Source organism: Lolium perenne, chromosome 5, assembly GCF_019359855.2.
Source record: "Lolium perenne isolate Kyuss_39 chromosome 5, Kyuss_2.0, whole genome shotgun sequence".
Classification (NCBI taxonomy): domain Eukaryota; kingdom Viridiplantae; phylum Streptophyta; class Magnoliopsida; order Poales; family Poaceae; genus Lolium; species Lolium perenne.
The window spans coordinates 30341766-30413854 of NC_067248.2; the positions used below are offsets into that span (position 1 = coordinate 30341766).

The following is a 72089-nucleotide window of genomic DNA, read 5'->3' on the forward strand; positions in this document are numbered from 1 at the left end:
TAGCTTTCTCTTCTTCTATTGGAGAATCCGACAGATCCGAGGAAACGATGCTATGAACAAATCAGGAGCATACCAAATTCACGTCATAAATATCATTAAAATGGACTAGTTTTTCCCCCTTAATCGAGATGGTCAGAGAATCATATTGTTGTACATGTCACAAGTTGAAGTCCCTTTTTGGTTAGCCAAACAGAAACAGTACAACAAACAAAACCTAATAAAGCAAACATGACTACGAAAATCCTACAATGCCAAGCGCAGCCAAAGTGTCCAGAAAAATAGATCACTCATCGGTGGCAACTGAACTCTGGTCACCAGCCAGATAGACAAGCCGGCACGGTTGGCAACCAAATGTAACTAAGAATGTACAACACTCTGCTATGCTGCTAACAAAATAGTTCACGATAAAGGAACTCATCATCAATCTTGGCGTGAGCTCCTGCTTATTTCTATAGCTTTTCATGTTTATTTCAGTTTTTTGGACACCCAAAGAATGGACGCAGCAGTATATTTATAGTCACATGTATACACATGTTATGTCTTCCGTACACAATACATCTGTAGTGGACAGGGATGAACAAAAATGATCACCAGAGACAAATAATGTAGCCCACTACCCGCTTGTGGACGGCGGAATAATTTGGAGGCTACAAAAGCTTCTCCCCCAAAATCACATCATCACAACCCTACAAGCAAAAAAGAACAATTCGCCAGATACACCTTTTTGTATGTGAACTACTAGTACAAGACTTCGTGTCCAGCTAGAGCTTCCTTGGACCATCCATGGAAGGGCAGCTCGGCAAGAAAATACCATCTCACATGCACAAGGACGACCATGATTGACTTGCAATATATTACTGCCAATAAGATGCTTAAGCCACAAGCGATAAGCTTCCCCAGGGGGGATTATGAAATCGAGTTGCTCGCTTATCGTTGAAGCCAGCCCAGAGCATTGAACGGGCCTTTTCTTTTCAAATGGGGGCCTGAAAAGTAGTAGAGGGAGAGAAAGAGCAGAGTTATGTACCACAAACAATAAGCAAGACTACAGACTATGAGAGAGAAGATTATACAAAAAAAACATTTGCTTGAAACCATGGCCAGTTCATACTGGATAAGCCTAAATGCAGCTTTGCATAAACTTTGTTAACAATATCACTGACAACCCTGCTGCACTTCCCTCGCATGAACTTTATTGTGGTGCTATCATGATTGTGCAAGAAAATAACTTGCAATGCATGAAGCTCAACTGGAGGTGTTATCAGAAATGAAGAGCTTTGTCAGGAAGTCAGGAACTGGAATCAGCAGTACTGGGAAGTTCAGAGACCAGAAATCAACAAAACCTTATGAGCCAGAATGCCCTAATTGGACATTGGGATTGGGTCACTAAGAGCATGACTATGCAGTAGAATTACAAAGGGTGCAAAAAAGTATGCTCAGCTTATTTCTTAAAACCAAGCATCAAGAGATAATGATCAGTTAGAGACCTAATCATTAAGTTCTGCGACCATAACTTGGAACTGAACTACGGCTCAACAGTCTCCACTTTGTGACATAAACTACAAGACATCATTTATATCTTTCACACAAGGGAGATATAATTTAAAGCAGCAAGTTACAGCATCACAAGTCAGAAGAGAAGCTTCACACGTCGTCCTTTTGTATCACTTGTCACAGACCTTGAACGATTAGGATATCAAGAAGACATCATCTAATGAAAAAGAACCTAAAGCTATATGATATGTCCCGGCTTACAACATGTCCAAGCTTTCTCTAGTACATACATAGCAAACGGCATGACTTCGAGGGCTACTGTCAGCAGTCAGTTTTCACAATTCTAGCATACTGTAACTTCAGACTACCTTTCTAGCATACTGTAACTTCAGTGGTCAGTTTTCACCATTCTAGCATACTGTAACCAAGTGCTGCATGCTATTACTGCATTGCAAACAAGTCAGAATTGGACTGTTCTTACCAAAAATTACGAGGGAACAGAAGTGGTTTCCTGGAATATTGCATCAGCATCCACATTTGCTTTTCATTTGCGATATCCTCTTACAAAACGTTTGATGTCTGCAAAGTCTAAAACTGCCTCCACGTTGCGAAAAGAAGAACTCCACTTTGTACTTATGAAATCGACAAGAAACTCCGACTGCTTGTTGCCATTTGTCTGCCACATAGACACAAAGAGATTTTGTAAGTCACATCTTTTGGAGTGGAAATATCAATTATAAGTCTTGCAGGACTTGCAAAAGTAACAAAAGCAAAAAAGTGGAAACATGATGTGCAACTGTCTCATGTAGAGCATACGAGTCAAGGTTCCGCAGGGTAACAATATTAGGATAGTACACATATAAAATCAACACTTGTGGTGTATCATGTCATGTGATATATACTACACATAAACATCAGACAATGTAAGCAAATGCATCAATCACTACCTGATCATCAACTGGCAACAGCTAAACAGTATTTGCAGTGGCAATGAACAGTGGTTGATATGTCATCTGAAGTTATTTTACCTCAAAAACAAAGAAACCGCCAGGCTTGAGTGCCGAAGATAACCCTTCACAGATATGAAGCAAATGATCAAGGCCATCCTTGCCTCCATCAAGCGCCAATTTTGGTTCATGCCAGCCGACTTCAGGTTGCAGGCCAGGTAGATCATCAGTTGGTATGTATGGAGGGTTGCTAATCACACCCATGAGTTTTCCTTTGACCTCTTCTAGAGGTTCGAACCATGAGCCGTGCCTTATCTCGACTTTATCCTATTTTCAATGCAGCAAATCGAAATATTAAAAATGAGAGTCCATGTGCTTAACAAAGTAAAATAAAGTTCACTACGAAAACAGCTAAAAGGCCGTAGCAGCACCCAATAATTTTGCTTTTGGAAATGGTTGTGGGACTACAAGCAGCAAGTAGATCCTATAGTTTGTAGGTAGATGTAAACAATGTAATGGTGTACTAGACTATGATGAAAAGTACATCTACTACTAATTTGTGTTCTAACTAAAAAAAACATCGCAACCATAAATCTCAGTTGTAAGTTGTAACTCAATCTGCTTGCTATCCATGCCGGAAATCAAGACATGAAACAACCTTGCCTCTCGTCACCAATCATAGCTCAGAACAAGTAAATTCGCACAAAAAAAAACTCAGCACAAGTAGCCCTACACTACCGATAAAAATCTGCTTGCATTTTCAGCACAAAATCACCGAGATAATCTCGCCACTAATCGACATGCCAGCCCTAAGCTGCCAATTTGACTTTGATTTTACTCTCTTGTACTACATTGTAACACAGGTTCAGTTCCCTCACCACACAGACTGATGATAACCATGAGACCATTCATTAGTTAGCTCAGTATCTCATTTTATTTTTTTATCAAGACAAGATGGTCACGAACAGCTTAAATTTCCCAGTTCCAACCACAAGTGGAAGTCCGAAATGCTCTCACCTGCAGCCCGTACCTCTGGACGTTGAGCCGGGCGACCTGGACGGCGACCTCGCTGACGTCGGTGGCGAAGACCCTCCCATGGGGCCCCAGCATCCTGGCGACGGCCACGGCGATGGCGCCACTACCGGTGCCGAGGTCGGCCCACCACCCATCACGGAACCCCTGGACCGCCCGCACCATCTCCAGCACGGCCTCCGTCTCGGGGCGCGGGATGAGCACGCCGTCCCGGACCGCGACCACGAGCCCTCCCCAGTGCTCGTTCCCGACCACGTACTGGAGCGGGCGCCTGTCCCGCACGTGGGCGAGCCACAGGGCCTCGAGCTCGTCGAGCGGCGCGCGGAGGAGGTGGAGGGACGGGTCGGGATTGGAGGCGTCGGCGAGGAACCAGCGGAGGTGGCGGTGCAGGTGCGGCGCGGAGGGCGGGACGAGCGCGGCGGCTCGGCGGCGGAAGGCCTCGAGGGCGGCGGGCCGGACGGGGTGGGTCGGCGGGCGGAGGAAGAGCGGGGTCGGGTCTGCGGGGGCTGGGGTGGTGGGGGTCTGAGGAGTAGGCGGCGTCAGCGCGGAGGAGAGGGGTCTGAGGAGGAGGAGGCGGCGGAGTCTGGGTTTGGGGAAGAGGATGGGGCGGGCGGAGAGCGAGAGCATGGCTTCTTGGCTAGAGCAGAGAAGGACAACAATGGCGGGGGCGGCGAGGAAGAAGATGGGTACGACGAAAACCATGGGCCGGACAGGCGCAGAGCTACGGTACGCTGACGGGCTGTTATGTTTTGGCCTGATATAAGGTTGCTATGTTCAAGGCCCAAAAGGGCTCCTGCGTATAAGACTTTTTTTTTTTTGGCAAAACCTGCCTATAAGCTGAGCTCAAACTCCTCGACAAACACTTCTGCGAGGTGGAGCCGGGAGCACCTATTGTCCGGATCGCTCCCGCTACGAGCGGAGAATAGGAATCCTCGGTGGAGCCGGCTAAACCTATATACTGACCATGTCAGCCCATGGGTGTGGGGCCGCACACCCCCGGGTGTGGGGCTGGCCAAGTAGGTTCCTATTCTTCTTTTTTCGTTTTTTTCTGATTTTCTTTTCTGATTCTTTTACTTTTTTTTTCAGATTCAAAAAATATTTAAAATTCAAAAAATGTTTAAATTTCAAAAAATGCTCACTTTTGAGAAACGCCCAAATTTGAAAACTATTCAAATTTGGGAAAAGTTTATACTAAAAAATGTTGAAACTTTAGGAATTTTTAAAAAAAAATTGTAAAAAATGTTCAAATTCAAAAAAGTTAAAATTTTAAAAATCAAAATCTGTACAATTTCTAGATTTTAAAAAGTTTCAAAGTTAAGCAGTTTTACAATTTTATCCTCCAAAAATCTTAAAAAAACAATGTTAGATATTCAAAAACGAAAAAATAACTGAAAAGAAACAACAACAAAAAACGTATCTACTCATGGGCCGCGGCCCAACAAACGCTGGGGTGTGCAGTGTCCCTTACTATACATGGGTATAGTTCGGGCCGGGCCTAACAAATCCCGACGCAAAAAAGTCCAAGCCCACGCCCGTCCGAGCCCGACCATCGGGCCTAGAATTTCGGCCCAAGCCCGACCCATCGCAACAGTCAACAAATACCCATCGGGCTTCGGGCTGGGCCTCTTCCTTATTTGGCACATTTCTCAAGCCCAGGCCCGGCCCAGCGCAACCATCGGGCCTAAATCTTTGGCCTAGGTCTGGCCCACATGCATGCTTGGGCTGGCCCAAGCCCACGAATTTTGGGCCGGACTGGGCTTCCCGTGGCTAGGTATACCCTTACCCGCATACGAGGTCGGTGTAGAGGAGCCCCGCGGTGGTGCCATACCCTAGGATCGATAATCTGATACCATATTAAATTATGGAAATGTTACTTGTATTGATTTGTGCCTCATGAGGCTCTTTACAGAGGGGTACAAGACTTGAACTCCGTCTAGAAATAAATTTAGATTACAATTTAAACTACCAAATATAGCTAACCATAATATACTCTAACACATATCTTCTGTCTTCAGGAGTCATTCCCACTAGCTATTGGAGATGCTACATTTTCCTTAGAATTTTGAGTAGATTTTTTTTTTTGCAAGACAAAGCATCTCTGGTAGGCAACTCAATTTTCTGACTCAGGATCATGCGCATCTGACTCTTGTAAGCAAGCCAAACGCACGATCTGTAAAACTCAGGATTGGTTCTGTTGGTACGTAGGATTCGCAGATAATTAAACGATGCAATATACTTAGAAACGGTTGTCGAACAGCAGTAGCAAATCGTTCACGATCTGACTCGATCCATATGTCTATATATACCCTAAGGCCGGCGAATGGATCTGCTGCATCTGTACCATACCATGGCGCCACGCAAACGCCAGCGAAGCAGCGCATGCTCGCCGCCGCCGGCGTCACGCACAATACCGACGGATCTTGTGCTAGAGATCGCGACGCGCTCCGACGCCAGAACCATCGTCCGCTTCGCCGCTGCCTGCAGGACCCTCCGTCGCCGCATCCTCGCTGCCACCTTCATCCAGCGACTAGCCGCAGCAGGCACCCTGCCGTCTTGCATGCTCGCGCGCCTCCACACCCGCCGCCAGATGCGTCGCCGCCGCAATCCGCTCGTCTCCCTGGTCCATCCAGCGACGTCCGCCGCCTCGTCCTTCGTTGGCAAGCATCTTGCACCCTTTGTGTCGCGCCGCGCCGCCGATCTCCTCCGCCGGTACGACCCCATTGCCTCGCGTGGCGGCCTCGTCCTCCTCTGCCGGCGCCGGCACTTGCAGAGGTGCAAGACTTCCGGCTCCGACCTGTGCGTCTACGACCCCATGTCCGGCACCCGCACCTCCCTCTCCGAACCGCCGGACATCTCTATGGACGGCGGGCACAAGTATTCCGTCAGAAGCTACGTCCTGCTCACGTCCGCAGACGGCATCGACGCCTCCTCCTCCTTCCTGCTGCTGATCGCCGACATGAGCATCTTTACATACACTATGCGTCTGCGAGTCCAGATCGCAACATCGTCGGATGTCAGCTGGGGACCAGTCAATGAATATACGTGCAGCTCGGGGCCGTTCCAAAACCATGGTAGCGCCGTCGTCCTCCCAGGCAGAATCATCTATTGGCTCGGCCGGAATCACAATGAGATCTTCAGCTACGACGTCCGCACGGGACATCTGGAGGCTATCAAGCACCCAAACATGACCGGCCAGCGCCACCTGTCCATCTCATCGGACGGGAAGCTGCGGATTCTCGTCGTTCAAAGGTTCACGATATCCATCTGGCTACAGCTCTCAGGTGGTTGGGCGCTGGACGCTGTGATCGACACGGAGGAGAAGATGAGGTCGTTAGATCCCAGCATTCTTTCTTATGGCCTTGGGCTCAACTTGGAGTGCTCCGGAGAGTCCAGGAGCAACGCGGTGCTGATACATACAGATGGTGGGACCATCGTCCTTGATTTGGAGACAAGGGAGATGCGCAAGCAAGAAGACTTGATCTCCACTTTTCCTTTATTATTCGAGGTCGACCTGCCTGCACGGCTACAGGCCATGAAACATTTTTCATAATATCGCGCCGTTTAATTTCCTTGTTCATAGTAAGCGTTCAAAGTAGTTCAGTACTTTGTATTTTGCTTTCAACAGATATACAACCGTATTACACATTTGCTAGTTTCTGCCATCGAACTTCGTTGCGACAATGCTACTACATTTCATCCTAGTACTTCGCCACTGATAAATACAGTCGACTTTGCGTCTTGCTAGTTTTTATTTTTTTAGTAGGAGAGCCATATATTAAATCACAGAGTTACAAAGTTTATCCTGTGGTACAAGATCACAGATGGCAGCATACTAAATCAAATACAACTTTCAGCCGATCTAGCTAGTTTAGCTAGGCAATCTACCACCATATTGCTCTCTCTCATAACTGACCAAACTCTGAAATCAGAAAGGCTCAGGGACTGCGTCCGGCCTGCTAGTTGCTACCACAACAACTTTGCAAAAATTGGGGAGGCACCCAACAGCCTTTTTATAACATCTGCTGTACATGTATTGTTATACTACTTTATTAAGGAATTGAACTCTTTGTCAAAACAAGTAAGTAATTGCACTGCGCTCCGATGGATCTAGAATAATCATGATGCTAATTAGTCTCTACATTGGCTTAGGATGGCTGGTACCTATCTTAATTATCATGACGATTATTAGTTGTTTTTCTTCTTTAAGTCCAGACGCGATGGTGTTGGACGTAGAACATACCATGGACGTTTCGATCTGATTTTAAGGGCCAATACTTTTTATCTATAAAGGAAGAAAACCTTACTGCTTTCACTATTACATTGTGATGGCCATCTATAAAATTTGCTAGTTTCATAATTGTAACCGGGGTGAGCCCTGTTTTCGAATTATTAAAAAATAAATCCCAATGGGTTATAGAAATCTCCTCAAAGAAGTACTCAAATTACAAAGAGATCCTTTGACATCTATCGCACTGAGAAACCTGGAATTTGAAGAAAGGCCCTCAAGAATTATAAAAAACACCCTGGAACAAATACTAGAAAAGCAATCAGGTCCTCGGGTGCCTCCGCCACCGTCACCAGTCGCCGGCACCCTCAAGGCGTCGCCGCCGAGGAACTGGGCGCATATGCTTGAACACCCGAATCCGGCGAAGCTCCGTCGCCGCTGGACGCCATGGAACCACCGGGGACAAACCACTTGGTGGAAACCTGGCGTCGAGCTCCAGCCGCTTGGTGGAAGGGCCTCCACACAGAAGGTTGAAGAGATGCCGCCATGCCGGCAGAAGAGCGCGGAGGCAAGCAGGCCATCCGTGTGTTTGAGCTCGATGAAGAAGAACCGCAAATAGCACCACGTAGGCAGGCGTCATCGATGCTGGCCTTGGAAGGTAGCAGGTCCACCGCACCTTTCCTCCTCGCCACCACGACAGGCCGGGAGAGCGTGCAGCCGAAACCCCCACCACCTCGAACAGCTCCGGCGATAGGGACATCCACCTCCCAGGTCCAAAAACAGCGGATCTTGCCCCCACTCCTCCAGACCGCCATGGCCAGCAAGGAGAGGAACAGAAGACCGCTTCACTGCATCAGATCGACACTCCCCCTCGCCACCACGGCCGGACAGGAGGGCTTCACCGACGCCGAGAGATCGAGGACGAGCAGAGCCAGGAGCCACCAAATTATTGGGGAAGGCGGCGTTGCCGACGCCCCTGCTTCCCTCCAGCCGCAGGAGCAGAAGAACGAGCAGCAGCAACCCTAGAAGCTCCATGGATCCGGTGACCGGGATCCAGAGCTCGGCCTCCATCTACGGGCAGAACGCCCAAAACGCCGGCAAAGGACGGAAAACACAAAGAACCCTACAGATCTAAGCCCTAGACTACTCCGGCGCCCAACCTAAACCAACTCCGACCAGCTATTCCGACGCAGCGGCTGTCGGCGGCCCGGTCAACGGCGGAGGCCTCTGAAGATTACTGTAGAGGGAGGAGAGCGGTGCGGGGGGGGGGGGGGGGGGGAGAGAACTCCTGGATTTTCGGACAGTAGGTCCATATAATATCTTCTCTTACAGCAATTTCAATAGTATAGCCAACTACGGGCTATAGCAAGATGTCGCGTGCGCACCTGTTTACCGACTCGCGGAATGGATCTCTCCGCAGTTGACTCGTTGAGCTACCCTTTCGGTCGGTCTATGCAGATTACGTACGGATGTTCATGCCGATCGGATGCCAGCTCACTCAGTCAACGAATATACGTGCATCAATTCAATTCACCCCTCTTCTTGGAGGCCGTCGCTGTGATGCCGTTGCCGGAGACCAGAGCGAGAAATCCAAGTGGAATCCCACGCAGTAGAAATCTGTGCAGGTTTAGCTTAGCTCCACGGAGGGCTTGTCGTTGCATCCAGACCCTTGAACCTGAGCGGGACGAGGAAGTATGGCGGCGCATCCTGCAACCAGGTGATCAGCGACCTGCAGGCGATAAAGTTTCTAGAAATGCTTCGCGTGGCTGCTACTAGCTACATCTCCAACCACTGATCATATAGTAACGTTCTCGTGTCAACATGGCGATAGCGCACATTGCCCTTGTCTGTGAAAACTGAACATCATGATGACAGATAAACAGGCCTCGGAATATCGGATCAAACAACTCGATACTAAAACTACATCGTAATCATCCCGTCATTGACGACGGCGACCGGTTAGAGATGAGCAACACGTGTAAACTAAAGTCAAGTCATAGTATCATTTGCTTAGCTAGGTAAGACACTAAGACTATATCAAGGCATCCAGACATCTGCCTATCTGTTCTCCATCTATCGAGAGGCAAGTCGCGAGAAGCAGGCCGAAAACCTAACCCTAACCCTAACCCGCTCCCGTCGCCCCCCTCCCCCTCCCGCCCCCGAGGGTGGCCGGGGCGTCGCCGCCTCCAAGCCCAGGCGTCCCTCTCCTCCCCCTTCCCCCGTCACTGCCGCCGGCGGGTGCCGCCGGGCAAAGCCTGGGCGGTGCTGGCGGCGGCAGCCTCCCTCTCTCCCGCTCGTGGTGGCAGCCCGACGGGGCGGGCTCGTCCCTGCGGCGGCGGAATGCACCGGCTCCGGCTCCGGCCGGGCCTGGTCCCCTGGGGCTCGGGCGTGGGGCTCTCTCCCCCGTGCGCGGTGGCGGCTCGTCGGGGCGGGCTCGCCCTGGCCCCTGGCGCTGCTCCGGCCGTGGGTGGCTGTGGGGTCGACGACTGCAGCGTGGTGGTTCTCCTGCGCGGCGCCGCCTGGTCCATCGGTGGCTTGGTCGCCTCGGGTTGGCGTGTGGCGGCGGGATCTGGGCTTGGGGGCCCATATCTGGGCCTGCCAGGGCCTGGCCCAATCTCGTGTTGCGGGTGGCCATGGATGCTCCTGGTGGCTCCTCCACTGCCTTGTGCGTCTGCTCCTGGTGGGCCTGAACCCGGCGACCTGGTTCACTGCCGTCGGAGTCCTGCCTTCTCGGGGTTCTCCGGCGGTTGGATGTCGCTTGGGTGCGAGGTCCTTGCTTGCTATCCGGGATGGGTCCCTGGGTCGGCGCATGCTTGCCGGGTTGGCAGCGTGCCTAGTTCTGCTGCTGCTCCCGCGGCGGTAGTCTGATTTCCCTCCGATCAGTTTGGTCATACTAGTGCAGCTGTTGGCGGCCTGGGGTCGGTGAGGTCGTTGGTTGCCGCCGTTCTAGTGTCGCTGACGTCTAGATCTGGGTCTGGCTGGGCATTGCCAGCTAGCGTGTGCTTTCACCCTGCAGATGAACCTAGTCGGGGCTAATTCATAGTGCGGCTGTGGTTGGGGGCGCGGTAGTGATTACTGCGATGTCTACTCTACGCCCTCGCGATGGCGACCGGAATTTCGATCGGGTTTGGACCTCAGCGAAAGCTGCACATGGTTGTGGCCTGTGCCGGTGACGACGGGACCTGCGGGTGTCGCTCCCTTGTTGAAGGAGTCCCGATGATGTCTCTCCAGTTCGAAGTGATGGACTATGTCCCTCCGCCCCAATCTGCCCTCTTTGGGTCCTCACTTTGTGCAAGCTTCTCTAGTGGTGTCTTGTGGTTCACCTTGTGACCTTGCGTTGGTGTCGCAGCCCCTCTCGCAGTGTCGGCCTGGCTGCTTTTACACAGTCTACTGCGGTAGCTGATGTCCTCCCTAGCGCCTTGGGGGGCTTTGCTAGGGCGGCGTCTGGTCGTAGCTCTTCTCGGTGTGCTTATCCCAACACCAGGAGAAGATGTTGTGCTTTGCGTTTGGACCTAGCCCGAGCTCCAGGGGTGGTGGCTCTCGGGTATGGGTGACAACTTTGCAGGACATTGTCTCTGCCGACGACGATGATGCAGTCTTGTGCCATTCACCTTCTTGGAGGCGTCGCCGCAAGACCCTCCCCCTCCTTTGGTTTCTCAAGCTCTGCTAGGTGGCCGGCCCGTCGTTGAGTTTCCCGTAGGTTGCAGTCTTGGTGTGGTGGAGGTTGTGTTGGTGTGGACATGATCATGATTGCTCCGATGCTGCAGAAGACAAGGCTCCCTCCTCATGGATCAAGCTGGCGCTTCAGCTCGACGTTATATGTGTTGTCTTCTATGTGGATTTCTTTGTGCGCTTGGCGCGTGTGTGTTGTAACTTCTGGTGTAACTCCTAGCCGATTGATGCCTTCGTTAATTCAAAGCCGGGCTCATTTCGAGCCTTCCATGTAAAAAGAGGCAAGTCGCCTCTCATGTTTTAGCACGCTGGTATTGCATGATCCTAAACTCTGACTTCTGCAAGCTTGGCGGACAGCCTATCAACATGCCTGACGCAAACAAGACTACCGGTTATTTTCTTGTTTCTGTGAAGATCCACAACCACAAGGCAGATGATTAAAAGCTAGATATACACATCAGTCTAGATCAATGCAGGAAAGTGTCTAAGGTGCAAAGAAGCCACATCATACAACACTACAGGCATGGCGCGATACGTTGAAGACCTTTTATACGTCGACCGTTAAAAGTCGGGGCCATCGGCGTATGGCCCGGCCAGGCCAGCCTGCCAAAAAGACTCTCGGCGTAGCATTAGTGTCGGCGTAGCGAGGTCTACGCCGAGAGCATCCTTCGGCATATCTTTGGCCACATCATACAACACTACAGGAATGGCGCGATACGTCGAGGGCCTTTTATATGCCGACGGCCAAAAGTCAGGGCCGTCGACGTATGACCCGGCCAGGCCAACCTGCCAAAAAGATTCTCGGCGTAGCGTTGGCGTCGGCGTAGCGAGGTCTACGCCGAGGGCAGCTCTCGGCATATCTTTGACCCTAGGCGTAAACAAGGCTACGCTGATGCCACCCTCGGCGTAGGCCATCCTTTAAATTTATCTAATTTTGTAAAAATCATAACTAATTCATATGACGTCAGAAAAATGCGTAGAAGGTATCAAAATATTCAGAAAAACATCCTCTATTGGTTTATGTCAAAATCATGAATCATGTACAGTACCATGTTAACATAGTAACAATTCAAACACTTTCTTATATGTCCTCGGGTTCCCGGTTTGGCCAGATGTCAATTTAAACAAAGTCAGAAAATCGCGCGGAGCCGCATGACGTTATTTTATGTGTCCTAGAGTAACCACTTCAAAAGTCAGAATTGGGATACGACAATTATTTTAGAAAACCCCTCACGAACAGGACTATCAAGTCCGGAGTTCTATGGCTTTAGGGGAAATGGGTAGGAAACGGCCTGTGACACCGCATAGTTTGTCGGAACGAGGCCATATTTGGTACGTGTGTAGGCCCTGGGATGGGAAGCAAGGCTCCAGGCGTGGATTTCCAATCTGACCCACGGGCGATGGTTTTTTTTTGTGGTGCCAAAACGGTTTTTTTTGTGAAGCAGCTACATGTGACGTATTTTATTATTGCGCGAGGCCTCCGTGTAGTGGTAGGAGACCGCACCACCTATCACATGCCATATGTGTGTGCTACCTATCTAGGAATTCATGCGGGTTCATACGGTGTCCCGTTGAATCCGTTGGAAACTTTACGGATTTGAATTAGGGGTACACTTTCCATCGCTCAATAAATTCCAGGAAAAATGTTTTTAGGTCTACGATACATCACTTTATATGCTAAATTTTTTTCGTTTAGCGCGATGGTGAACGGGTGCACCACCGCGCTCGGTACGGCCATACCTCATCTCCGTGGGGGGCCGTTTTGGCCATATGGCAATTTAAACGAAGTTAGAAAATCCCGCGGAGCCGCATGGTGTCATTTTATGTGTCCTAGTAACCACTCCAAAAGTCTAAATTGGGATACGGCAATTATTTTAGAAAATCCTTCACAAATAGGGCTATCACGTCCGGAGGTCTATGGCTTTTAGGGGAAATGAGTAGGAAACTGCCCATGACACCGCATAGTTTATCGGAATGAGGCCATATTTGGCACGTGTGTGATCCCTAAGATGGGAAGCAAGGCCCCGGGATTGGATTTCCAATCCGATCCATGGGCGATGGCTTTATCATTTTCGGGGTGCCAAAATGAGTTTTTTTTATGAAGTAGCTACATGGGGTGCATTTTAGTATTGCGCGAGACCTCCGCGTAGTGGTAGGACACCGCCTCTGCACTACATAACACATGCCATGTGTGCGCGCTAGGTATCTGGGAATCCCTGCGCTTCCTGTGGTGTCCCATCGAATCCGCTAAAAACTGACCAGATTTGAACTAGGTGTACACTTTCCGTCGCTCAATAAATTCCGGAAAAAATATTTTTAGATCTACAACACATCATTTTATGTGCTAATTTTTTTCCGTTTAGCACGATGGTGAACGGGTGCACCAGCGCGCCCGGTACGGCCATACCGTATCTCCCGGAGCCCGTTTTGGCCAGATGACAATTTAAACGAAGTCAGAAAATCCCGCGGCTTCGCATAACATCATTTTATGTGTCCTAATAACCACACCAACGGAATTTTTGCCATACCGCATCTCCCGATGGGGCCGTTTTGACCACCACCATTGACAACACAAGTAATGCAAGAAATATTCTCCAAAACCAAAACCTTTGGGAATGAGAACGATCCGCAAGCGCCATGCATTCTAGATCCAACCGGTGAAGATCAGATCATGTGATTTCACCCAGAAGATGAAGTCTGAGCATACAATGCCTTCAATAAGAGAAGAACGTGCGAACAACGATCATTGTGAGGTACATTCAAGGAAAGTCAGACCGAGGGGTAATCACCATGGAGGTGTGGAGCTCGAGACACGGTAATCAAGAGAACCACATAACTGAAGTCACCTTTTTTTTTGCGCAGATAAAGCCGGTTTCATTAACCAAGTATCTTACAGATAAACCCAGAAATAAAGATAAAAAACAAATAAGTCCTTCTGAGCTCTGATGCCCTCCTGCTCGCACGGCACGCTCACCTTGGGTGGCCACCTCCACTCGCCAAATAAGTCGTTGGAATCCAGATGGGCACCCTCAAACCATGGACAAGGGGTCTGAAAACATAGGTAGAATCTTATAAATTTTCTTAAGTAAGTAGTCACAATTACCACAAGATCTAAGAAACCAAACTTAATTTTTTTTTCATACAAATCCTAATGTTTTAATCAGATTAATTAAGAATTGGCTTGGATAAGAAGAAAATATTTGTAACTAATCCAATTAACCTAATCCATGGGCTACTTCAACTCTGATGAAATTGGCCTCAAGTTACTGCGTTGCTCCTCCATGCCTTATTCTTCGTCAACACTGACAAACTTTCTTATTCAGCTTATTCTTGTTTCCATCCTATATATTGACACTGAAACCTATCATGCCTATGGGGTACATATACATATGTATATTTTGAGGGTTGTTCCTTATTTTTACTATTAAATTGCAATAGGTGGCTGCCTGGTGTCACAAACGGGCCAAAGTTATTTTCTCCAGACTCGATGTCTCCTGGAAATCCTAGGCCCAATATCTCCGTCCAGGCGGCGAAACGTTTTCTTTGTTTCGTATCGAGATGGTTTCCTTCGTCTACGTCCTTGTGCGGCGCGGGACGTTCCTGTATCCTCACGATTACAGGATCCGGTACAGTTTCGAACACGGCAACACAACGCGAGACACGCATGATTAAGACCGCACGTCCGCACGTTTCGAACCATGGTGATCTTTTTTTATCCATGCATCCGCACGTTTTATGACCGGCCGATAAAATCTCAGCGCTATAAACACTTCCGCGCTAATCTTCCAGAAACATACTGGCTGACTCGGCAATTGGCTTGCAAATTTGCATAGACATCCCTGTGATCGATTTTAACTGCCGAGCACGTACCAGAGCCACAGGGCCAAACCGCTTGTTAATCCGTGATGATAGATTGCAGTTGCAGCCTTGCAGGCATCAGATCACCATGGTGGCTACCCGCAGCTAGAGATCCTGACAGCAGTTGGCTTCAGTCCGATCTGCCAACGCGAGCCGTGTACTTTTGCCATGATACGCACACCAAATTAACCCGCCGGTCATCGGGATTAGTTCAGGAGGGGCACGCACATGACTAGGGCGAAGAGCAAGCCCCTGGTGCGAAGGCTTTGTACGCCGGTGGACGGCGTCATGGGCCGTCCAGAAAGACGACGTGTGTGGGCCTGCGGACTCATGGACTCATGCCAAGCTTGTCGCCGTCGCAGTTGGGAGAAGACCACTGGTTGGGATGTGATTCAAGTTGTGATGTTTTCGATGGTCAGGGCCTAATTTGCAAATAATCCGGCTAAATACGGGCGCTTGACTGCAAATTTACCTACACGCATGATTAAGACTAGATGGCTGAAAATAGACAGATGCATGGATACATTGAAGGAAGGGATTCATAAGATACGACGCCCGAGATAAAAGAAAGATATGAAACGCTCCGCCAAACCCTCGCAAGCCCCCACTTCCCGCAGCCCAGGCCTCCGTGACTCCGTCCAATGTTGCTTTTCTTTGTACGTTCGACTGCCCCGTGCCCGCCTCGACGTTGCTGAGGAGAACAGAGCACGGAAAGGACCAGTCGGCGGTGGTTGTCATTGCTGATGGGGAGAGAGGTGTAGGATGTAGGAGCATGAGCATACGATGGCAGCAGGGCCTGGATGGCTGTCGTATTTCATCGGCTCATCGGTGGTGGTTGGAGGACGCGTTCAGTCGGCGATGATTAGTTAGAGTACTTCACCAGGACAAGCCATACGTTGTGTTGCTTCCCTCCAAGATTACTTGGCGGCGATTGATGCCTACAGTTAGGTTTTCCGTGAGTGAAAAATCATAGATCATCGCGACAGTTGATCGGGGTGAAAAGATTCTCTCCAATTGCTAATCACAATCAGTTGTGTCAAACATAACAAGAAAGCAAAGCCACCACAATCGCCTGACTGTAGCAGCCTTCAAAGCACCACTTACTATTGGCTCTCTCAATATGAGTTCATCAGATGTTCAATGCATGAGTGAACATATTAAATCTATGTTCCACCTTTATCTGTTGGATCATACGACATATTGTAGTTCATATTATCATTTGTATGTTCCTCTTTGAAAGTTAATTTGATTAGATATAGTATAACCCAAGTCTATTGTCTAGATCATCCTCATGCATATCGTCTCATAAGTTTCAGCAAGGACGGCAGTTGTGTTCTTCCGGCAACATACGGTTGTAGGTAGTGGATGCTTCTGAATAGGTTTAATGAGAATAGTGCTTTATATTTATTTTTATCCTACTGCATGGTGGTTTAACAAGAACAGATGGTCGATACAATGCTTATTATAGGGCAATTGTTGTAATTGTCCAATTATTATTAACACTCCATCCGTTTCTCAAAACAATGTTACAATTTTGTAAAATGTCTTTCGCAATTTTTTTTGTTAAATGGCAAACAATTTAACAACAATTTTTTGTTTGATCGGCCAAGGCCATCTATGTAAATGGCAAACAATTTTTTTTGTTAAATGGCAAACAATTTTTTGTTTTTAAAATGTATAACCCAAGTTCGAGCTGTCCAACGTTATTAAAATTCAAAATTGCCCAAATATCTAGACAAAAAAATACTGGGCATAAGTAATGCATCTTCTATGGCTTCTGAATTTTCTTTTGCAAGATTCTACTATGCGTTAGGGAGTAAATTTACAAGCATAATTGAAGAAAGATGTTTTTTGCGATTTATTATGTTCGCATTTTTCCCCGGTGCAACGCACAGGTATTTTAAATTGCAATAGGTGACCGACTGGTGTAACAAACGGGCCAAATAATTTTTCTTCTAGGCCCAACAAGCTAAGAAGTTTTTCCTTAGATCCTCTCTGGAATTCCCATCGAGTCTTCTCGCAAACAAATGTCCAGCTCATGGACTCGTGGGAGGGGCGCTCAATCTCCATCGATTTGGGAGGTGGGCTGCGGCAGGTGCCCTGGTGGTGATACGTCAGCGATCAGGTGAGCTGCCATGGCCGCTGCTTCTTGCCGCCCATGTCCGCGCACTGGATGAAGCTAGGAGCGCCTCACAATGGATCTCCCACAATGGTCGGGCTAAACGGCACGACGCTTCCTCCGCTTCTCTCGATTCCGCCGATGATGATAACCACAAGCTCGCCAATTTGTACGAGAGACTCCCCTCAATCGATCACGGCAGTGCACACAATGCCCGGTCGCGCACGTCCAAGATTTTCACGGGTAGAGTCCGATCAGGTGTGGACGAACACACAGATCCTTGCGAGTTCCATTGCCAGGACTTCCTCAACACTGTGTGCAGCGACACCGTGTACATTCCCACGACGGGAGCCTGCATCCCTACGTAGAACAGGTGCTAAGCAGCCTGAGGTTGATCCGATCCGCGTGAAGGAAAAAAAAGATGAGACGATCCAGTAATCGATCGATGCTAGCTACTAGCTGATCAAAACTTACACATTCTTGCCTGCCCTTGCGTCTAGAATTGGTACCAGCACATTCAACATGCATACTAGGCCCCTTGGGCCCTACACACATGCGTGTGTACACACTAACATAAACGCGCATGCCATTCTAGATGGACCAAGACTCTTGCACACAACACAAATGTGCACATATCGGCCAGCTTCATGTCTTTTTAATATCATTCTAAATGCTTAGAGATTAGGGTTCAGTGTGTTAATTAAGTGCAAGTAATAATTCTTAGAGACACAAGTTGTTTTTTTTTTTTTGAAACACAGTACAAACGCAGGCGCTCACATACACGCGCATACACTCACCCATATGAACGCACACACGCACACCTTGTTTTTGATCTAGCGAAAAGAATAGTAGGCACACTCCCTCCATTCTAAAACAAGTGTCTCAACTTTTTTAGACACGGATGTTTCTATAACAAAAATATGGCTAGATATAGATGTATCTAGACGAAAGTGAGACACTTATTTGTATAGAGGTAGTAGTTACAAAGGAAGAAAACCAACATAAGTTGGTGTGCGCGCCTTCTCCAAAGAGAAGTTCTACAATTTCTCAGTTTATTTCACATAAAGAAGATCTTGTTAGAATATAATCTTCAAGTAATTAAGACCAACGCTGAATGTTCCTAATTAAACCAAAATGCTTCTCTGCAAAGTTAAAGACTAATGACTCATGTGGATAAGTAAAGGAAAGACGTGAATGTGCTAGATGTAGATAAAATAGTTCAACCTCCTGATGGGACCAAAATTATTCTTTGAAAAATTAAAAACTGACGACTCATGAGAAGGAAGTTAAGGAAACACGTGAACATGCTAAACCTCGGTGAAATAGTTCGACAAACATGTTATAATTTTAAGTTGGAAAAATAAGAAATATGTGTTATCTTTAATTATTTGCATTGGATGTTAACAAAATCAGTCTGTCCGTAGCAACGCACGGGTATTATACTAGTAAGTAAATATATCTTTAAAATTAGGGTCCCCTTGCCGCATGTACAAAGGGTTGTAGAGAATTTCTGGTCAGCTGGTATAACTTCACACAAGATTGATGGCGTGGAGTAAAATACATCTTATCTTATATTTACTAATTGGAGGCACCATACGAGACACCACGTTAATCCACATCATCAGAATAATTAAGACAGTTAGATCTAAAATTTACGGCTAAGATTAGTCAAAAAGTTATAATTTATAATGTCACATAGACAGTTACGTAGTCACGTTTAACACGTTTAACGTTTGTTTAAAGGGTCACGCAGACACGTTTGTTTAATCCATAGATTGTTTGTGGAGCGAAATATTGACTCCTGAGATTCTAAATCAGTTAGCCCCGCATGCCCAAGAGTCCAAGGTTTTTACTACGCCTAACCAATCTTACCGGTGGTCAGCTGGCATGTTCTAGGTGTCCAAGTTGTGCACTACGTCTAAAAAACTGTTCAATCACAACAACTCTGATACATTGCGTATACCATTTGACAACAAAGGGGTTGCGGTAATTAAGAAAAAAAAAAGACTGCATGACAGCCTACTTTGCTACAAGGGAGGCTGCAAATATGTTGTTGGGTAGATCGATCGGCTTGGCGATGTGCTAAAAGAAGAGATCGCATTTTGCTACAAAGGAGACTGTGAATATGTTGCTGGAAAGATTGGTCGGCTTGGCGAATAGATGAGCACGACATGACCTAATTGAAAGATGAAGCGCCGCGAACGGATCCACTCATGTTACGACGCACCGTTGGATATGATACCAGCAAGCTGAACGGGAAATATACTCTCCGGTAAGCTGTCGGGCACTGGTGTTGGCTGCATACGATTACCTCACATGCAAAGGAGTGGTGTGTCATGCAGGTTTAGTCTATATCTCCACATATGTACATGCTAAAGAAGCCTGTAGAATTATTATTTTTCTCCATGCGCGTAATATGAGATTTTCCTTTGCATTTTTACCGATATACTACTTTGGCTGCTATGCGAATGGGGAATTCAATAATTTCTTAGAGCATGAATTTGTATCATATACTTTATAGGTATATATTTCTTACACACAGAAAAATATCCAAGAAACATTGATCATAAAATATATTCTCTAAGAGATAATTATTGATTAAAAAACATAAATTTCAAATCATCTATTCCCAGCTAAGCAAACTAGAAAAATACATATGAGTATTTGAGCTTTTAGAAAATTATTATTGTCCATGGATAAATAAACACCAGAAAGTTGTGGCTGAGTTGTCGTCTAAGTACACCCACTAATTGGACATTGTTTTGTGGTATATAATTATTAATAGTAATATTGGAAAAAATAAGAGTGTATCAAAACCTTTTATAATTTCAAAAAAAAAAATTTGAAAAGGGGTTGTATAAAAAACATAGAAACACAAAGTGGTAGTAAATTTGTAGGAGTGTACAATTAACCAAATTTACATTATTTTTCTCTCAAATGGCCAAAAAAATCAAAGTAAAATATTATGGGTCCACAAAATTGTGTACATTAATAGGATTAAGAACTTATTTGATTTTTTGGTACACCAAATAAGTGAGAAAATAAGTACACGTCAGATTACCAAAATCCCTCTTACAAAATTTTGCATTTGCAACCATGTTTCCCGCTAATATAATGTATATAACATAAATAAAATGCATGTATATGTGCACTAGAGTTTTCAATATAATTAATTTAAACGTCCTAGCCCGGGCGAGTGCCCGGGTTGATGACTAGTATTTACTAGTTTGATAGGACGGCTAGACAAGTGCATATATGCCACAGAAGGCATTCCATATTAGAAAGGTAATACAACCGAGATGCTTTAATGCTTTGAAGCAATAATATTTGTATGATTATTGACAAGGATCCATGGCAGATCATCCGTCTGATCCACTCCCCCCTCTGATCTTAATACTCTAAGAGCATCTCCACCGACGCCCCCAAAATAGTCGCCGACACAGGGGCGTCGGCACTGTCGTATGGGGACGCCGGCACAACATGCTTCATTTGGGGGAGCTGCTCCCGCACCTGCGCGCCCCATACGACGGCCCCAATAGATAATTTGAATTTGAAAACATGGTCACCAAATTTGAATAAGTTTACAAATTTAAAGTTTGAGCCAACACATGTCCACCAAATTCGAATAGGTTTTCGAATATCAAGTTTGGGCCAACATACGGCCACCAAATCTCTGTCTCCGGCGCAAAAAAAGGATTCCAAGCCAGCTGATCAAATGAAGGATGTCATAGGCGGATCAACCTCGACGCCTTCCTCATCAGCGGTGAGCCCCGGCGGCAGCTCCGTCGCTGCAACAGGATCCACGGTCGCCGGGGGAGGCATGAACATCGACGGTGCCAGTGGAGAGATGAACGTGGAGGGTGCCAACGGAGATATGAACGTGCAGGGTGACGGGGGAGACGCCGACGTAGCTCGCGCCGCCATCACCTCTTGGCCGATGCGCTCGCGGTACATCTCGTGCCACGCCCGCGCCAACGGGTCCATCTTCTCCATGTCGGCCATCAAGATCTTGGATTCTTGAGACATCTTGGCCAACGATAGCTGCGTCGCTTCGTTGGTGGCCTTCATGGCAGCAGCGTGAGCTTCCATCTTCGCCGCCTCCACCTTCTCCCTCTCCAACGCGATCTTCATGTCTTGCTTGTCGAGGATTGCCTTCCACACGACGACGACCCTATCCGACACTTCCTTATTTGCTTCCTTCGCCGGAGCATTTTTCTTTGGTGGCATGGCACGGCGGCGAGGGTTTTTCGGGTTGGAGGCTGGATGGGAGATGCAGCGGCGGGCGGGAGAAATGAGCGAAGGAGGGGACAAGGTTTTGGGGGAGAAGATGTATATTTTGGGAATGTGTAGCTGACAGGCGGCTCCCACGCCCAAAATTTTCAGCCTCGTGAGTCGCCGGTTCGCCTGATTCGCGCCCTTGGTCAAGGAGCCGGCACAGGGTTGCCGGCGCTCCTATTGCGCTCGAAAAATCGCCGGCGCCGTTTGGGGCGCGCCGGTGTGGGGCCATTTTCGCTCTCGGTCCCCAAAACGCTATTGGGGCCGCTATCGAAGGCGCCGGTGGAGATGCTCTAAAGCATATCCCCTAAATACCCAGAATCTAGAAATAGCAACATGCACGCTCATCAAATTATTTTCATGAACTTCATGGTTGTCTCTACCTCAATAATAAGGAACTGAAACATGTCAATGTATTCCATTTATTAGATAGTGGAAAGCATACAGCATCACGATACTATGACATCAATCCAACAAGCAACGTATCTTGTCATGATACATAAGGAAAAAAAAATCACGTCTCACTAGCACGCATGCATGCCATTTATTCTATATACTACTACTACATATTAACTTTCTCATAGGTGGAAACTCCTACAAAAAAAGTTAGTAGTTGTTGTTCTCCCAGAACTGAGATTGGAGCCAATGGATCAGGTCCTTCTCCACCTGAAACGCCCTGGCCAAAACATCATCTGAAATCGGTGGCTTTGATCCAAAGACTGCATTGGCAATACTAATAACCCCAGGGTTTTGGCTGCTAAGTGATGACAACGCAGCTGCCGGCTTGTCATGGGCAAGGTTCATTTGGAAGTGGATCATTGCCTTTGGGAACACGAATACATCACCCTTCTTAACCACCTTGGAGAAGAGCCTGTTTGGGTTGGACGTGACAAATCCAAGGTATAGTGTTCCCTCAAGAACGGTGAGGAGCTCGGTGGCACGTGGGTGTATGTGTGGTGTGTTCACGCCCAATGGTCCATAGTCGATGCGCGCCAACGAGATGCCGAGGGTGTTAAGGCCGGGAAAATTTATGACATTGATGTTGGTGACGTTGGAGCCGACCTTGCTCTTCATGGTATCCCTGGGTTGGTCAAGCATGGCTGCATTGAAGAAATCGTCTGGGTTGACGGCCATTGGGTCCTTGCAAGGGAACCCATTTACTTGTACTGCACGGATAGACGAGGTAACGCAAAGCTCAGAAAATAGTAGGTAATATTTGATGTTAGTATGAGGATAGCTAGCAAAACACACAGAACTTTAGATGTGATCACCAATATACTGCAATAATATTACTAAATCACTAGAGCTAGTTCAAGACATAAATATATACACACTATAGATATATAAATATATATATACACACACACACACACACATATACCAGGTGATTTCATGTCGGCGACACAGAAATCTTGGAGAGGGCTAGGATCATAGGCAGTGGCCTGCCATGAAACCAGCGCAAGAAGGACGGCGAGGAGAAACAAGGAGGAAGAAGATGCCATTGTGAGATGGTTTATCCCTGAAAGCATGGATATATGCTCGTATATATAGCCGCAGATGGCTGCCTCAAGATAACACAATGAAGCAAAGTGTGGTGACGTGACCGATCTATATCATGTGAGCAAACAGGACATATTGTCAACTTGCTAAGCACGAGAAGAAATGTTCAACCCAGTTGAAACAGTCATTGCTATGTGCTAGAACTTGATTGGCTGTTCAAGATCACAAGCTTATCTGCTCCACCAAGTAAACCCTACGTGTGCATGCGCTTACATATTTCGCACGACCGAGTGATAGTACGTAGTACGCAAAGGGGTGGCCGACCATCTTGCTGATTTTTCTCCTGTTTTTAAGGTTTCGAGGACAGCGGTCCGGCTGCCCGGACGGTGGTATCTAGCCCGTGCTCATCTTCACAAAAAAATGTGCATGACAATGCCAGCTCTGAATTCTCTTCTTCACAATGTAATATTCTCTCGTTTCCATTTGTAAATGTACGAGATTTTAGACTAAAAGATGCACAATATACATGGTTTTGAACACATAATGTTGACCCATTTTTACATGAATATGATAGTGCGGGATTGCGAAATTTTGATATTCCAAGAATAGTTCTCATGACCCATATATAGCATTTGGGCGAGAACAATCCGATTTTATTGATGGACTAAATAAGGTACGTACATCCAGGTCGGATGAACATCAAAGAGCTATGATCCAAGCATTTGACCCTTGCCTCTTCATCGGTTGGGGTAGACAACAAAATATTACCTACTATTTTCTGAGTAGGTAATAAAACACAACATGTTCTCTTTTTGTTCAAAAATGATAATTGTAGTATAACCCATGCCTCTTCATCGGTTGGGGTAGACAACAAACCCACTAGCGTTGGTTGCATCAGTAGTTGAGGATAGAGATGGAGCCGTGCATGGTCTTACGTGTGCATATGCTTGACCGACGTTACTATATGTTTATGACGACTTGGTAGCAGTTATTGATCATTTTCATGTTTCACCTTGTGGATTGTGCATGACATGGTAAAGATGTAGTATCAAGGAAAAAAATAGCGCTATAACAAAGTAGCATCCACTACTAGATATCCCCAATTAACCGAGTGTCTAATTACCGTCGGATATTTTAGTTTACCTTCGGATATAATTGTAACCGACGGTACACCGTCGGATATCTCCCGTCGGGAATGCTCGGTCGGCCATTAGTCTAATATCCGACGGTACCCTCGGGTAATGTATTTACCCACGGTAATAGGCTGACGGTGAGCCGTCGGCCATGGTTTGGTCAGCCCCTGCCTTGTAGTAGCTCGGCAATACTTATAGCCGACGGTTACCCCTCGGGTATTAATTTTCTGAGATGTATCACCCCCCGTCAGTTTTCATAATAGCCATGGGATTTTTGGCCCGTCAGGGTTTGTTATTACCGAGAGGAGAGTCAAATCCTCAGTTAGTAGGATAACCAACGGTGCATACAACCCTTCATTCATTCATGTAGTTCATCATAGGACACAATTTCTCAACGAGCTGTTGGTAAAATTTCAGCACACAAGGCCATTGTTGTCACTAGTCACCTTAATTGCTTTGACTAGAGCAAGGGAACGTGATTAATGTTTCAGAATATTAATATTTCAAGAAAATTCATCATATTACACCTTGCCGCACTAACAAAAGAACATCATTACATTTAAAGTATAAGATCAATCTAGGAAGTGTTGTGCAAAACAAAATTGTGACTAAGATATAGTAAAGATAAAGACCCAAACACGTTGCATAAGCTAAATTTTCCAAACTACAAGATTCCTCATCATAGTCGCCATAGATATCATCACGCCCATCACCATAAAAATCATCACACCGATCGCCATATGGATTAGACCTGGACTCCCCTAGTATTGCTTTCCATTCCCTAAGAAAAGATAACAGTAGTTGTAAGAGAGATGAAAAATTATGTAATGTAGTTCAAACTTAATTGAGCTACAGCAAACTTAACTATTCTGAAATCATGTACGCAGAGACATATAAAGCTGATCACGTCTTAGTATTGGAACAAGGAACGACTCAGCCAAATGCACAATAAGTAGAGTGACATTAATTGAGCTACAGATACCAAACTTGACTATCGTTATACTAGTACTTCACTCCTATTCTAGCCATACAAGCAGGTAATTACCGATAATGCAAGTCATATCAGTGTACTTGCTACATTTTATTTAATCGCTCCAATTATTCCAGCACTTGCTTAGAGTCATGTTACCAGCCAAAACTTTCTAGCATTCTGATTTAATTTGTCATGCAGCAGTTGCAGGAGTTTGCACAAAGAACAAAACACAAGAGGCTAACTAAATAACATCAAATAATTTGACAATGGCTAAAAGATATCACAGATGCTTATGTACTATCACCTTTGAAAAGTGCCAATTCTGGATATGCTAACTCGGTCCATTTGTACATGGAAGCTGCCTTTTAATAGCGACTATAAATTTCCAAACAATTAATCTATTACTCCTACTTGAAGAATCTATGTTGAACTAACCTTTCAGGTAATCTGGACTATTTGTCCCTCTCCTGACTTGCTTGCTCAATCTGCTGACATGATTCCTCCATAACCTACCTTTTTATCTTAACCATGGCACTGGGCACTAACCTGCCTGCTGAATCTCCCTAACGTGTCTTCCTGCTCGTCGATTCATACATAACCTGAGACAAAGGGACAATGAGCAAATCAACAACTTCACATTCGAATTCATCTCAACCATAGCACTCGATACTAGTCTGACCAATATATATGCAGTATAGGTATGAGTTATCGGAAGAGCTATAAAAGTAAGTGCTAAGTGGTACTGTTATCAGATTATCAAATTTCTAATTAGCAGTTCTATGTTCCCCTCTAATCAGTAGTACAAACTTGTAGTTCCCAGCGGAATGTACAAACTGAAGTGAGAGCTACTGCCATTGTGCAGACTAGATAAATGATTCTATATGAGTTAACACTAGTATTCTATACATGAGCGAAGGTGCTCCAATTGATTCCGAGACTGCTGGAAGTCAATTTCGTACTATGCTATGTGCAACAGTGCTACAATAGATGGCTAAGAAGGCATCTCTAGGCAGATCGGAACTCTCTACCATTTTATGTATTGTGTCGTTCACTGAGAATATAAAGTAAAAGTTGAGTGGGTAACAATTGAGTTTATATCAGATATAATTAAGCACATGCAAACAACAAAATTATAAATTACTCAATTACGATGCTTTTGATCTAGCCACATCAAACAGGAAAAACTCTTACCAGGCTCAAGTATATATGACAAAATTTCCTCATATACCAATATCGGTTGATTTCACTTTGCCTAATCATTAAAACTAGCAGCTGATCCGTATGTCAATAAGTGAAAACAACTGGGAGTTGGATTGTGCACTTACCGGGAAGGCTGCACACAATGAACTGACAACGGCCGGGCAACTGATCCACACACGCAGATCAGGCGAGGAGGAAACCAGATTGGGCAGAGCAGCACCCATCTTAGGCAGCCGGTAAGAAGGAAGGGAAAGGCCAGCTGATGACCAGGACGGATGACACAGCGCATCATATCGAGCCATCGACCCACAAGGTCGCTAGGAGCCCCGATGATAGACGAAGCGCGCGGGAGGGCATCCACGATCGGATCCTGGCCGAGGCGAGCAGAGCAGAATATCTCCTGATCTGGGGGAAAGATGGGAGGGGAAAACGGGATGATGAAATGGTGGATCATACTAGCGCGGGTCTGGCGGCCTCGACGGCGAGGTGGTCGTGAAGTGCTCGTGGTGGTGGTGGCGGCGAGGAGGAGGAGGAGCTGACGGCAGTTGGAGTCGTGTTCTCCGTCGCTTGGGAGGCGACCAGGTCTAGGTGAGGAGCACTCAAAATATAAATAAATGGTAGTGGAGCAAAAATTTAGGGGACGTATGATTGTTAGTTGTACTATGTAGAAACTGAAAAGATCAGCACGGCGGGAAGAAACAAGATTGAGGAAAAAACCGCGATTTTTGGCGCCACAGTCTCTTATATGTTTTCAAATTAACAATATATTGGTAATTAAAACTTTGAGACTTCACACAAAAATATTCGATGAAGTATGAGAGTTGGCCATCCGTCATCGCGCAATCAACTATACCGTCGGTTATTGAAAGTCATGCCCGAGAGGTTGTCGATTACCGTCGGCCATTCGATCGGATAGCCGAGAGTTAGCCATCCCCCGTCGTGTAATTGACTATACCGTCGGTAATTGGTAGTCATACCCGAGAGGTTGTCGATAACCGTCGGCCATTCGATCAGATAGCCGAGAGTTGGACATTCCCCGTCACGCAATCAACTATACCGTCGGGTATTGGTAGTCATACCCGAGAGGTCGTCGGTAACCGTCGGCCACTGAAGCTACCGTCGGTTATTGCCACAATAGCCGACGGCCCGTCGGCTATTAAGTTTCACCGTCGGCAATTAGGGGATTTCTAGTAGTGATCAGCCAAAAAATACGCTATAGCGCCGAAATGCTAGTGTGGGTTGTCTAGAAACGCTATAGAGCATGCTATTAGCGCCGAAATAGCACGCTATTTTTTCCATGTGTAGTATATATCAAACAACACACAAAGCTTTTGCATGATCGTAAAATTGATGCATCATCAATATTAACAATCGGTTCACTCGTGTATGAATCAATTTTATCATACAAAAATGCCCAAGTATGAGTATTTTTCTGCAAGTACCATGCAGTGCATAAAAATATTTTTGAAGGGTTTGTAGGATTCCACCTAAGGCTGGTTAATTACCATAGATATATTCAGTTTACATTTTTGTGATAGCCTAGCAGTAAGCACTTTGTTTATGATTGCACTGACGACTGCTCGCATCCATGGATTTGCGTGTAAGTATATGTAACTAGTACTAGAAGAAAATCATGGCCTGGTCAGTGATGGAAAAGTCAGAGATCTTTCATGACGATCATGAGAATATATATTTACCTGGTGTGGTGGTTGTGTTTAGGTTCCCAATTAAGCAAGATTATTATAAGCTCTGACCCGTGACATGTATGCCATGGTTTATTAAACCGACACGTAATTCCTAAAAAGGAGTTTGCTTTTAAATTTGATTAACAAATATAAATTATATGTCACAAAATTATATTTATTGACACAGTTTATGGTTAAACATTTTTTTAGACATGTCACCTAATAAACCGATACGGAATATAGCACTAAATGACGGGTCACTTGTCACCTTTGAACCTGTCTCAGATACACCCTAAACCCACGGTTGAAAAAACCCCATCCGCGATGTCATCTTCGGGGTGCTTTCAGAGAGATTCATGGATGAAACGCACAGAGCGTGACGTGATTGGCACATTGCATTCTCTAGGTAAGCCCAATGTAAAAAAATAAAAAAATAAAAAAAAACTGTTGATTGGATGCTCAGCTGAGATTTTCATGGTAGCCGCTCAGGCTGGTAAAAGCAGTTCCAAGTTGGCGATTTTGACAAAAATAATCCTTTAACGAAACTATCGAACGTAATAATCCTCCAGTTAAACTATATCACTGGGCTAACCCTTTTGTATGGCGCCTATGAGAACGGCGCCACACTGCACTGTGTGGCGCCCGAGAGAGCAGCGCCACACATCATGCCCTGCGTGGCGCATGCGTGGCGTGGCCAGCCGACGTGGCGGGATGTGTGGCGCCGCTCCCTCGGGCACCACATATTGGAATGTGTGGCGTCGCTCGCATTGGCCACACTTCATGTTACGTGTGGCGCCCGAGCCTCCCCAGCCCGACCCAGCCCTTGCCTCCCCTTCTCTTCTCTTCTTTGTTTCCTCTCCCTCTCCCGAACCTGCTCCATCCCTTCTCCCCCTTCTCAAATCCCTCTCAAGATTTCGTGGATTTCTCTAGATCTGACCGTGGAGTGGCTTCACAACCCATTCTCCTATGATCCCCTTCGTTTCATCAAATATTTTCATTGATTTGGTATGATTTAGATGTGAAACCCCAGATGTGAAATCCTAGATATGTGATGGTTGATATTAATGGATTTGGATTTGGTTTAGCCATGGAACCCTAGATACGAAACCTACATGTGATTGTTGGTTTTCCAACCCTTGTTTTCATGTATTTGTGATGTATTATGTGTGATGTATTATATGTATGGTGATATAAATGCCAAATATTTGCTTAGAAATGCCTCCTATTTGCTTAGAAATGCCTAATATATGCTTAGAAATGCCTCATATTTGTTTAGAAAACCATAATCTAGAATATGTATGGTAATAATATGATTGTACTTATTGTGTGCATTTGTGAAAAAAATGTAGGATGGTGTGGCTTTTCGATGATTACTATGACATGGAACACCAGACCTACCATCAGGCGGAGCTAGGGAAGGCAGTAATATTTTTTTTGTTAACACTACTTATTTTATTCCATTGCACATGTCATAATATTATGTGTTCTATATTTGCTTGTAGGTTCTTCAGCCCTTGAAAATTTGTTACCACGTGGCAAATGTTGACATGCCTTATGATGAGCAGTACATGGAGCACATCGAGCCTACTGGTCTCCTCCCGTTCATTTCTCTTGTAAGTCGGGTGCCGCCGAACTTCAACGATGCGGCAATCTACGCACTTGTCGATCGGTGGAGGCCCGAGACGCACACGTTTTACTTGAGGACCGGTGATATGACCCATACTCTTCAGGATGTTTCTATGATCCTTGGACTTCCTGCGAGCCATTGTGTATGAGCACATGTTCCGATGGGTGGCGCCAGCAGATGTAGGGGCTTATTGGCATGGATCCTCCATAGCCTCAAGATAAGGCCAAGAGAGCTCCCGCGGGCGCAAATTACAAGTGGATCAAGGATCACTTTGCGGAATGCCCCGTTGGGGCCGACCGGGACACTATCAGGACACACACCAAATTGTATTTGTGGTATGTCATTTCCAGGACTCTCTTTGCTGACACTGGTGGAAAGTTGGCACAGTGGTGTTAGCTCAAGGCGCTGACAGTCTTGGATCACAAGTGAAGCTGGGGAACCGCAACACTTGCCTACCTGTACTGACAGGTGATGACTTGATATCTTTACTATTCTTGTAGATTAGCACGCTAGACAAGCTACTAACCTAATCTCGTATGTGTGCAGCTGGACGATGCTTGTCGCGGGACTGGAAAAGGCGGGATTGGTGGATGCATGCTACTACTTTTCGTGTGGAGCTAGGAACTCTTACCAGTTGGGCGTCCCGTCCAGTACCGGAAGAGGCCATGGGATGATCATGGAAACATGCTTCGGTACCCCACTTGGGCTTACAGGTGATACAATGTCGCGGAGATGTCAAACGATGTCGGTCTTATGTATGGGCACTACACTGAGGAGTTGGACACGCTTATCCCTCAGCAGGTAAACTTTGTGAAGCCATCACTCATTTTTAATCTTTATTTTCAAATTCCACTGCCATGTTCTAATGTTGGAAATATTGCTATGTTGTAGGTGGAGTAGGAGCCATATGGTACGAGGGGCCATTTTGCCCATGAGTTTGATGCCCTCAACCCGAAGTGCTTAGAGGAGGAGGTATTATGGCGCATGCGGTGCCCACTCATATGCATGTGGGCGGTTGAATATCACATGCCGTAGTGTGATGACCCAGCTCGGGTTGTTTCAGGAATTCCCACCTGAATGGCAAGACACGGACCGCGCACTCCATATGTAAGAGTGAATGAAATGAGATTACTTGTGTCTTGTTCTATTCAATACACTCTACTTACTTGATGCCATAACACATGTGCTTACTACTTTCGAATGTTTCTGACCATGTGTATATCATGTTTGGCAAGATTCATGATGACATGATTTTGAGTGATGGACTGAAGCAAGCATGCGCCGCATGGTCCACATACATGTTGAAGCCTAGGGGCAAGGGTTCCAAGCATTACTGATACGTCTCCGACGTATCGATAATTTCTTATGTTCCATGCCACATTATTGATGTTATCTACATGTTTTATGCACACTTTATGTCATATTCGTGCATTTTCTGGAACTAACCTATTAACAAGATGCCAAAGTGCCGATTCTTTGTTTTCTGCTATTTTTGGTTTCAGAAATCCTAGTAACGAAATATTCTCGGAATTGGACGAAATCAACGCCCAGGGTCCTATTTTGCCACAAAGCTTCCAGAAGTCCGAAGAGGAGACGAAGAGGGGCCACGAGGGGGCCACACCCTAGGGCGGCGCCCCCCCCCCCCCTTGGCCGCGCAGCCCTGTGGTGTGGGGCCCTCGTGCCGCCTCCTGACCTGCCCTTCCGCCTACTTAAAGCCTCCGTTGCGAAACCCCCAGTACCGAGAGCCACGATACGGAAAACCTTCCAGAGACGCCGCCGCCGCCGATCCCATCTCGGGGGATCCAGGAGATCGCCTCCGGCACCCTGCCGGAGAGGGGAATCATCTCCCGGAGGACTCTACGCCGCCATGGTCGCCTCCGGAGTGATGTGTGAGTAGTCTACCCCTGGACTATGGGTCCATAGCAGTAGCTAGATGGTTGTCTTCTCCCCATTGTGCTTCATTGTCGGATCTTGTGAGCTGCCTAACATGATCAAGATCATCTATCTGTAATTCTATATGTTGCGTTTGTTGGGATCCGATGAATAGAGAATACTTGTTATGTTGATTATCAATTCATGTCTATGTGTTGTTTATGATCTTGCATGCTCTCCGTTATTAGTAGATGCTCTGGCCAAGTTGATGCTAGTAACTCCAAGAGGGAGTATTTATGCTCGATAGTGGGTTCATGTCTCCGTGAATCTGGAGGGGTGACAAGAACCTCTAAGGTTATGGATGTGCTGTTGCCACTAGGGATAAAACATTGGTGCTATGTTCAAGGATGTAGTCACTAATTACATTACGCGCAATACTTAATGCAATTGTCTGTTGTTAGCAACTTAATACGAGGGGGTTCGGATGATAACTTTGAAGGTGGACTTTTTAGGCATAGATGCAGTTGGATGGCGGTCTATGTACTTTGTCGTAATGCCCAATTAAATCTCACTATACTCATCATAATATGTATGTGCATGGTCATGCCCTCTTTATTTGTCAATTGCCCAACTGTAATTTGTTCACCCAACATGCTGTTTATCTTATGGGAGAGACACCTCTAGTGAACTGTGGACCCCGGTCCAATTCTCTATACTGAAATACAATCTCTTTAATCTTTGTTCTCTTTTGTTTTTACGCAAACAATCATCTTCCACACAATACGGTTAATCCTTTGTTACAGCAAGCCGGTGAGATTGACAACCTCACTGTTTCGTTGGGGCAAAGTACTTTGGTTGTGTTGTGCAGGTTCCACGTTGGCGCCGGAATCTCTGGTGTTGCGCCGCACTACATCCCGCCGCCATCAACCTTCAACGTGCTTCTTGACTCCTACTGGTTCGATTAAACCTTGGTTTCTTGCGAGGGAAACTTGCCGCCGTGCGCATCACACCTTCCTCTTGGGGTTCCCAACGGACGTGTCAACCACACGCATCAAGCAAATTTCTCGCGCCGTTGTCGGGGACCTGAAGAAAAGTTACACCACAAAGATTTCTATCTCCCACGTCAACCGCACGCCCCAAAGACAAATTTCTCGCGCCGTTGCGGGGAGATCAAGACACGCTGCAAGGGGAGTCTCCACTTCTCAATCTCTTTACTTTGTTTTTGTCTTGCTTAGTTTTATTTACTACTTTGTTTGCTGCACTAAATCAAAATACAAAAAATTAGTTGCTAGTTTTACTTTATTTGCTATCTTGTTTGCTATATCAAAAACAAAAAAAAAATTAGTTACTTGCATTTACTTTATCTAGTTTGCTTTATTTACTGTTGCTAAAATGGCCAACCCTGAAAATACTAAGTTGTGTGACTTCACAACCACAAATAATAATGATTTCTTATGTACACCTATTGCTCCACCTGCTACTACAGCAGAATTCTTTGAAATTAAACACCTTTCTTGAATCTTGTTATGCGAGAGCAATTTTCTGGTGTTAATTCTGATGATGCTGCTGCCCATCTTAATAATTTTGTTGAACTATGTGAAATGCAAAAGTATAAAGATGTAGATGGTGACATTATAAAATTAAAATTGTTCCCTTTCTCATTAAGAGGAAGAGCTAAAGATTGGTTGCTATCTCTGCCTAAGAATAGTATTGATTCATGGACTAAATGCAAGGATGCTTTTATTGGTAGATATTATCCCCCTGCTAAAATTATATCTTTGAGGAGTAGCATAATGAATTTTAAACAATTGGATACTGAACATGTTGCACAAGCATGGGAAAGAATGAAATCTCTGGTTAAAAATTGCCCAACCCATGGACTGACTACTTGGATGATCATCCAAACCTTCTACGCAGGACTAAATTTTTCTTCGCGGAATTTATTGGATTCAGCTGCTGGAGGTACCTTTATGTCCATCACTCTTGGTGAAGCAACAAAGCTTCTTGATAATATGATGATCAACTACTCTGAATGGCACACGGAAAGAGCTCCACAAGGTAAGAAGGTAAATTCTGTCGAAGAAACCTCTTCCTTGAGTGATAAGATTGATGCTATTATATCTATGCTTGTGAATGGTAGGCCTAATGTTAATTCTAATAATGCTCCGTTAGCGTCATTGGTTGCTCAAAAAGAATATGTTGATGTGAATTTCATTAAAAATAACAATCACAATGATTCTAGGCCATATCCTGCTAATGGTAACTCTTATGGTAGATATGCTTCACCTAATGAAGAAAAGATGCTAGAAATTGAAAGATCCACCAAGAGCTTTATGCAATCACAATATGAGCAAAATAAATTGTTTACTAAAACTATGAATGAGCAATCTACCTTGTTGAAGAATATAGGGAATCAACTTGAAAATCTGAATAGGGAGATCTCGGGGTTGCAAACTAAACTTGCTAATGCTGAAAACCGAATCTCATACATGTCTGCATCACAATCTTCTTTAATTAATAAAATGGCTGCTAAACCTGAGGATTTAGATGACAAAATTACTACTACAGCAAATGCCATCCAAGTTAGAATTAATGAGAATATAAGATTAATGGCTGAACTGCGTGCTAGGTGGGATAGAGAAGAAAATGAAAAACTAGCTAAAGAGAAGAATGTAGCTAAAGTTTGGACTATTACCACCACTAGTAATGCTAATGCTACACATGTTGCTGCACCTCCTACTATTAATAATAAAAGAATTGGTGTTAGCAATGTTTCCACTTCTAATGCAAAGCGCGAAAAACTGCCTGAAACTGCTAAAATTGCTGAAACTGCCTGTGATAAAACTGCTGAAATTTTTTCCAACATTGGGGATGATGATCCCATTGCTTTAGATTATAATGGTTTGAATTTTGATGATTGCCACATCTCTGAAGTTATAAAGTTCTTGCAAAAACTTGCTAAAAGTCCTAATGGTAGTGCTATAAATTTGGCTTTCACGCAACATATTACAAATGCTCTCATAAAAGCTAGAGAAGAGAAACTAGAGCGCGAAGCCGGAGGTGGCGTTTTGGCTCATAGGAGCAAATGCTCCTATTATAAAAAATAATTAAAAAATAATTTTAAAAATGTCAAAAAATTCTGACATAAATTTTTTGTTGTACATCGTGACATTCTATGTTTGTGCACAAGTTTTCATGGAGAAACAACATTTTATGTGGCTTGTACAAAAAAGACAAAAAAATGTCCTGTACGTAGTCGTGTCATAGCATCAAAATTTGTCTTTTTTACTGGAGCCACAAATTTTTATAGTTTTTTTTGAAAACTTGTGTACGAACATAAAATGTGTAGATGTACATGAAAAAATTTAGTTTAGAATTTTTTGACACTTCGAAATGTTGATTCACACAATGGGAGCAAATGCTCCTATGAGCCAAAGTGAATATCCCGCGCGAAGCCTCTATTCCTAGAAAGCTAGAGGATGGTTGGGAGCCCATCATTAAAATGAAGGTTAAAGATTTTGATTGTAATGCTTTATGTGATCTTGGTGCAAGTATTTCTGTTATGCCTAAGAAAATTTATAATATACTTGACTTGCCACCATTGAAAAATTGTTATTTGGATGTTAATCTTGCTGATCATTCTACAAAGAAACCTTTGGGGAAAGTTGATAATGTTCGCATTACCGTTAACAATAACCTTGTCCCCGTTGATTTTGTTGTCTTGGATATTGAATGCAATGCATCTTGTCCCATTATATTGGGAAGACCTTTTCTTCGAACTGTTGGTGCTATCATTGATATGAAGGAAGGTAATATAAAATATCAATTTCCTCTCAAGAAAGGTATGGAACACTTCCCTAGAAAGAGAATGAAGTTACCTTTTGATTCTATTATGAGAACAAATTATGATGTTGACACTTCGTCTCTTGATAATACTTGATACACACTTTCTGCGCCTAGCTGAAAGGCGTTAAAGAAAAGCGCTTATGGGAGACAACCCATGTTTTTACCTACAGTACTTTATTTTTATTTTGTGTCTTGGAAGTTGTTTACTACTGTAGCAACCTCTCCTTATCTTAGTTTAGTGTTTTATTGTGCCAAGTAAAGTCGTTGATAGAAAAGTTCATACTAGATTTGGATTACTGCACAGAAACAGATTTCTTTGCTGTCACGAATCTGGGCTGTTTTCCCTGTAGGTAACTCAGAAATTTATGCCAATTTACGTGAGTGATCCTCAGATATGTACGCAACTTTCATTCAATTTTAGCATTTTCATTTGAGCAAGTCTGATGCCTCGATAAAATTCGTCAATACAAACTGTTCTGTTTTGACAGATTCTGCCTTTTATTTCGCATTGCCTCTTTTGCTATGTTGGATGAATTTCTTTGATCCATTAATGTCCAGTAGCTTTATGCAATGTCCAGAAGTGTTAAGAATGATTGTGTCACCTCTGAACATGTTAATTTTTATTGTCACTAACCCTCTAATGAGTTATTCTAAGTTTGGTGTGGAGGAAGTTTTCAAGGATCAAGAGAGGAGTATGATGCAACATGATCAAGGAGAGTGAAAGCTCTAAGCTTGGGGATGCCCCGGTGGTTCACCCCTGCATATATCAAGAAGACTCAAGCGTCTAAGCTTGGGGATGCCCAAGGCATCCCCTTCTTCATCGACAACATTATCAGGTTCCTCCCCTGAAACTATATTTTTATTCCATCATATCTTATGTGCTTTGCTTGGAGCGTCGGTTTGTTTTTGTTTTTTGTTTTGTTTGAATAAAATGGATCCTAGCATTCACTTTATGGGAGAGAGACATGCTCCGCTGTAGCATATGGACAAGTATGTCCTTAGTTTCTACTCATAGTATTCATGGCGAAGTTTCTTCTTCGTTAAATTGTTATATGGTTGGAATTGGAAAATGATACATGTAGTAATTGCTATTAATGTCTTGGGTAATGTGATACTTGGCAATTGTTGTGCTCATGTTTAAGCTCTTGCATCATATACTTTGCACCCATTAATGAAGAAATACATAGAGCATGCTAAAATTTTGTTTGCATATTTGGTTTCTCTAAGGTCTAGATAATTTCTAGCATTGAGTTTGAACAACAAGGAAGACGGTGTAGAGTCTTATAATGTTTACAATATGTCTTTTATGTGAGTTTTGCTGCACCGGTTCATCCTTGTGTTTGTTTCAAATAAGCCTTGCTAGCCTAAACCTTGTATCGAGAGGGAATACTTCTCATGCATCCAAAATACTTGAGCCAACCACTATGCCATTTGTGTCCACCATACCTACCTACTACATGGTATTTTCCGCCATTTCAAAGTAAATTGCTTGAGTGCTACCTTTAAAGTTCCATCATTCACCTTTGCAATATATAGCTCATGGGACAAATAGCTTAAAAACTATTGTGGTATTGAATATGTAATTATGCACTTTATCTCTTATTAAGTTGCTTGTTGTGCGATAACCATGTTCACTGGGGATGCCATCAACTACTCTTTGTTGAATTTCATGTGAGTTGCTATGCATGTTCGTCTTGTCTGAAGTAAGAGAGATCTACCACCTTATGGTTAAGCATGCATATTGTTAGAGAAGAACATTGGGCCGCTAACTAAAGCCATGATCCATGGTGGAAGTTTCAGTTTTGGACAAATATCCTCAATCTCATATGAGATAATTATTAATTGTTGTTACATGCTTATGCATAAAAGAGGAGTCCATTATCTGTTGTCTATGTTGTCCCGGTATGGATGTCTAAGTTGAGAATAATCAATAGCGAGAAATCCAATGCGAGCTTTCTCCTTAGACTTTTGTACAGGCGGCATAGAGGTACCCCTTTGTGACACTTGGTTAAAACATGTGCATTGTGATGATCCGGTAGTCCAAGCTAATTAGGACAAGGTGCGGGCACTATTAGTATACTATGCATGAGGCTTGCAACTTGTAAGATATAATTTACATGATACATATGCTTTATTACTACCGTTGACAAAATTGTTTCATGTTTTCAAAATCAAAGCTCTAGCACAAATATAGCAATCGATGCTTTTCCTCTATGGAGGACCATTCTTTTACTTTCAATGTTGAGTCAGTTCACCTATTTCTCTCCACCTCAAGAAGCAAACACTTGTGTGAACTGTGCATTGATTCCTACATATTTGCTTATTGCACTTATTATATTACTCTATGTTGACAATATCCATGAGATATACATGTTACAAGTTGAAAGCAACCGCTGAAACTTAATCTTCCTTTGTGTTGCTTCAATACCTTTACTTTGAATTATTGCTTTATGAGTTAACTCTTATGCAAGACTTATTGATGCTTGTCTTGAAGTGCTATTCATGAAAAGTCTTTGCTTTATGATTCACTTATTTACTCATGTCATATACATTGTTTTGATCGCTGCATTCACTACATATGCTTTACAAATAGTATGATCAAGGTTATGATGGCATGTCACTCCGTAAATTATCTGTGTTATCGTTTTACCCGCTCGGGACGAAGCAGAACTAAGCTTGGGGATGCGGATCCGTCTCCGACGCCTCGATAATTTCATATGTTCCATGCCACATTATTGCTGTTATCTACAGGTTTTATGCACACTTTATGTCATATTCGGGCATTTTCCGGAACTAACCTATTAACAAGATGCCGAAGTGCCGATTCTTTGTTTTCTGCTGTTTTTGGTTTCAGAAATCCTAGTAACGAAATATTCTCGGAATTGGACGAAATCAACGCCCGGGGTCCTATTTTGCCACGAAGCTTCCGTAAGTCCGAAGAGGAGACGAAGAGGGGCCACGAGGGGGCCACACCCTAGGGCGGCGCGGCCCCCTTGGCCGCGCGGCCCGTGGTGTGGGGCCCTCGTGCTGCCTCCCCGACCTGCCCTTCCGCCTACTTAAAGCCTCCGTCGCGAAACCCCCGCACCGAGAGCCACGATACGGAAAACCTTCCCGGAGACGCCGCCACCACCGATCCCATCTCGGGGATCCAGAGATCGCCTCCGGCACCCTGCCGGAGAGGGGAATCATCTCCCGGGAGGACTCTACGCCGCCATGGTCGCCTCCGGAGTGATGTGTGAGTAGTCTACCCCTGGACTATGGGTCCATAGCAGTAGCTAGATGGTTGTCTTCTCCCCATTGTGCTTCATTGTCGGATCTTGTGAGCTGCCTAACATGATCAAGATCATCTATCTGTAATTCTATATGTTGCGTTTGTTGGGATCCGATGAATAGAGAATACTTGTTATGTTGATTATCAATTCATGTCTATGTGTTGTTTATGATCTTGCATGCTCTCCGTTATTAGTAGATGCTCTGGCCAAGTTGATGCTAGTAACTCCAAGAGGGAGTATTTATGCTCGATAGTGGGTTCATGTCTCCGTGAATCTGGAGGGGTGACAAGAACCTCTAAGGTTATGGATGTGCTGTTGCCACTAGGGATAAAACATTGGTGCTATGTTCAAGGATGTAGTCACTAATTACATTACGCGCAATACTTAATGCAATTGTCTGTTGTTAGCAACTTAATACCGGAGGGGTTCGGATGATAACCCGAAGGTGGACTTTTTAGGCATAGATGCATGCTGGATGGCGGTCTATGTACTTTGTCGTAATGCCCAATTAAATCTCACTATACTCATCATAATATGTATGTGCATGGTCATGCCCTCTTTATTTGTCAATTGCCCAACTGTAATTTGTTCACCCAACATGATGTTTATCTTATGGGAGAGACACCTCTAGTGAACTGTGGACCCCGGTCCAATTCTCTATCTTGAAATACAATCTCTTGCACATCTTGTTCTCTTGTTTTTACGCAAACAATCATCTTCCACACAATACGGTTAATCCTTTGTTACAGCAAGCCGGTGAGATTGACAACCTCACTGTTTCGTTGGGGCAAAGTACTTTGGTTGTGTTGTGCAGGTTCCACGTTGGCGCCGGAATCTCTGGTGTTGCGCCGCACTACATCCCGCCGCCATCAACCTTCAACGTGCTTCTTGACTCCTACTGGTTCGATTAAACCTTGGTTTCTTACTGAGGGAAACTTGTCGCTGTGCGCATCACACCTTCCTCTTGGGGTTCCCAACGGACGTGTCAACCACACGCATCAAGCAAATTTCTGGCGCCGTTGCCGGGGACCTGAAGAAAAGTTACACCACAAAGATTTCTATCTCCCACGTCAACTGCACGCCAGCAATTACATACCGGATGACTACGTGAACCGAGGAAAGAAGTTGGTACTTGACTCGGACGATGAGCCACCACGGAGGTCAGTTTTGAGGAGGATGAGGAATAATGAGCCGGAGGAATTAGAGGAGGAGGAAGAGGAGATAGAGGCATGGAGGAAGCTACCTCCGAGAAGGGGACGTGCCCGCACAACACGCTGAGCTTAGTTGTATTAGCTTTCTTCCAAAGTTGTACTCTATCTATGACTATGTATGAACTATGCATGACTGAGGTAGAATTATGTATGTCATCTGGATTATATTTGAACTATGAAACTATGCACTGTCATATGAATTCTGATGCTATGCACTGCCATATGAATTCTGATGATATGAACTGTCATATGAATTGGCCAGTTTTTGCATGTGTGGTGCCCATGCCATAGGCGTCACACATGCATATATAAACACTAGCAACCATACTGTGATCAAAATCCTTAAGTCCTTAGCTGTTTTCGCGAGATTTTCCATGTGTGGCGCCTATGATAGGTGCATACTTTGCTGAAAGCAAAGTGTGGTGTGCCTATGGCATGGGCGCCACACATGCAAAAAAATGAAAATGAAAAAAAAACCAGTACACATATGATTGAATATCATCACAGTTCATAGTATGATCAACAACATAATGCAAGCCCAAACGGAGAGAAGGTTCAACAACATCAAGGTTCAAAGTACACATATGGTTCGACAACATCAAGGTTCAAATTACAACAAGGTTCATCAACATCATGCAAGCCCAAATGGAGAGAAGGTTCGACAACATCAAGGCCTAGCGGAAGAAGATTGAACCACCATTGCTTCACTGTGTTGAGAAAGCTCCCCCCCCCCCCTTCGCCTTCCTCTTCCTAACTTCTTCAGTCAGTTCTTCCTTCTCCCTTCTGTCGCGATCCAGCTGAACCACCAAGTCGTAGAAACTATGGCTCTCCTCCGTCTTCGATGCTTCCACTTGAGCTCTTTCCTCCCTTATGCACTCAACCTCTTTAGCCACCGCCTCTAGATGCATCTTGTTGTCCCTCACTCTCTTTATTTGTGCCAGTTTGAGGCTCTTCCTGAAGTTTTCCTTGGATATCTTTTGACGTTCTTGCTCCATATTCTCATTCCGCTTCTTGTTGCACCACAGGTATTCATCATACTCGGCTTGCATACGGTCATCTTCCTCCTTGTTTTGTGCTATCTCCTCTTTCTTTTTCCTCTCAAGTTCGGCTTTCTCCTTTTCCTGCACCGTCCTCAAAGCCTCCTCCCAAACTCCCTCCTCCTCATATGCAACCTATTGTATAGGAATGTGAAGCAGCGCTCGGAGTAAGCGATGCAACAATCTTGAAGGTCGTCAGATAACTCTTTATTCTTGCATTCCATGTAGAAGTTTGCACAAAAATGCCTTATGCACCATCGGTGGTGCACATGAGCATGCCCGGGAATGTCAAGCTCCACCGCTTTGAGAAATACTTGATGATGATCTGAGATGACACACACTTCCCTTGAAGGTGGTATAACCCTAGTTTTCAATATATGAAAAAAACATTCCGAGTTATCATTGTTCTCAACCTCTACCAATGCAAAAAACAAAAGGTACTAAACATTTGCTCGCATCATTTCCTATTGCCACCAATAGTGTGCTCTTGAACCGCCCGGTCAAGAAGGTACCATTGATGGCGATGAGCGACCTACAATGTTTGATAGACCTTGTGGATTGCTCGAACGAGAAAAATGCACGGTGAAATACTCTCGCTCTGTTACTGTTATGCAATGTCATTTTGTTACTAGAAGGCTCCATCACATGAACCACATGCATGGGTTAGTATTGGCCATCGCTAACAACAACCTAGGAATTTGGTTGTATGCTTTTTCCCAATCACCGTACAACATCTTGAATGCGGCTTGTTTGGCCTTCCATGCTGGTGACCCACAAGTATAGGGGATCGCAACAGTCTTCGCGGGAAGTAAAATCCAAATTTATTGATTCCACACAAGGGGAGACAAAGAAATACTTATAAGCCTTAACAACGGAGTTGTCAATTCCGCTGCACCTGGAAAAGCACTAGTAACATGGGTGATGTGAAAGCAACCGTAATATGAGAGCAATAGTAATAGTAACACAGAGGCAATGGCACCCGAAAATATTCCAGTGCGTTGTTGACTGTAGAGCAATGATGACGACAGAAGGACCGGGGTTCCCAACTATCTACACTAGTGGTAACTCTCCAAACAAATAACATGTGTTGGGTGAACAAATTACAGTTGGGCAATTGATAATTGTGAGGGCATGGCAATGCATTCTATGATAAGATAAAGTTTAGTGTAGTATTTAATTGGGCATTACAACATGATACACAGACCGCTATGCAGCATGCATCCGTGCCTAAATAATCCACGTTCGGATTAGCATCCGCACCCCTTTCAGTATTAAGTTGCAAGCAACAGATGTTTACATTAAGTAAAGTGCATAATGTAAACAACACAATTATCCTTGGACAAAGCATTGTTGTTTTACCCCTAATGGCAACAACACATCCACAACCTTAGAGGTTGCTGTCACTCCCCCAGATTAAATAGAGACTGAACCCACTATCTAGCATAAATACTCCCTCTTTTTTTTCATGCAACTACTTGATCAGGGTAACCACAAGTATCGGAGAGCATGCAAGATCTTAAATAAACAATAGTATGATAACATGATGAACAATCTGATCACCATTCCACAATTTATTGGATCCCAACAAACACAACACCAATTACATCATATGGATCCCAATCATGTAAGGCAGCTCATGAGATCATTGTATTGAAGTACAAAGGACAGAGTACCAACTAGCTACAGCCAAGAACCCGTAGTCCATGAAGGGACTACTCACAAACCATCATGGAGTCAAAGTGGACGCGGTGGAGTCGATGGAGATGGCTCCGGGGGTCAATCCCCGTCCCAGAAGGGTGCCAGGACAGGAACTTCTGACCCTTGAAACTTGTCTTCGATGGCGGTGGAGCTGCGGAACTTTTCGGGGAATATGACTCTGGTATTTTGGGTTTTTGCGTCGAAGGCTATATATAAGCGGAAGGGCGAGGTCGGTGGGAGCCCAAGGGGCCCGCACCATGGCATGGTGTGGCCACCTCGGTGCCTCCTCCGTCTCTGCTTTGGACTCTGTCTTCATTTCGAGAAAAATAGGAGGTTTGGCTTTTGTTTCGTCCAATTTCGAGAATATTTCCTGTACAACTTGTCTGAAATACAAAAAAAATAGCAGAAAACAGGAACTGGAACTATGGCATCTTGTTAATAGGTTAGTTCCAGAAAATGCATAAAAATGCCACGAAGTGTAAACAAAACATATAGCAATTGGTGTAAAACAAGCATGGAGCATCAAAAATTATAGATACATTTGCAACGTATCACATGCCTTCCCATTCTTGATGTTGTAGTCAAAATGAGATTTCACCATATCTTGCATGGACCTAATGCTCATGGTTGGGAGTGATGATATCTCACACGAAAGTTTGTAAGCAATGAACTCGGATGTGAGTTGACAGTGGTCCGGCTTCGCATCCACTCCATCAAAAGCTTCGTCCCCCGGCACATGTGAGTCAATACACAACTTGGTATGTGCCAAGCGGGACCTCCCTTCAAAGGACTTGCACGGACAACCCATGGGAACCGATCCTCTTCATATTTGACCGTGTACACCGCTTCCTCAAGTCTGAGTGAACAAGGGTGTAAGGGCGATGATGCTTAATCGAGAACTCCTTGATCCATACCTTAAATTCCAACAAGGTATCGAATGTCAGCCCTTTAACTATCACATTCGTCCCGTGATCCACATCCCGGTGGGAAATTGACCTAGATCCAATAAGTAAACTCTTGCAACCATCAACCACAGACCCATACGCAAGACTAACATCTCGGAACAATGGTATCCGAATATCACGTCCAGTTTCCTTCTTGAAGATGGCGGCTCTTTCGTCTTCCTTAGCTGTCAACCCATCCTCATCAAGATCTTCATTGGGGCCATCGCCATCCGAGTCCGATGCATAACATTGGGAATAAGGAATGGCGTGATCCATGTTCTCTTGCATCAAATATGTGTCCAAATCACCAACATTGTTGTCATTGATCTTGAAATCATTGTTACCATGCTCATACTCGTCATACTCTTTCTCCAACGGTTCATCTTGGGTCATGGGAGGTTAGGTGCCTTCTTCTTGTCTCATGGGTGATGGACTCCTAGCATCAATCGGGGAGGCGCGCCGGTTAAGCTCAAGCTATAAATTAGCAGCAACCCTCTTGGTTGCAAACAACTCCAGAGCCTTGTCATGTCATTCAGCCATTGTCTCCTTGTAAATGGACCAAGGTTGCTCGGATTTAATACACATTGTCTTCCAACGGATGTGCATTCCAAACCCACATTATGTCTTCTCTCTAGCTCAACAACATCACTTTACTCATTCCAATTCAAGTCAATCCTCACTTGTGCTACCACCCTTGGCATAGTTAGGGCTATGGTCAAACACCAAGTCAAGCTCATTTGGGTCTGGCTCTATGTTTCCTTTAAAAAAACATCCTTGTCAACATGATGAACATGCACAATTCTTGCCATCCCTAGCATAATTTCAACAACACCTACATATATGTGTTCAATAATTAGCCATAGAAAAAACAAATATAACCATACAATGTAACCCTAACACTTTTCCTACTCCAAAAGGCCCTAAAATTCCAAAAAACATGGGTTGGCAAATCATGCTAGGGTTTCACATCTAGATCCATGAAAGCCTTCGATGAAAAGAAGGGGATCGAAAGAGATTACCTTAAGGGATAGGTCGGGAACCAATTCCACGGACATATCTGTAGAAATCCACCAAGATTTGAGAAGGGTTTGGGTGGGGGGAGAGGTGGGGCGTCTGGTTGATGGAGAGGAGGAGGAAGAAACCAAGAAGAAGACATGAGGCTCGATTGGGCTGGGAGGCTCGGCAACACACATAGCAGGATGTGTGGAGCCCAAGCGAGCGGTGCCACACACCCCTGCCACATCGGCTGGCCACGCCACGCATGCACGAGCATGCCACGGAGGACACAATGTGTGGCACCGCTCCCTCCCTCGGGCGCAACATAGTGAAGTGTGGCGCCGCTCGCATAGGCGTCACGCAAAAGGGTTAGCCTGGTGAAATAGTTTGGCCGGATGGTTATTATGTGCTATAGTTTTGCCAAAGGGTTATTTTTGTCAAAATCTCCTTCCAATTCAGGTCCGATGGAGCCGTCAAATCATTCATTTTGGTGGAGCCATGCTTCAGTTGTACGAAAACTAGATACGGTGTGCGCGCGGGAGCTAGGCGTGATATGGCAAAAAACCCAATATTCTAGGCTAGTTTTCGTGGCAAAGTTTAGTCTCACCTCTTTTATGCAGTCACCTCCCATCATTGGTGGTCAGAAAAAATCCCTGTTATTTCTTTTAGGACAAATGGAGGCGGGAGACGGTGATTCCCACATATATAGGGGATCGCTAAAATCTTCGATGGTAAGTATTACCCAAATTTATAGTTTGACTCAACGGGAACACAAGAATATCAATAAGACTTCAGCAATTGAGACATCACTCTCAACCACACATGTGTATCAATAAACTCAAAAAGCAAGTGGTGATTTGTAGCAGTTGATTGGCGTATGCATGAGGTGATAGCGAGGTAATGAATGATATTGATCATATAATGTAATACTAATAACATAGAATTTATCTCCAATTCAGTTGTGTGTAGGTGTGTATCGTCCTAATATAGTTATGCATACTAACTGAGAGAATTTACATAACATCTTTTGTCCCGCCTGCCCATTTCACCGGGGCCAACTTGGAATTACATGCAATTAAGGTCTATCCTTTCGAATAGTACGGAACACAATATTGCACTTCATGAACACACAATATCCTCAAACTATCGCATGTTCCCATTGTTTTCCTTGACTGTCATTTTAGGGTTCACCGGTTCAACACAATAATAGGAAATACACTTTGCAGATATATACCAAACTTATATATATGATGGAGCAATAGAACTTCAGTATTGAAATCATGTCACTCAGGCCCTAGCAACAAGCATTAAACATAGAAAATTCATACCAACACTCATACAAGAATATCCTCAAGACTCTAATACCTCAAATCTCGATACATATGGATTCTTATGTGATCAATCTCATCCAATCCCCATCCACCTCACATGCCTACAGAGAACTACTCACACATGATGATGGAGAGTGAGCACAGGGTTGTTGGTGTGATGACATTGATGGCAACGATGGTGAAGAAGACCTCGAAATCCCCCTCTTTGGCGTGGAGAGAAGGACCAATCGACGCTTGAAACGAACATTGTGGATGTGGCAGCGCTATGTTTTGCGAAAAGCTTAGTACTTCTCGCTATACCTAGGATTTTCAGGTATATATGGGGGTACGCCAAAGGGGAGGCCAAGACGATGCTCCAAGCCCAAATTGGCATGGGTGAGTTGGGCGGGCCACCTGTACTCATTTGGGCTTCGTGGCCCTTCTTGTGTGTTTACAAAGCTCCAGGCTCCTTGTTTTGGAGGAAAACTTCCGTGGTATTTTTCCTCAATTTAATTTCCTGCGAAAACATGTAAAAAGAAGACTTTTGCTAGAAACAACTCTGATTCGGCAATTTTACCTAAGTATGGTGAGATTCTAGAGCAAATCAACGAGCAAAGTACTTGGAAAAGTAGATACATTTAAGATGTATCAAATCCCCAAGCTTAGCTTGTTGTTTGTCCACAAACAACTCAAACGCAGTGTACAAGCGATAAAAAGACTTTGACAAGAAATTTCCTCTATGCATGCATATCTGTTTAACATTGTAAGTATTTGGAAAATAGCTTTATCAATGAATAGCAAAGTGTTAATAAAAGTTCACTATGTTGGTGCTACACGATTTATACATGGTGCAAAGGAGATAATATATGGAAACACTACTTAAGCATGATTAATTCATAGTAGCAACGAACAAAGTTCTCACATAGCATTTGATTGAATCATAAGTAAGTTTTTTGAGACCTTGATTCCTTCAATTGTTAAATAATAACTCACAATGTTTGCATTGCAAACTAAATACTTGGGTGATGTCGTATCCTTTCAGTCTTTCAACGTTTAAACACTTATAGAAGACTCATAAATGAGTAAGTGGCTAGTATCTTTAGTTGACCAAATGGTGGAGTGGAAGTAGGATAGGTGCTTGATTATAAGCTTTACACCTTATATGAGCACCAGGGGTAAAGGGGTTTTACCCCTGGAATGTGATCTTGTATTTCCATTTTTCATTCAGCTTCACTTTTTCGAAATAGGGATAAAACTCCGGCTTCTGCATCATCATGATGCACATGGACTTTTATTAAAAAGACTCAACAAAATCAGGTTTTACAACTCAGTCATCGCCTACAGTCGATACAAGAATCAACCAGCAAAGTAAATAGAACATAGTATCACTACTCATCATTGTAGTCTCCTAGTATGACGCCAGCCAACCAGGCACAGGATATCCTGAGCGACCGTCTGGAGCCGTGTGCATCCAGTAGCCATAGCAACACGCAGTCCCTCCGGCGAAAGGAGGGCCTATAGCTGAACCCAATGTGACATCATATGGATAACCTGCAAGAAATAAAAGATTGTTTTTGTTAAATATTATATCATTTATTACCCTCCAAATAGACCAATATAAAGCAGAGACCCCAATGCGGATGAATGCCTTAGATTGTCTATCTACTCCATTTAACCAATTTCCAAACATATTTGTAATATTGGCTGGAGGTGAAGATCAAAAGTGAAACTAACCGTGCGCCAAAGAAGTTTAGCTAAAGGACACTCAATAAACAGATGTTCAATGGTTTCCTTCTCTCCACAGAAAACACATTTCATACATCCATTCCAATTTGTTTAGCAAAATTATCTTTAGTTAACAAAACCTTATTACTTAGAAACAACATGAAGATTTTAATCTTTAGGGGAACTTTGACTTTCCATAGATATTTTCTCAAAAAGGGGTATGGTCACTCATGAGATCCTCATACATAGACTTTACCGTAAACAAACCATTTGTTGTGAGGCTTCACACAAAAATATCTTTATCATCATTTAGCTATACCCTCATTAATTTTTGGCATAACTGTAACCATAAAGTCCATTTGTTTCCCAACAAGGCCCATCTAAAACTAATATTCAGCGGGGTTTGAGCTAACACATGAGCTACAATTACATTTTTGTGATGCACTATATTATATAATGAAGGGTATTGCTGCGCCAAAGGGGTGCCCCTAACCAAGTATCTTCCCAAAATCGGTTATTCATTCCATCACCAACTTTGAAGAAACATCTAGTGAAAAACTCATCTTTCACCCCCATCAATCCCTTCCAAAAAGGAGAATCTGTGGGTTTAGCTTGCACCACTGATAAGGTCTTTTGTCTAAAGTATTTATTATGTAGCAGCTCCTGCCACACCCCGTCCTCATTAAGCAGCTTAAAGAGCCATTTACTCAATAAACATTTATTCTGGAGTTCGAGTACCTCAATACCTAAACCTCCTTGATCTTTAGGCCGACAAACAATATTCCATTTTGTGAGCCTATGTTTCCTCTTATTCTCATCAGACTGCTGGAAAAATCTAGATCTATAGAAATCCAATCGTTTCCTTACCCCAACAGGTATCTCTAGAAAGGATAACATGAACATAGGTAAGCTGGTTAAAACTGAATTAATAAGGACAAGCGTATCTCCATATGATAGTAATTTTCATTTCCAGCAACCCAATTTTTTTTCAAACCGTGTCTCAACCGGGTACCAATCAGAGTTCCTGAGTTTTCTGTAATGTTTAGGAATACCTAAGTATCGAAAAGGAAGGGATCCAGCATCACATCCAAAGATCTGCTTATACTGATCCACCTCTTCTTTTGCCTTACCAAAATAGAAAATCTCACTTTTGTGAAAATTAATTTTAACTCCCGAAAGCTCTTCAAAGATACATAAAATTAATTTCATGTTTACAGCTTTAAGGTGGTCATGTTCCAAAAAAAAGGATTGTATCATCGACATATTGTAGTATAGAGATGTCACCCTCAACAAGATGAGGAATAAGACCCCCGACTTGACCATCATCTTTTGCCCGTTCAATTAAGATGACAAGCATATCAACTACAATATTGAAAAGCATTGGGGACAAAGGATCCCCTTGCCGCAACCCTTTCTTTGTTTGAAAATAATGACCAATATCATCTTTTACCTTCACCCCTACACTCCCCCTTGCATGAATTGTTCAACTAAATTACACCATTCTATGGCAAAACCCTTCATCCTCAAAGTTTGTTGTAAAAAGGACCACTTAACTTTAGGGATTTCTATTTTCGTGCCCCTGGTTTTAGTTGTACTCAGTTTTCCCCAGCCGCTTAACTTTTCCTCAGTTTCCCTTCCCTCTAGTTTGAAACCCCTCGCAGACGCTCGGACGGGAGGGTTGCCGTCTGGTCAGAGGCCTTGACTGTTACCGATGACGGCTAGGGAGCCGCGGTGGTTGTGAATTGACCGTTGATTTTGAATGGTGTTGACTGTTGACCCAATGAGACACGTCGTACTGGCGATCTCTCACTCACCCAAAGCTTTCCCCTACGCCCGAGACTGTAAGAGCTCACACACTGCCCCTCCATCGCCACATCGTCCTGCCCTCCTACCTTATGGCGTTGTCCGCCCCCGAGCCTCCCCCGCCCCCACCACCACCCCCGGGAGGTGGAGAGGGCTCCGCCTCCACTAGATCTACACCTCTTGCGGTAGAGTTGGTACAACCTTCTGGTGTGCCGATTATGCCCCTCAACTGCGGAGAAGATTGGGAACCGGAGGGATCTAACGCATGGATTCCATCTGGGTAAACATCGTCTGCCTATGTGAATTAACAGTAGGCAGTTTTTGAGCGTGAATCGTTGTTGATCAACTAACTGCGTTGCTTTTCAAATAGGATTGATCCAGCGCTGGCTTTTCGGCTGGTGGTTAGGCTGGATACTAGCTTTTTGCGTGATTCTGAACGCAATGTGAGCGGGTTTTACTTCCCAGCGGTGGTTGCAACCACCATCTCGTTGAGGGATTTGAAAGATAACCTCTGCACTAAGTACCCCTGGGGCGGTCGTGATTCAGTTGATTTCCAATATTTCAACAGCACGGAGGGAAGATATGTTCCACTAATTTCCGACGAGGATCTGGGAATTCTTTTTTGCTTTGAATGATTCTTGCCATGTCGGTAAAATTCGTATCCATGTGGATAGGGTCTAGGCATCATCTGGCGTTGGGGCATCATCAGGTGGTCGGGCATCATGTCTCTTTATTGTTGCTGCCTTTGCTAATCGTGTGCGCTGCACCGCTCCTTGTAGGTCCACAGCAGCACCATCTGTCCCCAGTGCTAGTGGTAGCCAGATCGTTCCTGCGGTCGATGTGGAGGACGATGCAGAGATTTAGGATCCGTCTCCTCAAGATAATGAGGATGAGTTGATGTTTCCTGAATTGGTAGATCGATGCAGTAAGCAGGCAATGGAGGATCAATACATGGAAGATATTGCACAAGATGCCAGATTTGATGACACTGATGATGAAGATAAGGATGAGAACAATGACAGCCTCGTTTTAGCCGATTATGAAGGTGATGACTTGCCAACAATTGAGTGGAACATGGAGGATCCTCAGCTTGCAGAAGGCACCGTATTTCAAACGATGATGGTCTGCCGTAATGCAATTATTACATATTGCATTCTCACCAAGAATAATTATGAGGTTATTAAAAGTGAGCCAGGTAGGTTCACAGTTAAGTGCCCATACAAGAGGTGTAGGTGGAGGCTGCATGCATCCACAATGCTCAGAAGCAACGTGGTTCAGGTACTACGCCAATCAGTTGTGTATTTTAGATCACGGTGTAAAATTTGTTAACTGTTACTGACATCCCTTATCATTATGTTTCAGATAAATAATAACTTGATCGACCATACTTTTCCACCTCGAGCGGGAGCGCCAGAGGAGAAATCAAAGCTAGCGAAGACTAGGTGGTAGGCAGATGCAATCATAGATTGGCTGAGAGAAACTCCATCACTTGGTCCAACAACACTCATAACCAAGATATCTGAGAAGTTTAATATAAAAATATCTTACATGAGGATGTTGTATGCAAAGGAAATGGCTCTTGACATGATCAATGGTCCATGGAATGAAAGCTTTCAGTTGCTTTACACTTTCAAAGCTGAATTGAAGATGGCTAGTCCAGAAAGTGTTGTAGCGATAGACAAGCATATAGTTCCCTACAAATTGAAAAGCGGGAGGATAATGAAGAAGGAATGTTTTAGAAGGGATTTTGTTTGTTTCAAAGCTTGCTGGAAAGGATTTCTGGACGGTTGCAGGCCTTATTTGGTTGTGGATGCAACAACTCTTCATGGCAGGTTTAAAGGATAGCTAGTTGCTGATACTGCAGTTGATGGACACAATTGGATGTTCCCTGTTGCTTATGGAGTTTTTGGGGTTGAGTCAGAGGAAAGTTGGACTTGGTTTCTGCTGAATTTGCGCGACCTTATAGGTCATCCATCAGGACTTGCTATCCACACAAACGCTTGCAAAGGTTTGGAGAGTGCAGTAGAAGCAGTATTCCCTAGAGTGGAGCATAGGGAATGTATGCGACACTTGGTACAGAATTTTATAAAGAAATTAAAGGGTAAAGTTTTTACTGACAACCTATGGCCAGCTGCATACACATGCAGCATTAGGAAGCATCTATTTCATTTGGATGTGTTGTATAAACAAAAACCTGGGGTGAAGGAGTACTTGGATGAACATCATGGTAGGGTGTGCTCAAGAAGCCAATTCAATGAAATTTGCAAGGTAGATTATCTAACAAGTAACTGATACGTCCAAAACGTATCTACTTTCCCGAACACTTTTGCTATTGTTTTGCCTCTAATTTGTGTATTTTGGATACAACTAACACGGACTAACGCTGTTTTCAGCAGAATTGCCCTAGTGTCTCGTTTTTGTGCAGAAACTCAACTTCCAGGAAAATCCCCAGGATTAATTCCAATGGGCCTATTTTCATAGAAGAGGGACGGAGCCAGAAGACCAGAAGGAGGGGGGCCACGAGGCGCCAACCCCATAAGGCGGCGCGGTGGGCCCCTGGGCCGCGCCGCCCTATGGTGGCGACGCCTCGGGCAGCCCCAGGTGCTCCCCTCTGGACTACTTAAAGGTTTCGACCTAAAAACGCATGGGGGTTAGACGAAATCGCCAGAAGACATCCAGAACACCGCCGCCATCGCGAAACTCCGTCTCGGGACCAGAAACTTCGTTCTGGCAACCTCGCCGGGACGGGGAATTGGAGGAGATCATCGCCATCATCACCACCGACGCCTCTCCATCGACCAGCCATGTTTCCCCCATCCATGTGTGAGTAATTCCCCCACTGTAGCTGAAGGGGATGGTAGGGATTGGATGAGATTGGTCATGTAATAGCATAAGATTGTTATGGTATAGTGCCTAGTGTCCGTAATTGGTACTTTTATGATATTGTTGCAAATTGTTATGCTTAATGCTTGTCACTAGGGCCCGAGTGCCATGATCTCAGATCTGAACATGTTATCAATTCATGATGATATTCATTGCTTTATGATCTTACCTGCAAGTTGTATACACATGTTGCTGTCTGGAACCCGAGGCCCCAAAGTGACAGAAATTGGGACAACCGGAGGGGAAGGCGGTGATATGAGGATCACATGTGTTCACAGAGTGTTAATGCTTTGCTCCGGTGCTCTATTAAAAGGAGTACCTTAATTTCCAGTAGATTCCCTAGAGGCCCGGCTGCCACCGGCTGGTAGGACAAAAGATGTTGTGCAAGTTTCTCATTGCGAGCACGTACGACTAAATACGGAACACATACCTATTGATTGATTAGTACTTGGATATTGTTTTATTACTATCTGCAAATGCCCTACCTTGATTGTTACATGAGTTTCTCTCATCCATGCAACGCCCGTTCATCCATCCCTGTGCCTACAGTATTTTAATCCTGTTGTTTACTATAATCACTACTGCTGTCTTTGTTACTCTGCTGCTGATATTTCACTACTGCTACTGCTATAAAACTATTACTACTGATAAACTCTTGTGAGCAAGTCTGTTTCCAGGTGCAGCTGAATTGACAACTCCGCTGTTAAGGCTTACAAATATTCTTTGGCTCCCCTTGTGTCGAATCAATAAATTTGGGTTTTACTTCCCTCGAAGACTGTTGCGATCCCCTATACTTGTGGGTCATCAAGACTATTTTCTGGCGCCGTTGCCGGGGAGCATAGCTTTATTTGCAAGTTCACTTGGATTGATATTGTTCGCTGCAAATTCTCCATCATGGGTAAACCTCGCGATACTAAAGTCGCCATATTACCATCCACTACAAGAAAAGGTACAACTCTGAGTACCTCTGCTGCTCTTGATTCACCATCTGTGATAAGTAAACTTGTTTCACCACCACAAGCTTCAAATGCTGGTACCTCTGCTGAATCTGAAAATTCCTCTTATAATTTTGATGATGCTTCTGCTGTGCTTGATAATGATGGTTCATTAGGATCTTTTCTAGATGCTACAATTGCTAGGTCTAGACAAATTGAAAGTACTGAAATTCCTAATGAAAATGCTGCTACACATGTTAATTCACCTGAGTCTGTTGAATACTCTAGTGATGATCTTGATGAAGATTATGTAGAACTTGATGATGATTTCATTGATAAATGCAATGCTACTACTGGTACAAGTAATATTAAAAAGCTTCTTGCACAACATACTGTTAGATATAAACTGTCTCCTGATCCTAAATTTGCCACATCTCCTATAAACATTAAGGATAAGGATTATGATTTTTCTCTTGATTTATCTCATATAGCTATTGTTGAGAAAACACCTTTTTGTGGTACTGAAAAAGAAAGTGATGTAGAACACATGAATGAGCTTTCAACACTGAGTAGCTTGTTTTCTGATGATATCAAGAAGCGTACTTATTTCGTTGCTAAAATTTTTCCTTTCTCATTAAAGGATGATGCTAAAACTTGGTATAATAGTTTGCCTCCTAATTATATTGATAGTCCAAAAGATTTGCTTGATGTTTTCTTTCGGAAATACTTTCCTGCTAGTGCTCAACATATTGCTTTGCAGAGAATTTATAATTTTGACCAGAAAGATGGAGAGAAATTGCCTGAGGCTTGGGCAAGATTTTGCTCTCTTATCAGAGCTCGGCCTGGACATGATTTGGAAAAGCATTATTTGCTTGATATATTTTAGAGTGGACTAACCATTGAGTCTAGGGCATACCTGGATAGTTGTGCTGGTTGTGTTTTCAGGAAAAGAACTCGAGACGACGCTGAAGAATTATTGGATAGAATAGGCCGGAATCATGATGATTGGACTACACCTGAACCAACCCCGACACCAATATTGAAGAAGAGGGGTATGATTAAATTAAATGATGAAGATATGAGGGAAGCCAAGAAGTCTCTTAAGGAGAAAGGTATTAAATCTGAAGATGTGAAGAATTTACCTCCCATAGAAGATTTATGTAAGATAACTCCCCCTTCATCCATGATTGAGGTACACTCTCTTCAACGCTTTACTAGGGAAGATATTCCATATTCAAAACCTCCTGCACAATGCTTAGATGATTTTGATAATTATATTGTTAAGCAAGATAATTTTAATATGAGAGTAGAGAATCATTTAATGGAAAATTCTCGAGCTATTAATGAATTGCATGGTATTGTGGAGAGAACCTCCAATGATGTTAAGATGCTTGTTAAACATTTTCATATGGTTCAAACTCAAATTGATCAACTCACTAAAGTGCAAAATGACTTGTTAAAAAGTAGTTCTAAAGAAAACATGCTTATGAAGTAACAACTACAGGCGGTGTTTCTACTCAGGATCCTCTATATCCTGAGGGGCATCCCAAAAGAGTTGAACAAGATTCTCAACGAACTAAAACTAGTGCTCCTTCTAAGAAAAAGAAAAGGAAACATAAAATTGTTGTAGAGACCTCTGAGCCTGTTAATGATCCTAATAGTATTTCTATTTCTGATGCTGAAACTGAAAGTGGTAATGAACATGATAAAGATAATGATAAGAATGATGCTTCTGATAAAGAAGAGGTTGAGGATGAACCTGAAAAGCATGCTAAAAATAAAAAGTATACTAAAGAAGATTTTATTGCTAAGAAACATGGTAATGAAAGAGAACCTTGGGTTCAAAAGCAAATGCCTTTTCCTGCTAAGAAACTAAAATCAAAGGAAGAAGAACACTATAATAAATTTTGTGATTGGATGAAACCTTTGTTCCTGCAAATCCCTTTGACTGATGCTATTAAATTGCCTCCTTATTCAAAGTATATGAAAGATATTGTCTCTAACAAAAGGAAAATTCCTAATGAGGAGATTTCCACTATGCTTGCTAATTACTCTTTTAATGGCAAGGTTCCAAAGAAGCTGGGCGACCCAGGTATACCGACTATTCCTTGTTCCATCAAGAATAATTATGTTAGAACTGCTCTATGTGATTTGGGAGCAGGTGTTAGTGTTATGCCTTTTTCTCTTTATAAGAGACTTTATTTAGATAAGTTGATACCAACTGATATATCTTTGCAAATGGCTGATAAATCTACTGCTATTCCTGTTGGTATATGTGAGGATGTTCCTGTTCAAGTTACTCAAAACTGCTTAATATTAACTGATTTTGTTGTGTTGGAAATGCCTGAAGATGATAATATGTCTATTATTCTTGGGAGACCTTTTCTTAACACCGCATGGGCTGTTATTGATTGCAATAATGGAAAAGTTACTTTCAATGTCGATGACAAGGAACATACTGTTTATTTTCCCAAGAGGATTGATAAAGTATATGGAGTTAATACAATTTCTAATTTGAGATCTATCAAAGTGGGAGATATTGATTGTCCAATATATGAGCCTAAAGAAGAATATCAAACTCTTGTGATTGGATCCATATCAATACAATATAAGGTAACATGATTGATTTGAGGTTTATTTCTTCTTATGACATGTAAGATTTTTTTTGGTAGCAAGACTTGATCAACCTTGTTACGAAGTATATTTTATATGCATAGAAGAGCTAAACAACATTTCTTTCCTTCTCCACTTGTTTTACTCGCTGTAGCACAACTTGCTTTGCAAGATGCTTAGTTGCTTAGAGGTTTGAAAATCTTTTTCTGCCCTGTAATAATAATTTTGACACCCAGAAATGTGCATTTTTCAAAGTTCTCAAAAATTTACAAAAATTATACTGTTGGTCTTATTTTTCAAAGAGCTACCTGGGAGCACCAGGGGCTGACCAGTGGGGCACCCTGGGGCTGGACCCCATGGGCCGGCGCGGCCAGCAAGGGGGGCGCGCCACCCTGTGGTGTGGACCCCTCCTTGCCCCACTAACTCATCTCTTCCTCCCATCTCACTCTCTCTCCCGAAAAAACTCGTACTCACTTTCTCTCACTCGCGTTTCTGTTCAAGAGCTCAAGATTTCTCGATCTCTTTGCTCATCCCAGATTTCTGTCTGAAATTTGGCACATTTGCTCTCCGGTATGTGACTCCTCCGATTATCCAAATAGAATTTTGTTTGGTTGAGTATATCTTGAATATTTTGCTGTTGTAGGTAACATGTTAAGTGAGCTTGCATGCTTGTTCTAAGTTGTAAAAATTATTTTTGATGCATGTTTAGTACTCTACCAAGTTCCTATAGTAGTTTCCCTCAATTATATGTCTCCAAATCAACTTTTATAATGTTTGTTGAAAAATTTCAGAAAAGGAAGATGGATAATTATAACTTTGGAGAAGTGTTCGAAAGAGAGACGACAAGCACGGGGAGGCCCTCAAGGGCAGCCACTCGATTCAGACGATCCTATAATGAGGATGTCCTCGCACCGAGCTTCGAAGCCGAAGAAGACAATGGAGTCCCTAACGCTTCATCTTTTCCATGTTATAACTTTTTGAGTAATGCAGGGTTGCTGGATGATTTCTTGGTCCTCGTCGGTAATGTGGGCTTAACCCACCTATATGGAAGATGAGAGGGATCAATACTACATGCTAACTAAAATCTTTGTTGAGAGCTTTCAGTTCAACAACAAGCACTATCAACCATTAGTTGCATTCAGGATTTATGGTAATCCTATTACTATGAAGTTGAAGGATTTTTGTACTACATTGGATATTGCCCCTGTAGGTACAGCGAAGAAGATCGAGAATAATCCCAAGGCTTTGCTGGAGCTCTATCGAGATATTACCAATGATGATAGCCGCACCATTCAGCGCAGCAAGATAAGAAACATTCAACTCCCTGCCATTAGATATTTCGCTTACTATCTTGCTACTAGCATTCTTGGTAGGGAGAACACTAGCAATATTTCTAGTTATCATCTTGCTTTCTTAGTTGCTGCACTTACTGGAGAGACACCTTATCATCTTGGTGCTCTTGTTGCTCGCCGTTTGTCTAACAATTTTTGGAGGAATTGTTGCCTCACGCATTTTAGCATATCTAGATCTTCCTCTTGACCCTACTGATGTGAAATTAACTCCTATAAGGCTTGATATTGCTGCTATGAAGAGTCATCAATTTGTTACAACTGACTCTAGTTTAGATAATATTGTCTATAGAATGTTATTTACTGACGGGGATGAGAGGGAAATCCCTTTGCCGCAGCCAGATTTGTTCAGTATTCACAGGAAACCGTGGTCGCGCTCTAAGGAGGAGGTGGATGAGCAGCTGAAGATACATGGCTTCCACCAGCAGCATGACTCCGAGGACGCCGAGCCCTCCCACGGGTACACCGTCACGTATCCTGATGCATCTTCCAGCACATACCCGGAACAGGATCCATCTTCATCGTACTACGGAGGTGCCACTTCATGGGCACCATGGGATTGAACTCCACTTAGGCCAAAAGCCTAAGCTTGGGGGGAGGTATACCGGCATCACTCATTCATTGCATATTATAATCGCTGGATACTTGTACATACTTGTTTAGCTTCTTAAAGTGGTTTTCTAATAAGAGGAAGATGATATTTGGGGAAGTGCTGATTGAAAACAGATTCTGGACTGATACCAAAAAAATTCTCAAAAATAGCCAGAAAGTTATTTTACGAAGCCAATTTTTGTGCATGTTCCCCAGGTTGTTATCTAACTTTCATTAGTTGAACACTTGTCGAGCTGAGCAGCGGAAGAATTTCATAAAAATCGATTACTGTACTGCTGTCAAGTTTGACGAATTTCTGCTGCTTTGTGTTTATGTGATTCTTTTAGCTTTCATTTTCTTGTTTTTGCTTTGTTTCTTTCCTAAAACCCAAAAAGACTAAAAATATTTATGTTGTTTCTCTTTACCATTTGCTTATTTTGGTTTCTTATTTCTCTTTTGCTTTATTTGCTATCGTTGGTTTCCTATAAGAAAATCCAAAAAGATTTTGCTTTATTTGCTTGTTTCCTTTTGTTCTTGTTTCCAATTCAAAAACACCAAAAATATTTGTTGTTCTTATTTGGTTTTGTAAAGTTCACTTTGGAGTTCAGCGGTCTTCGGTGGTTGGAGCTTGGTTTTCATTCCATATTATTCAAGCTACACAAGTGAAAGGCAATAATGACGATCTACGGCAATCCGACTGTGGTGAGAGGCTGGTATGAACTCTATTTGTTTTCATTTTTGTACATATACTCACCCATGTGAGCATGCTTAGTTGGTTCATGTGAGGTATATGTCATTTAATGAAGTCTAGTAGTTCATGATCTCTCATGATTAGCTCCAATCTATTAATATGAGTAGCATGTCATAAATATTTGCTTGTATTGTTTTATTCATAGATAGATATGACATTGTGGTATCCTCCTCTGAATAATTCACTTGAATCAACTTGGCACATGCTCACGCATGCATATGACTGAACAAAATTCAATTAAGCCTCGATGATTTACTTTGCCTCAGACTTCTTGTATCACTTTTATGCCTCTGTTAATTTATTTTGTCGCAAGCATGATTATGACAGTTACTGCTCTCTTGATTGTCGCTTCCCAGTCTATTGCTAGCCTTCACTTGTACTGAGCGGGAACGCTGCTCGTGCTTCCAAACCCCTGATAACCAAGTTATTCCAAAGTGTCCACCATAAATACCTATGCATGGCATTTCAAACCATTCCAAGTAAATTCTCATGTGCTACCTTTAAACCTTCAAAATGCTTCTCAATTTGTGTTAATGTTTTATAGCTCATGAGGAAGTATGTGGTGTTTATCTTTCAATCTTGTCATTTACTCCTGACAGACTTTCACCAATGGACTAGTGGCACATCCGCTTATCCAATAATTTTGCAAAAAGAGCTAGCAACGGGGTTCCCAGCCCCAATTAATTAACTTTCATCAATAATTATCTTCACATGCTTTGCCCTGATTTATTAGTAAGCAACTTAATTTGCAAATAGACACTCCTCCATGGTATGAGAATGTTGGAAGGCACCCGAGGATTCGGTTAGCCATGGCTTGTGTAAGCAAAGGTTGGGGGGAGTGTGATACGTCCCAAACGTATCTATAATTTCTTATGTTCCATGCTACTTTTATGATGATACTCACATGTTTTATACACATTATATGTCATTATTATGCATTTTCCGGCACTAACCTATTGACGAGATGCCGAAGAGCCAGTTGCTGTTTTCTGTTGTTTTTGGTTTCAGAAATCCTAGTAAGGAAATATTCTCGGAATTGGACGAAATCAACGCCCAGGGGCTTATTTTTCCACGAAGCTTCCAGAAGACCGAGGGAGAAACGAAGTGGGGCCATGGGGCGCCGCCACACTAGGGCGGCGCGGCCTAAGGGGGGCCCGCGCGGCCCTAGCGTGTGGGGCCCCCGTGACTCCTCCGACTCCGCCCTTCCGCCTACTTAAAGCCTTCGTCGCGAAACCCTCTGTACCGAGAGCCACGATACGGAAAACCTTTCAGAGACGCCGCCGCCGCCAATCCCATCTCGGGGGATTCAGGAGATCGCCTCCGGCACCCTGCCGGAGAGGGGAATCATCTCCCGGAGGGCTCTTCATCGCCATGATCGCCTTCGGATCGATGTGTGAGTAGTTCACCCCTGGACTATGGGTCCATAGCAGTAGCTAGATGGTTGTCTTCTCCTCATTGTGCTATCATGTTAGATCTTGTGAGCTGCCTATCATGATCAAGATCATCTATTTGTAATGCTACATGTTGTGTTTGTTGGGATCCGATGAATATTGAATACTATGTCAAGTTGATTATCGATCTATCATATATGTTGTTTATGTTCTTGCATGCTCTCCGTTGCTAGTAGAGGCTCTGGCCAAGTTGATACTTGTAACTCTAAGAGGGAGTATTTATGCTCGATAGTGGGTTCATGCCTCCATTGAATCTGGGACAGTGACAGAAAGTTCTAAGGTTGTGGATGTGCTGTTGCTACTAGGGATAAAACATCGATGCTTTGTCTAAGGATATTTGTGTTGATTACATTACGCACCATACTTAATGCAATTTTCTGTTGCTTGCAACTTAATACCGGAAGGGGTTCGGATGATAACCTGAAAGTGGACTATTTAGGCATAGATGCATGCTGGATAGAGGTCTATGTACTTTGTCGTAATGCCCTGATTAAATCTCATAGTACTCATCATGATATATGTATGTGCATTGTTATGCCTTCTTTATTTGTCAATTGCCCAACTGTAATTTGTTCATCCAACATGCTATTTATCTTATGGGAGAGACACCACTAGTGAACTGTGGACCCCGGTCCATTCTTTACATCTGAAATACAATCTACTGCAATACTTGTTCTTTACTGTTCTTCGCAAACAAACATCATCATCCACACTATACATCTAATCCTTTGTTACAGCAAGCCGGTGAGATTGACAACCTCAGTGTTACGTTGGGGCAAAGTATTTTGATTGTGTTGTGCAGGTTCCACGTTGGCGCCGGAATCCCTGGTGTTGCGCCGCACTCCACTTCGCTGCCATCAACCTTCAACGTGCTTCTTGGCTCCTACTGGTTCGATAAACCTTGGTTTCTTACTGAGGAAAAATTTGCTACTGTACGCATCACACCTTCCTCTTGGGGTTCCCAACGGACGTGTGTTAACTGCACGCATCAAGCTCTTTTTCTGGCGCCGTTGCCGGGGAGATCAAGACACGCTACAAGGGGAGTCTCTCACATCCAATCTCTTTACATTGTTTTTGTCTTGCTTTACTTTATTTTATTTACTTCTTTGTTTGCTGCACTAAAACAAAACACAAAAAAAATTAGTTGCTAGCTTTACTTTATTTACTATCTTGTTTGCGTTCTCCATATTAAAAACACAAAAAAAATAGTTACTTGCATTTACCTTATCTAGTTTGCTTTATTTACTACTGTTAGAATGAATACTCATGAAAACACTAAGTTGTGTGACTTCACTAGCACAAATAATAATGATTTCTTATGCACACCTATTGCTCCACCTGCTACTGCAGCAGAATTCTTTGAAATTAAACCTGCTTTACTAAATCTTGTCATGAGAGAGCAATTTTCTGGTGTTAGTTCTGATGATGCTGCTGCCATCTTAATAATTTTGTTGAACTTTGTGAAATGCAAAAGTATAAGGATGTAGATGGTGATATTATAAGATTAAAATTGTTTCCTTTCTCTTTAAGAGGAAGAGCTAAAGATTGGTTGCTATCTTTGCCTAAGAATAGTATTGATTCATGGACTAAATGTAAAGATGCTTTCATTGGTAGATATTATCCTCCCGCTAAAATTATATCTTTGAGAAGTGGCATAATGAATTTTAAGCAATTAGATAATGAACATGTTGCTCAAGCATGGGAGAGAATGAAATCTTTGGTAAAGAATTGCCCTACCCATGGACTTACTACTTAGATGATCATCCAAACCTTCTATGCAGGATTGAATTTTTCTTCGCGGAACCTATTGGATTCAGCTGCTGGAGGAACCTTTATGTCCATCACTTTGGGGGCGGCAACAAAGCTTCTTGATGATATGATGACAAATTACTCTGAATGGCACACTGAAAGAGCTCCACAAGGTAAGAAGGTAAATTCTGTTGAAGAAACCTCCTCCTTGAGTGATAAGATTGATGCTATTATGTCTATGCTTGTGAATGGTAGATCTAATGTTGATCCTAATAATGTTCCTTTAGCTTCATTGGTTGCCCAAGAAGAACATGTTGATGTGAATTTCATTAAAAGTAATAATTTCAACAACAATGCTTATAGGAATAATTCTGGTAACAACTATAGGCCATATCCTTCTGCTAATAGTAATGGTTATGGTAATTCTGATGGGAATTCTTACAACAATAATAGGAGTGTACCCCCTGGTCTTGAAGCCATTCTTAAAGAATTTATTAGTACACAAACTGCTTTTAACAAATCTGTTGAAGAAAAGCTTGATAAAATTGATATTCTTGCTTCTAAGGTTGATAGACTTGCCTCTGATGTTGATCTTTTAAAATTGAAAGTTATGCCTAATAAGGATATTGATAATAAAATTGTTACTACAGCAAATGCCATCCAAGTTAGAATTAGTGAGAATATAAGATTGATGGCTGAATTGCATGCTAGGTGGGAAAGAGAAGAAAACAAAAAACTTGCTAAAGAGAATAATGTAGCTAAAGTTCGGACTATTACCACCACTAGTAATAATAATGATTCACATGTTGCTAAACCTCCTACTATCAATGGTAAAATAATTGGTGTTGGCAATGTTTCTACTCCTAGTGCAAAGCGTGCATAATTACCTGAAACTGCTGAAACTGCTTGTGATAAAACTGCTGAAATTTTTCAAAATATTGGGGACAATGATCCCATTGCTGTAGATCATAATGGTTTAGATTTTGATGATTGTCATATCTCTGAAGTTATAAATTTCTTACAAAAACTTGCTAAAAGTCCCAATGCTAGTGCTATAAATTTGGCCTTTACAAAACATATTACAAATGCTCTCATAAAAGCTAGAGAAGAGAAACTAAAACTTGAAACTTCTATTCCTAGGAAGTTAGAAGATGGTTGGGAGCCCATCATTAAGATGAGGGTCAATGATTTTGATTGTAATGCTTTATGTGATCTTGGTGCAAGTATTTCTGTTATGCCTAAGAAAATCTATGATATGCTTGACTTGCCACCATTGAAAAATTGTTATTTGGATGTTAATCTTGCTGATAATGCTATAAAGAAACCTTTGGGGAGGATTGATAATGTTCGTATTATGGTTAACAATAACCTTGTCCCCGTTGATTTTGTTGTCTTGGATATTGAATGCAATGCATCTTGTCCCATTATATTGGGAAGACCTTTTCTTCGAACTGTTGGTGCTACCATTGATATGAAGGAAGGTAATATTAAATATCAATTTCCTTTCAAGAAAGGTATGGAACACTTCCCTAGAAATAAAATGAAGTTACCTTATGATTCTATTATTAGAACAAATTATGATGTCGATGCTTCACCTCTTGATAATACTTGATTCACACTTTCTGCGCCTAGCTGAAAGGTGTTGAAGAAAAACGCTTATGGGAGACAACCCATTATTTTAGTACAACACTTTTGTTTTATATTTGAGTCTTGGAAGTTGTTACTACTGTAGCAACCTCTCTTTATCTTTATTTTATTGCATTGTTGTGCCAAGTAAAGTCTCTGATTGTAAAGTCAATACTAGATTTGGATTACTGCGCAGAAACAGATTTCTTGCTGTCACGAATTTGGGCAGGGTTCTCTGTAGGTAACTCAGACAAATCTTCCAATTTACGTGCGTGATCCTCAGATATGTATGCAACTTTCATTAAATTTGAGCATTTTCATTTGAGCAAGTCCAGTGCCTCTAAAAAATTCGTATTTACGGACTGTTCTGTTTTGACAGATTCTGCCTTTTATTTCGCATTGCCTGTTTTGCTATGTTTGATGGATTTCTTTGTTCCATTAACTTTCAGTAGCTTTGTGCAATGTCCAGAAGTGTTAAGAATGATTATGTCACCTCTGAATTTATGAATTATGCACTAACCCTCTAATGAGTTTGTTTCGAGTTTGGTGTGGAGGAAGTTTTCAAGGGTCAAGAGAGGAGGATGATACAATATGATCAAGAAGAGTGAAAAGTCTAAGCTTGGGGATGCCCCCGTGGTTCATCCCTGCATATTTTAAGAAGACTCAAGCATCTAAGCTTGGGTATGCCCAAGGCATCCCCTTCTTCATCGACAACTTATCAGGTCACCTCTAGTGAAACTATATTTTTATTCAGTCACATCTTATGTGCTTTACTTGGAGCGTCTGTTTGTTTTTATTTTTGTTTTGTTTGAATAAAATCGTATCCTAGCATTCTTTGTGTGGGAGAGAGACACGCTCCGCTGTTGCATATGAACACATGTGTTCTTAGCTTTATTCTTAATGTTCATTGCGAAGGTTGAACTACTTCGTTCATTGTTATATGGTTGGAAACAGAAAATGCTGCATGTGGTAAATGGTATAATGTCTTGAATAATTTGATACTTGGCAATTGTTGTCCTCATATAGATCACGTTTAAGCTCTTGCATCATGTACTTTGCGCCTATTAATGAAGAACTACATAGAGCTTGTTAAAATTTGGTTTGCATGATTGGTCTCTCTAAGTCTAGATATTTTCTGGTTGAGGTGTTTGAACAACAAGGAGACAATGTAAAGTCTTATAATACTTACAATATGTTCATATGTGAGTCTTGCTGCACCATTTTATACTTGAGTTTGCTTCAAACAACCTTGCTAGCCTAGCCTTGTATTGAGAGGGATTCTTCTCGTGCATCCAAATACTTGAGCCAAAAACTATGCCATTTGTGTCCACCATACCTACCTACCACATGGTATTTCTCTGCCATTCCAAAGTACATTACTTGAGTGCTACCTTTAAAACTTCTATTCTTTGCCTTTACAATATATAGCTCATGGGAAAATAGCCTTAAAAACTATTGTGGTGAAGAATATGTACTTATGTATCTTATTTCTTAATAAGTTGCTTGTTGAGCTGTAACCATGTTTCTGGGGACGCCATCAACTTTTACCTTTGTTGAATATCATGTGAGTTGCTATGCATGTTCGTCTTGTCTGAAGTAAGGGCGATTTTCATGATCAAATGGTTTGAGTATGCATATTGTTAGAGAAGAACATTGGGCCGCTAACTAAAGCCATGAATCATGGTGGAAGTTTCAGTTTGGACAATTAATCCTCAATCTCTTATGAGAATATTATCTGCTGTTAAATGCTTATGCATTAAAGAGGAGTCCATTATCTGTTGTCTATGTTGTCGCGGTATGGATGTCTAAGTTGAGAATAATCAAAAGCGAGAAATCCAATGCGAACTTTCTCCTTATACCTCTGTACAGGCGGCATAGAGGTACCCCTTTGTGACACTTGGTTGAAATATATGCTATGCAATGATAATCCGTGTTAATCCAAGCTAATTAGGACAAGGTGCGGGCACTATTAGTATACTATGCATGAGGCTTGCAACTTATAGGATGTCTTATACATAACACATATGATTTATTACTACCGTTGACAAAATTGTTTCTTGTTTTCAAAATGAAAAGCTCTAGCACAAATATAGTAATCCATGCTTCCCTCTGCGAAGGGCCATTCTTTTACTTTATTGTTGAGTCAGTTTACCTATTCTTTCTATCTTAGAAGCAAACACTTGTGTAAACTGTGTGCATTGATTCCTACATGTTTACCTATTGCACTTGTTATATTACTTTGTGTTGACAATTATCATTGAGATAAATATGTTGAAGTTGAAAGCAACCGCTGAAACTTATATCTTCCTTTGTGTTGTTTCAAAGCTTTCTACTAAGAACTTATTGCTTATGAGTTAACTATTATGCAAGTCTTATTGATGCTTGTCTTGAAAGTATTATTCATGAAAAGTCTTTGCTATATGATTCAGTTGTTTACTCATTGTCTTCATCATTGCTTTGAATCGCTGCATTCATCTCATGTGCTTTACAATAGTATTGATCAAGATTATGATAGCATGTCACTTCAGAAATTATCTTTGTTATCGTTTACCTACTCGAGGGCGAGTAGGAACTAAGCTTGGGGATGCTTGATACGTCCCAAACGTATCTATAATTTCTTATGTTCCATGCTACTTTTATGATGATACTCACATGTTTTATACACATTATATGTCATTATTATGCATTTTCCGGCACTAACCTATTGACGAGATGCCGAAGAGCCAGTTGCTGTTTTCTGCTGTTTTTGGTTTCAGAAATCCTAGTAAGTAAATATTCTCGGAATTGGACGAAATCAACGCCCAGGGGCTTATTTTTCCACGAAGCTTCCAGAAGACCGAGGGAGATCAAACGAAGTGGGGCCACGGGGCGCCGCCACACTAGGGCGGCGCGGCCTAAGGGAAACCCTCTGTACCGAGAGCCACGATACGGAAAACCTTCCAGAGACGCCGCCGCCGCCAATCCCATCTCGGGGGATTCAGAAGATCGCCTCCGGCACCCTGCTGGAGAGGGGAATCATCTCTCGGAGGGCTCTTCATCGCCATGATCGCCTCCGGATCGATGTGTGAGTAGTTCACCCCTGGACTATGGGTCCATAGCAGTAGCTAGATGGTTGTCTTCTCCTCATTGTGCTATCATGTTAGATCTTGTGAGCTGCCTATCATGATCAAGATCATCTATTTGTAATGCTACATGTTGTGTTTGTTGGGATCCGATGAATATTGAATACTATGTCAAGTTGATTATCAATCTATCATATATGTTGTTTATGTTCTTGCATGCTCTCCGTTGCTAGTAGAGGCTCTGGCCAAGTTGATACTTGTAACTCCAAGAGGGAGTATTTATGCTCGATAGTGGGTTCATGCCTCCATTGAATCTGGGACAGTGACAGAAAGTTCTAAGGTTGTGGATGTGATGTTGCCACTAGGGATAAAACATCGATGCTTTGTCTAAGGATATTTGTGTTGATTACATTACGAACCATACTTAATGCAATTGTCTGTTGCTTGCAACTTAATACCGGAAGGGGTTCGGATGATAACCTGAAAGTGGACTATTTAGGCATAGATGCACGCTGGATAGCGGTCTATGTACTTTGTCGTAATGCCCTGATTAAATCTCATAGTACTCATCATGATATATGTATGTGCATTGTTATGCCTTCTTTATTTGTTAATTGCCCAACTGTAATTTGTTCACCCAACATGCTATTTATATTATGGGAGAGACACCACTAGTGAACTATGGACCCCGATCCATTCTTTACATCTGAAATACAATCTATTGCAATACTTGTTCTTTACTGTTCTTCGCAAACAAACATCATCATCCACACTATACATCTAATCCTTTGTTACAGCAAGCCGGTGAGATTGACAACCTCACTGTTACGTTGGGGCAAAGTATTTTGATTGTGTTGTGCAGGTTCCACGTTGGCGCCGGAATCCATGGTGTTGCGCCGCACTACACTTCGCCGCCGTCAACCTTCAACGTGCTTCTTGGCTCCTACTGGTTCGATAAACCTTGGTTTCTTACTGAGGGAAAACTTGCTACTGTACGCATCACACCTTCCTCTTGGGGTTCCCAACGGACGTGTGTTAACTGCACGCATCAGAGTGTCATCCATAATGAAACTAAAATACATGTGTAAACAAAAGAGAAGAGGGATGATCTACCTTGCTGGTAGAGACAACGTCCTTCAGGGGAGCCGCTCTTGGAAGTCTGGTTGACGAGGTAGTTAGAGTACCCACTATCATTCGTTGACAACAACAAACACCTCTCAAAATAATTTTACTTCTGTCTTTAGAAAAATGAAAAGCTCTAGCACATGTTAATCCCTGCTTCCCTCTGCGAAGGGCCAATCTTTTACTTTTATGTTGAGTCACCATCCTTTCTTTGAGCACTTTCTTGAGAGCACAACCGTCATTCTTAGTATAACATGCTTGTCCCAAAATGTGATTAATTGTGGTATAAATCTGATGCTTTTATCTTTGATAATCTCTACTTCCAATCTTTCCATGAACCTCAAAGGTGCCCGAGCATTTATGTTTTGTTGTACAAATACGGGCAAGCGAGATACCACTTTATCATATCCTTTTATGAACATTGCAATCCTGCTGATAGACATGATTCATGATGCTTATTATTAATTTGTTGGTACCTTTTCCATGATTGACATAGCTATTAGATGACTTTATTTGCATGTATCTTATTATGAATTGCCTAAGTACTTGTCCATATCATGAGAATATTTACATCATATGAACAAATGTGTTTGTGAAAGTTCTTTTATCGCACTCAGTTGTTAACTAAATTGCTTGAGGACAAGCAATAAGCTAAGCTTGGGGGGAGTTAATACGTCCAAAACGTATCTACTTTCTCGAACACTTTTGCTATTGTTTTGCCTCTAATTTGTGTATTTTTGATACAACTAACACGGACTAACGCTGTTTTCAGCAGAATTGCCCTGGTGTCTCGTTTTTGTGCAGAAACTCAACTTTCAGGAAAATCCCCAGGATTAATTCCAATGGGCCTATTTTCATAGAAGAGGGACGGAGCCAGAAGACTAGAAGGAGGGGGGCCACGAGGCGCCAACCCCATAAGGCGGAGCGATGGGCCCCTGGGCCGCGCCGCCCTATGGTGGCGATGCCTCGGGTAGCCCCAGGTGCTCCCCTCTGGACTACTTAAAGGTTTCGACCTAAAAACGCATGGGGGTTAGACGAAATCGCCAGAAGACATCCAGAACACCGCCGCCATCGCGAAACTCCATCTCGGGACCAGAAACTTCGTTCTGGCACCTCGCCGGGACGGGGAATTGGAGGAGATCATCGCCATCATCACCACCGACGCCTCTCCATCGACCAGCCATGTTTCCCCCATCCATGTGTGAGTAATTCCCCCGCTGTAGCTGAAGGGGATGGTAGGGATTGGATAAGATTGGTCATGTAATAGCATAAGATTGTTATGGTATAGTGCCTAGTGTCCGTAATTGGTACTTTTATGATATTGTTGCAACTTGTTATGCTTAATTCTTGTCACTAGGGCCCGAGTGCCATGATCTCAGATCTGAACATGTTATCAATTCATGATGATATTCATTCTTTATGATCTTACCTGCAAGTTGTATACACATGTTGCTGTACGGAACCCGAGGCCCCAAAGTGACAGAAATTGGGACAACCGGAGGGGAAGGCGGTGATATGAGGATCACATGTGTTCACGGAGTGTTAATGCTTTGCTGCGGTGCTCTATTAAAAGGAGTACCTTAATTTCCAGTAGATTCCCTAGAGGCCCGGCTGCCACCGGCTGGTAGGACAAAAGATGTTGTGCAAGTTTCTCATTGTGAGCACGTACGACTAAATACGGAACACATGCCTATTGATTGATTAGTACTTGGATACTGTTTTATTACTATCTGCAAATGCCCTACCTTGATTGTTACATGAGTTTCTATCATCCATGCAACGCCCGTTCATCCATCCCTGTGCCTACAGTATTTTAATCCTGCTGTTTACTATAATCACTACTACTGTCTTTGTTACTCTGCTACTGATATTTCACTACTGCTACTGCTATAAAACTGTTACTACTGATAAACTCTTGCGAGCAAGTCTGTTTCCAGGTGTAGCTGAATTGACAACTCCGCTGTTAAGGCTTACAAATAGTCTTTGGCTCCCCTTGTGTCGAATCAATAAATTTGGGTTTTACTTCCCTCGAAGACTGTTGCGATCCCCTATACTTGTGGGTCATCAGTAACCTTGCAGAGAGTTTCAATGCAAAGGTCAAGTCATTGAAAGGGCTTATGATGTGGAAAATATTTGATAAGATTAGGCAGATGATCATGATAAAGATCGATCTGCGTCAAAGAATTGCAGCCAAAAAATATCTTGGCCATCTCATGCTCCCATCTTTGATTAAGTCTTTGCATGCCAGGGCAAAACAATTGAAGATGAAATGCATCAGAAAAGGAATGGAGGCTGAGGTAACCTACACTGAAAGTAAAAATAGGCAGTGGAGGTATCTAGTGAGTTTGATTGATAGGACATGCCATTGTTGGCGATGGCAGATCCGTGGGATACCCTGCATACACGCATTGTTTTTCATGAGTGTTATAGGGGGGTGCAGAAGGTGAAGTTGATCAGTATGTGTTAGAGTATTTCTCTGTTGTCAAATTTAGGGCTGCATATGCTATGAATGTTCCTACCTTGTTGGGAAAAGACCAATGGATGAAAGTCGATCCAGGCTTCAAATTGTACTCTCCAGTTTTGACTAGACCGGCAGATAGGCCAAGGAAGAATATGATCAGAGCTAGTGCAGAGGGTGGTGCACCGATTCGACGACGTAAGTGCAAACGTTATGAAACCCCTGGACATATTGCTAGGCTTTGTAAAAATCTAGTTGACCTAGCTTTTGGAATGGAAGATCAGGCGGGAGCAGCAAATGCAGAGGAGAATGAAGCAACAATTCAACATGAGGAGATTGAAGCAATGAATCGAGAGCTGCTTGAACCGATGGATCGAGAGCAGATTGAACAGATGAATCGAGAGCTTCTTGAACCGATGGATCGAGAGTAGAGGAAAAAGATGGATCGAGAGGCGGTTGAAGCAATGCATAGACAGCTGAGTGAAGCAATGGATTGAGAGCTGGGTAAGCCGATGTATCAAGAGCAGATTGTAGAAGCAAGGTAAGAAAATGCATTAGAAGAAAGAGCACAAGCTTCGTATGATATGGTTATCTCGGTCTTGGCACAACCCGAAGAGAAGAAGAAGAAGAAGAAGAAGAAGAAGAAGAAGAAGAAGAAGAAGAAGAAGAAGAAGAAGAAGAAGAAGAAGAAAGAGGGCAAAACGAAGGTAGACACCGGTAATATCCCTCGTAGCTAGAGTTACCCGGAGTAAGGTGGTGGACCCAGCGAGTCACACCGGGAGCAAGAGAAAGATTTTATTTTGAACAATTAATTTGAATTTGTATGAACAATTTTTATTGGGGATCCCTTTGTATTGAATCCGAACTAGTGTGACGTTCCCAAGTTTGTATGTTTAATAATCACAATAATGTATGTGTTATTGCAAGTTTTCTATGGTCATGCACCTCGAATAAGTTCATCGCTTAAGCCACATTTATCATTTTCTAAGTGACTAAACTCAAAAAATATAGTTTTGGGTTTAGTTTAATTCAAAACATGGTGGAACCTTCCCATGGAGACTTGTTATGTTACCTACAACCTAGAGAAATTATAATGGAAAAGGAAATATAGAGATATGAAGTTTTTCCCAAAACCACTTCCTAGTCCATGAGCTACTAGCTATGAAGATGAAGGGCTTTCTACTCAACACACCTCCCAAATACCCACTATGCTTACAAACTTTGTCCAAATGAGTCCAAATTCGTCACACTTGTGTCTCTTTGAATTGCAAACAATGTCACGTCGGCCAAAATGTACTATATTGTTCAAATAACACAATCTAACAATTTTTATGCCAAAAGCTTCAATTTCCCTTACTCCCTTTATTATTTGGGTGCCCCTGTTTTACTTAGTTTTCCCCCTCCGGGTCCACTTATTTTACTCAGTCCTACTCAGTTTTGCCCTTCCGATAAACATTTCCTCACTTTTCCCCCTCTTAGTGCTACTCAGTTTTCCTCACTTGTACTCACTGGCTGATCTGTGATTGGTCGAGATGTATGTCACACGGATCTTGGTTGGTTGATAGCTCAACATACGCTTGCACTGTTGGATCATTTATGATCGGATGGCCTGTATATCTCTCTCTACCTCGATGGACGCATATGGAGAGAAGAGCAGAGCACATACCTACCAACCCTGGAAGTCGCATATTCCAGTCGCATCTTCCTCTCTCCTATTTCCTCTCTTACTCTGGCAGTCGTGGCGGCGCGAAACTGTAGCGTGCGTGCGGCGGCGCGGAACTGCAGCGTGCGTGCGGCGGCGCGGATCTAACCGTGCGTGCGGCAGCGTAGATCTAACCGTGCGGCGGCGTGGATCTAAGAGTGTCGGTGATGATCTAACCCTCAGAAATAGTTGAAATGTCTCTCTCTATCTCACTTTCGTTTCGTTTCTCAGATCTGTTGATGATGAAGACCACCAAGACAGTGGCCGTGCCGACAGTGCTCATCGATGCCAAGATCATTGAAGCTATCGCCTACAACATCGCTGCGACGGTGCAAATCCAGCCTTC

General features: G+C 43.2%; 2 protein-coding genes and 1 long non-coding RNA gene across 4 annotated transcripts; all 3 read right to left on the reverse strand.

Moving 5' to 3' along the window:
• Positions 1–491: 491 nt before the first annotated feature.
• LOC127298653 (uncharacterized) lies at positions 492–4136 on the reverse strand. 2 transcript variants are annotated; one of them, XR_007850000.1, is made up of 4 exons: positions 3456–4136; positions 2520–2765; positions 1973–2167; positions 492–983 (listed from the first exon to the last, which is right to left on the reverse strand). XR_007850000.1 is itself a non-coding variant. In XM_051328501.2 (3 exons), the coding sequence occupies exons 1-3, from the start codon at positions 4095–4097 to the stop codon at positions 2036–2038; spliced, it is 1020 nt and encodes a 339-aa protein (XP_051184461.1). In that variant the 5' UTR covers positions 4098–4136; the 3' UTR covers positions 1692–2035. The 2 variants fall into 2 exon arrangements, 1 of the variants encoding a protein (XP_051184461.1); XM_051328501.2 differs by lacking the exon at positions 492–983 and having other exon boundaries at positions 1692–2167.
• Positions 4137–22013: 17877 nt separating this feature from the next.
• On the reverse strand, positions 22014–23162 carry LOC127298654 (germin-like protein 8-4). Its single transcript, XM_051328502.2, has 2 exons — positions 23001–23162; positions 22014–22785 (listed from the first exon to the last, which is right to left on the reverse strand). Exons 1-2 carry the CDS (start codon positions 23146–23148, stop codon positions 22226–22228), a joined length of 708 nt encoding a protein of 235 aa, XP_051184462.1. The 5' UTR covers positions 23149–23162; the 3' UTR covers positions 22014–22225.
• Positions 23163–24728: 1566 nt separating this feature from the next.
• On the reverse strand, positions 24729–27036 carry LOC127298656 (uncharacterized). The gene is made up of 3 exons (XR_007850001.2): positions 26551–27036; positions 25661–25824; positions 24729–25033 (listed from the first exon to the last, which is right to left on the reverse strand). It is a non-coding gene; the product is annotated as an uncharacterized lncRNA (long non-coding RNA).
• Between the last annotated feature and the right edge of the window lie 45053 nt (positions 27037–72089).

Excerpts from the sequence above, each read along its gene's own strand:
- LOC127298653 (XM_051328501.2), bottom strand. The coding sequence starts at position 4,097 with ATGCTCTCGCTCTCCGCCCGCCCCATCCTCTTCCCCAAACCCAGACTC. Across the intron at positions 2,766-3,455 it reads TCCAGAGGTACGGGCTGCAG|GATAAAGTCGAGATAAGGCA; the intron begins GTGAGAGCATTT and ends CATTGAAAATAG. Across the intron at positions 2,168-2,519 it reads GCGGTTTCTTTGTTTTTGAG|ACAAATGGCAACAAGCAGTC; the intron begins GTAAAATAACTT and ends TCTATGTGGCAG.
- LOC127298654 (XM_051328502.2), bottom strand. The coding sequence starts at position 23,148 with ATGCTTTCAGGGATAAACCATCTCACAATGGCATCTTCTTCCTCCTTG. Across the intron at positions 22,786-23,000 it reads CGCCGACATGAAATCACCTG|TACAAGTAAATGGGTTCCCT; the intron begins GTATATGTGTGT and ends CTATCCGTGCAG.